Genomic DNA, 60,948 nt, shown 5'->3' on the forward strand with positions numbered 1-60,948 from the left:
CATTCTGTGGACCGGCTAAGGAATATTGGTGTCTCTGAGGGGTCTTTGGCCTGGTTTGCTAACTACCTCTCTCAAAGAGTGCAGTGTATAAAGTCAGAAAATATGCTGTCTCAGCCACTGCCTGTCACCAAGGGAGTACCCCAAGACTCAATCCTAGGCCCCACGCTCTTCTCAATTTACATTAACAACATAGCTCAGGCAGTAGGAAGTTCTCTCGTCCATTTATAAGCAGATGATACAGTCTTATACTCAGCTGGCCCATCCCTGGATTTTATGTTAAATGCTCTACAACAAAGCTTTCTTAGTGTCCAACAAGCTTTCTTGTGTCCAACAAGCTTTCAAGCTTTAGAGCTTGGGGTAGTCACCTCATACAAGTACTTGAGAGTATGGCTAAACAGTACACTGTCCTCTCAGCACATATCAAATCTGCAGGCTAAAGGTATTTCTAGACTTGGTTTCCGCTATCGTAATCGCTCCTCTTTCACCCCAGCTGCCAAACTAACCCTGATTCAGATGACCATCCTACCCATGCTAGATTACAGAGACATAATTTATAGATCAGCAGGTAAGAGTGCTCTCGAGTGGTTAGATGTTCTTTACCATTCGGCCATCAGATTTGCCACCAATGTTCCTTATAGGACACATCACTGCACTATAAACTCCTCTGTAAAATGGTCATCTCTGTATACCCGTCAAAAGACCCACTGGTTGATGCTCATTTAAACAACCCTCTTAGGCCTCACTCCCCACTATCTGAGATATCTACTGCAGCCCTCATTCTCCACATACAACACCAGTTCTGCCAGTCACATTCTGATAAAAGTTCCCCAAAGCACACACATCCCTGGGTCGCTCCTCTTTTCAGTTCACTGCAGCTATCGACTGGAACGAGCTGCAAACAATCAAACTGGACAGTTTTATCTCAATCTCTTCTTTCAAAGACTCAATCATGGACACTCTTACTGACAGTTGTGGCTGCTTTGCGTGAAGCATTGTTGTCTCTACCTTCTTGCCCTTCATGCTGTTGTCTGTGCCCAATAATGTTTGTACCATGTTTTGTGCTGCTACCATGTTTTGTTGCTACCATGTTGTTGTCATGTTGTGTTGTAATTTGTTGCTGCCTTGCTATGTTGTTGTCTTAGGTCTCTCTTTATGTAGTGTTGTCTCTCTTGTCGTGATGTGTGTTTTTGTCCTATATTTATATGTTATTCATTTTTAATCCTTGCCCCCGTTCCTGCAAGAGGTCTTTTGCCTTTTGGTAGGCCATCATTGTAAATAAGAATTTGTTTTTAACTGACTTGCCTAGTTAAATAAAAGGTTCAATAAAATATCTTATTAACCATCATTTTATATCTCGAGGAATGGCTGCCCTTTCATTTGTGTCGATCGGCTTATCCGTAAACTGCAGAGCCATCATTGACGACCACAGCACACAGAGAGGTAAATGCTGAGTGCCTTTTGGAGTTCTTCAAGGCCAGTAATCTTAGCAAGACACTGCATAGGTCCTAGGTCAACCTGCAGAGACACTCAACTAACAATGTTCCTGCTTCACTGTGACATTCTCTCCATCCCAAATGGCACCCTACTAAAGTGCACTACTTTTGACCAGAGTGGGGCACCATTTTGGATGCACTGAGTTCACTTTTGTTATTTTCCAGGGGGAATAGTTAGAAAAATGAGGTACAAAATGGAATAGTAAGGCCTATGACCACAAAGTCATGTCTAAGGCAGGTTTTTTTTATTACTCTCATGCCGCCCTGGAAATAAAAGGTGCACACTTTGCTATTGTGCAAATGCTTCATACAACTGGCACTAGTATGGTAGCTTGAGAGATTTGAACAGATGAAGGCAATCTCAAATATTATATTCCAGGTATATATAATTATTTATATTGATTCAATCATCAGTCGGTTTCAGTCTGTCCATGGCAATATAAACTCAGCAAAAAAAGAAACGTCCCTTTTTCAGGACCCTGTCTTTCTAAGATAATTCATAAAAATCCAAATAACTTCACAGATCTTCAAGGGTTTAAACACTGTTTCCCATGCTTGTTCAATGAACCATAAACAATTAATGAACATGTACCTGAGGAACAGTCGTTAAGACACTAACAGCTTACAGACGGTAGGCAATTAAGGTCACAGTTATGAAAACTTAGGACACTATAAAGAGGCCTTTCTACTGACTCTGAAAAACACCAAAAGAGAGATGCCCAGGATTCCTACTCATCTTTTATTTAACTAGGCAAGTCAGTTAAGAACAAATTCTTATTTTCAATGACGGCCTAGGAACAGGCCGTCTGCTCCATTCTGCTCCTTGTTCAGGAGCAGAATGACATACTTGATCCTTGTCAGCTCGGGGATTCGAGTGAGGACGTTTCTTTTTTTGCTGAGTTTATATTCATACAATACACTGGGACCTAGTAGCCATATGAAACAATCCCTAATTTGCTAGTGCCAATAAACATGATCTCATTTTGATTGTTCGGATCCCATAGCCCGGTGTTAGTCGTAGTTATCAGACTGGGATGGGCCCATTCCCATGGGAACACTTTACATTTTCTGTGGGCTTACTGTATGTTGCATGTGTACTGCGTTGCTCAGTTGGCTCAGAGTTTCAGTGGTAGAAGTAGGCACACTTGATGGAGATGTAACAATGTTCATTCCTCCAGCTAATTAGACAGGAATTTCTACCTGCATTGAAATTGAACAGCCCTTAGATAAACATGTTTAACATGTTCACATAGAAATGTAGTGTGCAGAATGTATATGCTTACTTGATTAGGATATCTGCTATAATATAATTGGTAATGTTGTCAGATCTACTGATTACATTTCTATCTGAAACATTATGAACCTTTCACCTCATCGAATAGGTCTACATGGAACTAATGCCATGTGTGTCCACTAGTGGATTCATTTTTATTAATACAGAATATGAACAATGTAAGAGGTACATACTGTATAACAGAGTTATAAGAATTCCATATTTTCGTTACACCCCTCCTTCATATAGTACATGCAGTGACAATCTGTAACTTCTAACACATAGTCATGCATAACATCTATGAATATATTTTTTAAGTGAGAGAGTAGCAAAACATTGACCCGTGAAGAGCTTTTAGAAGGAAGAATAGGAAACCCGGACTAAGTAACACTCATAATATCCTACTCTGTTTTGTATTTCTTATGAATTTATTATATAGAGTAGCTGGAATATCCAGTTTGTATGTATGTTTTCAATTTTTTTTTACCTTTCTTGTTTAAAGGCTCACCAAGTGGTGACCACAAAGAGGACATAGAGAGGAATCCAGCGCATCGAGAGCCTCACCTCATACTTCACAGAGAAGTAGCTCTTGTGAACAGTGGAAGCCTCTTATGGTTGTGCTCTGCTTCCCTTCTTCTTCTCTTGCATTTCCAGCTTCCTCTACACACCATCTGTATATGTATCATAAAAAAAACATGGAACCCAAACACAAATGTTTAGACCGTTCAATGCATTCCTGACATAGGTTTTATTGGAACAAACAAGCATCTGACTGATAAAGCATTCTGTTTGTTCTTTGTGAGAGCTTGTACATATTCACACTATGAAAGAAAATATGCCATTAGTATAGCTTGTATTGGTATTTTCCTCCGATTTATAAGACTACACTATACAGTGCATTCTGAAAGAATTCAGACCGCTTGACTTTTTTCACATTTTGTTATGTTACAGCCTTATTCTAAAATGTTTTTTCCCCCTCATAAAAAACACATTTACATAACTATTCAGACCCTTACTCAGTACTTTGTTGAAGCACCTTTAGCAGTGATTACAGCCTCAAGTCTTCTTGGGTATGACGCTACAAGCTTGGCACACATGTATTTGGGGAGTTTCTCCCGTTCTTCTCTGCAGATCCTCTCAAGCTCTTTCAGGTTGGATGGGGAGCGTTGCTATAACAGCTATTTTCAGGTCTCTCCAGAGATGTTCGATGGGTTCAAGTCTGGGCTCTGGTTGGGCCACTCAAGGACATTCAGAGACTTGTCACTGAACCCGCTCCTGCATTGTCTTGGATGTGTGCTTCTGGTCATTGTGCAGTTGGAAGGTAAACCTTCGCCCCAGTCTAAGGTCCTGAGCGAGCTGGAGCAGGTTTTCATCAAGAATATCTCTGTACTTTGCTCTGTTCATATTTCCTTCGATCCTGACTAGTCTTCCAGTCCCTGCCGCTGAAAAACATCCACACAGCATGCCTGCCACCACCATGCTTCACTGTACGGATGGTGCCAGGTTTCCTCCAGAAGTAATGCTTGGCATTCATGGCCAAAGAGTTCAATCTTGGTTTCATCTGACCAGAGAATCTTGTTTCTAATGGTCTGAGATTCCTTTAGGAAAATTCCAAGCGGGCTGTCATGTGCCTTTTACTGAGGTGGGGTTTCCGTCTGGCCACTCTACCATAAAGGCCTGATTGGTGGAGTTCTGCAGAGATCGCTGTCCTTCTGGAAGTTTCTCCCATCCATCTCCACAGAGAAACTCTGAAGCTCTGTCAGAGTGACTATCGGATTCTTGGTCACCTCCCTGACCAAGGCCCTTCTCCCCCGATTGCTCAGTTTGGCTGTGCGGCCAGCTCTAGGAAGAGTCTTGTTGGTTCCAAACTTTTTCCATTTAAGACTGATGGAAGCCACATTGTTCTTGAGGACCTTCAATGCCGCAGAAATGTGTTAGTACTATTCCCCAGATTTGTGCCTCAACACAAACCTGTCTCAGAGATCTACGAACAGTTCCTTTGACCTCATGGCTTGGTTTTTGCTCTTTTTGCTCTGACATGGAACCATATAGATGTGTGCTTTTCCAAATCGTTTCCAATCAATTGAATTTACCACAGGTGAACTACGATCAAGTTGTAGAAACATCTCAAGGATGATCAAAGGAAACAGGATGCACCTGAGCTCAATTTCGAGTCTGATAGCAAAGGGTCTGAATACTTATATTAGTAAGGTATTTCTGTTTATTATTTTTAATACATTTGCAAACATTTCTAAAAACCTGTTATCGCTTTGTCCTTATGGGGTATTGTGTGTAGATTTGGATGTCTTCACTATTATTCTACAATGTAGAAAATAGTAAAATAAACAAAAACCCTTGAATTAGTAGGTGTATCCAAACTTTGACTGATACTCTATGTGGACACCCCTTCAAATTAGTGGATTTGGCTATTTCAGTCAAACCCGTTGCTAACAGGCAGTGGCGACCTGTCATTCAGGGTAGGTGTGGCAGACCCCGACATTGAGCCCAACATTTTTTGGGGTTGCCTGTTTTGCATGTTATTTTGGCATTAATACATGTCCCATATCAGTTTGCAAACAATGTAAAATCATTAAGTTAATAAAGCTGCATACAAACATGGTCTCTTTTTTGATGTCTTGAGTATGGCAGCTACAAAATGCAGGTGTTTCAGCCTAGCTCGGTGCTTTCTGTGGTGGTGGGAAAATACGGAGCGCAGGGGTTGGTAATGTTCTATTGTTGCGCCGTGACTGGGTTATGTTCTCTAGTTGTGCCGTGATTGTCTCAGTGTTCTGTCACTCATGGGGACACTACGTCACCACCAAATCTAAGGGTAGAGCCCCAAAATGCAAGCCCCTTGGGTGCCGCCATAGTTACATTAGACAACTGGGAACTCTGAAGTCTGGAAGTGCCCATCCATGGTCATTGGCCACAGATAAAATGACATCAAATCACGTTATATCTACAGGAGCTTTGATTGGACAGATCATGTCAACATCATACTTTCAAAATCTTAGCTAGCAAGCTAGCAGTCATCATCATGAATCAAGTCGACAATCTACTGGCAAATACTTTTTAATCCTTGTAATTTGAAGAGAAATAATGAAGAGAAATTATAGATAAAACGTATCGGTGCTCATTGGACATTGGCCATAAACATTACACAACAAGTTGGAAATCGCAAATTCAACAATGAGTGGTTTGGAATGAATTAGTGGTTAACTGCAAGCAGTGAAAAGCAATCACTAGCCTGCTATTCGGTGGAGTGGCTGTGTGGTCCCAAGTATGATTTCTGCCGTGCTCAAAACAACTGTTAACTAGGAACTGGGAAATCTGAATTCAGTGAGTTCAAGACAACTGAGAACTCGGGGAAAAACGTGCTCCAACTGGGAAAATAAGTTTTGAACGGCCTTCCAACTTGGAATTGTAAGTCGGGAAACCGGGCCTCTTTCTAGAGCTACGACCTGAAGATCACTGACGTCATCATAACTTGACATTGTTTTTTTCAGTGTTCCCAGTTGTCTTGAAAACTCCATAAATCCAGAGAATGCCAGACTTTCATAACAAAGTTTGATTTGATCTGCTGCATAAATTATGTAATATCCCAGGGTGATATGTATACTCTATCTAAGAAAGCAGTCATTACTGTATGTTGTAAACTGTTAGTAGCCTGTATGCCTCACCCTAATAATTTGGTCTATTTTCCCCTCTTAATTTTACCTACTGTTCTGACTTGGTGGTGCACATGTAGCCTATTCAGTAACCTGTTTTAGAGAAATGTAATCATTGAATATTGTAAGAGCTTTCATTGTTTGCATATATGCCCCCTTTATTTATCATATGTTTCTAACTTGTTGTACAGGGAGAATACTGTAAGAATGGCCCATGTTCTGAATTCTGTCGCTGTACATTTCAAAAGTGCTGAACAAATAGTTAGCTCGCTCATTAATGTCTTAATCTAAATTACAGAGTGCCTCTTATCCGCTTGTCGTCCGTCCCCTTATGCCATAGTTTGTCCATCTCAATTGTCGGTAGAAATCAGATTTGTTTAAGCAAGTCAGCAATATCAGCTATGTCTTTTTTAAAGGCAGAAAATGAGGCTGAATTAACTTTTTTCGCTGCCAGACAAGGCTCCGCTGATAGCCAGGTGTAGTAGTGGTAAGGTGTTGGGACTGCTATTGGGACTCTGCTGTTGGGACAGCTTTATTTAGGCCCTAACAGTTTGTAGGCACCGTTAACCCACTGTTCCTAAATAAGAAAATAAGAATTTGTTCTTAACTGACTTGTCTAGTAAAATAAAAATTCAAATAATGGTTTTGCTTTTTAATGGAAATTCCAAAGCCAAAAATAGTGAACATTAAAATTGCCAAAATACTTCAAATATTCCATTGTCTCTGTCAGGTTCACATTGGGTAGACATCAATAGAAAAATAGGAAATGACTATCAAATAATACAATATTTCAGTTGTGTATATTACTTAGTTTTGTTTGATGGCTTTACTTTTGATTTAATTCCTTAAAGTCCTCATCTCATCTCTGCTCAGACAATAGCAGCCAAACAATGTTATCTCTGTACTCCCAATACTGTTCTGTCTTTTGTTATTCTATTTAGCTAGGCTAGCTGCAGAGCTGTCTGACAAAATTATTTCACTAGTTCTTCAAAGAAGACAAGGCATACTTTCATGAACAGTCCCTCTCTCTCATCGTTGTGTACATTCCTCTCTGTTTATCTAACCTAGCATAACACGAGCAAAAGTGTATCCACCTGCCTGAACATAAAAAAACTGAATTGAATGCTAAATAAATATGTTTAATAAAATATCATGGTGCCCCAAAAATAAATCAGTGCATAAATGAAAGGTGAAAACAAAACACAAATATTTCGGCCTCAGGCCATCATCAGTGTGAATCGTTGGCACACACACCTGGCTTGTATTAGGATAATTGCATATATCACATGATCAAGCAAGAACACACATAAAAACATCTATGAATCAGTACAATAGAATAGTAGGGTCCTTGTCCACTACCTTGTATACAAAGCCTACAGACAAGAACAGTATACTTCATGCCTCTAGTGCACATCCCATATTTCTGAAGGAGGGATTACCGTACACACAATTTCTGAGACTGAAGCGCATTACTGGTAAAACAGACTTTGAAAATTAGGCTATGAAAATGTATAGACCATTTGAGGTCCGCTTATACTGTAAATAACGACTTGATGATGCTCTCGGTAGAGTACATACCATTGATGAGACCTCAACCAGAAGGGATACAAGTTTTTTTTTAAACATTCATGTGTCTGTTCCACTACATATTCTCCTTTGAGTGATGACATCAATGGAGCGGTTTAGAAACATTGGAATGTGCTCAAGGCTGATCCTGCTTGTCAAAAGATTTTCTCTGACCCTGCTCTCTTTTCACACTACAGTGCCAGGAATGTCAGGGACTTCATTGTTTGGGCTGACACTCATGTCCCCCTGTAAATAAATGATGGAAGACTGGATGAGGTGGCTGGCTACTACCCCTGCCGTAGTTGTATGACATGTAGGGATTCCTGTAAAAAAAAAAGTTAGCGAATTGAGCAGCTCTGCCACTGGCAAACAATACACTATCAAACAGTTCCTTACATGCAGCTCTTCTAACGTCATATACCTTATCCCATGCAATAAGCAATACGTGGGCAAAACCCGTAGACAGATAAGAACAGGTATTATAGAACACAAGAGTGCTGCAAGGAGAAATTACCCTAAATCCCCTATTGCACCTAACTTTTCAGAGTCCGGTCAACCTGTCTCCTCCATGTCCTTCTGTGCTATACAGCAGATAAAACTTTTGCGTAACAATGAAGAATTGTTATTGAAGTGTTTTCTGTAACTGGTATTTTGCCTCCCACTGGTGTTCAATACCCCCATCTGGTGGTATCTCTAGATCTATACTCTTACAATCCTGTGTTATTTATTCTGAGGAAATGTTCAAATGGCATTTGTAAAAGCAATAATTTATGATATTTCTCTGTCTGCTTTTGTATATTTTGTATAAAATATAGATCATGCACTCTATTGTACTAGGTACTGAATCATAGATTTAACATCTTTATTTTGCATCCAAGCCTCAGTATTGGATGTATTATTTTTCTTGACAGTGTGCGAGCCTCCATCTCTTCCATTGTAGTTAATTACCACGTTTCTGCCCTGAACTAGGTTGAATATTTGCTTAATGAAAACTCCCTTCAGCCCAGCATCCCACATATTTTTGGTTGTTAATTTCTCTGTAGAGAAATGGCGTGTTGGGCTCACAAAAAAATAAATAATAATACATTTAAAGTAATTTAACTGAAAAAACTAAATGCAATGTTGGTTAATCGCTCCAGTGTCTGCTAAATTACTCAAAATGTAAAAATACCCTTCATGGAAGGCAGTGGTGTGTATTCAATGGAAGCAAGCTTCTCTCTGGGCTTCATAATTTTCATTCAATTCACAAGAGGCAGAATGTATCTCAGAGGAGAACGCATCCAAACGAGTGAAACAGCGCCCCTCTGTCTCTCTATGTGTAGGTCATCTATCTGATACGGTCTGGTCCAAACGAGTATGACATTGTTACCGCAAGTAGCATTGAATGCAAGGGAAGCCAGCGAGCATTTGGCCTCCCTTGACAAAAAAAGTATAAAAAGTTAGCCAATCAGCATTGAGCTAAACTGAGCGAGCTCAACTGTGAATGGTGGCGGAAAAAAATAAGTGTCAAGAGAAGCCAACTTGGATTTGGCATCTCTCCTATCAAATCTCTTTAAGAGCATACGTCCTTCACAGAAACAACTTGAATTGTTGCATCTCGTTGTGTGGTTGTCCTCCGGTGGCTAGCTAGCTAGCAAAAATGGTCCCTTTCCTAAATTAGCCATGGATGGAGATAGGGATTTGGACTTGTGGTTTGACTTAATTCTCCGTACTGGCCAATGGTTATAACAGCGATCCAACCATTAATTCATACACTGGCCTGAGTGGATAGAAATTCAATAATTACAGTAGCTAGATGTAGAAGGCTAATATTAACTAGCTAATGTTGTCCATGAATGGAAGTTAGGCTAGCGAGCAAGCATTTTAGCCAGGTAGCCTTGGACAACAAAAAATAAGTGAATGCACGTACACGCGCAAACAGAAATCAGAACCATGTACAGCCACATCATATTTAGCTTATGTTGATTGGACAAAAAAAATGTTGGTATCTTTTAGTTGTCACTGTGTTAGACTAAGCAGAGGTGATTTGATTATGTTGAAATGTTGAAGTTGAAATGGTGCTGGAATAGTGGAGACAGCTCCTGTTTCCTTTGCGACTTGCGGTATCCGAAAATGTCGGAAACATTAACTTGCTTAACCATGCTGTAGGTCATGTAACTGTTTGTTATATGCAATATGCGTCAAGGACATCACCGGACAGAAGTTGCTATCTGGTTTTGTGATAAAATAAAGGTGTGGTTGAATTTATTCTGCCACTGTCTTCTTATTGTCTCGGCCTTTAGATCACAGTCACAAGGCATATGAATTAACAGCAAACAACGCAATTATGACAATTATGACAACAGTGTAGGTTGTAATATGGGGGGGGGCTTGGCTTCCCCAGTGTTTTTACCAACACACCGCTACTGCTGGAAGGAGATTACAGCTCTTGTAAAGCAGAACGACAAATCATTGCTATTTTGCACACTGTTGACCAAATTTTACCAGACAGCTTGTTTTATGGGGCTTTGACTCCATCTACTGGTCTATCTCACCATTCAGGTCTACCCAATATGTCACCTACATCATGCTTGAAACATGCAAAAACAAATATTTTCATATGATTATACCAGTGTACCTTTTATTTACAAATATGACAGTCTTGGGCTGCATGTTAGATTTTTTGGGGAGGGGAAAGTAGGCCCTGCACTCTCCAGGGCAGAGGGTTATTGAAGGACAGCTGCTGCACAAACAAACTACACTTATCTACAAGCTTACAAACCAATGCTGCCATCTCTTGCAACTTCTGGCTGTATGACCAAATAAGAGTATTCAATAATTTCAAGAAGAATTCAACAGTTAAACATAGTTTTGTCATCTTAAAGTCCCCCGACCAATAGGTGTCACCGTTTTTATTATGGCCTTCCCAACTTTTTATGAATAAACTCCAAATAACGTCTGATATTCGCTATATTTCATTCGTTCGAACAATAAAACATGATTATGTAGACATTGTCGATACATATGACACAAAATCGGCTGTCAAACACTTGTATAAACACGTGGCAATGTTGTATAAACACGTCTTGTGTAATTTTCTGTAGGGAAGGGGAGGGGCAATGGATCCAGCAGCGTTCCGAGGCATCAGAAGACAAGAAGATGGCGGCACTACGAGTGGTCGTGCTATCGGGGACTGGACGAGCCTTCCTATGCACGCCAAAAATGATTAAGGCTCCTCGGGTATGATGACATGTTTATGTTGTTTTGGAGTTTGTTCGTTTCTAAAAAATATTTCCAAAGCCACCCTGACAGCTAGTCGGGTAGCTAGCTAACACAGACAAGGTCACTCGAGCAATGATTATGTTATCCAGTGTGAGGTAGATAGCTGCATGTTGAAGTGCAACTCAGTGTGCGAACTAACGTTGCTACATTTGACGTGGTGGATGGTTGATAATAGTGATGTTACGTTTAAAATCAAAGCAGTGTGCCGATGCCGGTCTCATAGCATTTCGTAATACTCTGTACATAAATCCGAGACATCCATTTAGTATGGTGTGTATCAGTACTTGACTTGGACGGGAGTTCACCTGAGCTGAGTTACGTAAACTAACTCACTCATGTACATCGCCTTGGTCCGTACAATGTACCTTATTTTTTCGCCCCAAAAACGTAATACTTCGATAGCGCGCCGGACCTCCGGCTAGAAGGTCGAGGGTTCGAGAACTGCTCCCTGCCGTTTCATTATATTACCATTGTAAAGCACCATTTCTCTAACAAAATCAATGACGAGACCTCCACGCTGCCCGTTTCTGTATGATTCAAGAAGGCAGTGAGCTCCGTCGGGTGTTTTGAAAAATAGCGGGTCGGGAAGCGAAACTAATGCGTGATGGTCAGAAGGGGAGATGTCGTGTGGGGAAACTGCTTTTTTAAAAAAAAACTTAATCTGTCCAATTTATCGCCTCTAAAATGTAAATAAAACACTATAAGGAGTTTATATAATGTGTTATTACATACCTATTTGAAGGTTTGTGTCGAATTTGAATCGGGTTTTTAGAGCAGTGCTAAAGTGATCTTCAGAAGTTAAGTGGCTTTTGAGTCATGATTGCTTGCAGTGATGACGCAAAAAATGACTAGATATCCATCCCCCTTACCCCTGTCCATTTCTTGTTTTCAATTGGTAGAGAGAAGTGCTACACCTGGTGGAGAGAGATTGTAAGACAAATAGTTGCTTTATGCGTGCTGTATGTTACAGCATGACACGTAACGGTGGGTCAACTTTCAACTTTTCTCCAATACTATAGAGCCATTACCATGTCGATCAACGTTTGAATAGAAACGTAGGTCACACCCCAGATTTCGAAGTCAACACAGTCGCTACAGTCCCATTAGTTTTCTTTGCAGCCTCGTTTGAATGTCGCGGTTGCGCACATTTGTACGGAATGGGGTGAATTTATGTTACTGGTGTTGTGCTGAAAAGTTCCCCCCTGCCAGAACCCCCACCCCCTTCGCGTGAATGCGCACACACTAAATTCTTCATTGCTGCAAAATGCTTGCTAGTTGAGATTTCTGATCACGTTAGGCTGCGTTTCATTTGATTTTTATAGGGGGGGTGGTTATTTATGGACTAATACACATGAACAAATAGTCAAACCGAAAACTGCAGACATTACTAGTGCCTCCCTGCGATCAAACCGACATAAAATGAAACGCAGCCGAAAGTGATCAGAAATCTCAACTAGCAAGCATGTCGCAGCAATGAAGAATTGGGTTTCGGCACAACACCGGCACCACGCCTTCTACTGCTTGATCTTCTGTTAATCCTATTGAATATTAGCTCAAAAGCATTGTGGTTGTCCTGCACCTATAAACAGTACTATTTCAGTCCAGGTCAAGCACGGGTATGAATTTATTTGTGTCCATCACCCATTTCATATGATATGTTACAAATTAAAATTACTATGAATTCTAGCTAGGTGGCTAATGTTAGCTGGGCTAGGGGTTAAGTTTAGGAGTTAGGTTAAGGATTAACTTGAAGTGTTAGCTAACAAGCTAAGTAGTTTACAAATTGCTAAACTGCTAGTTATTGATTATGAAATACACTGATTGTTTGAAGCAAAACTACCAAAACTATTACTGATGGTGAACCTGAACAATCAAAATAAAATCTATTGTATGCTCCGTGCTGCATGCATATCCAGATTTGTCTCCGGTAGCACTAGCTTACTTTTATTCCGGTAAAACACAATTTAACAGGGCATAGATGAAAATAACATAGCAAATTCTAGTTAGCTTACGCTCTTTTGTACATTGCGCTGTAATATACAATTTACCTTATTTTAGCACCCAAAAAACATAATACTTTCAGGTTAACTAATATGAATACCATTGTAAAGCTGAATTTCTTCCCTTTCCAGCAAGATGCAAGCATGATTGAAGAAGACAATGAGCTCTGTCGGGTCTTTTTAAAAATGGCGGGTGGGGAAGCGACACCTACTGCGTGATAGGGAAAGGGGAGATAAGCCTTGCGTGCAAACTGATTTTTTCACCTGATCTAACTTTTCACCGCTAAAATGTAAATAAAACACTATAAAGAGTTTATATAATGTGTGAATCTGGTTTTTAGAGCGGAGCTAAAGTTATCTCCGGTCTTCTGGTCAGACTTTGGAGGTGCGCACACCACCCACTGCTTCAGTATATTACTCGCTAATGTCCAGACTAGATAACAAGGTAGATGAAATTAGGGCCAGGGTTGCTTTCCAGAGAGACATCAGGGATTGTAACAATCTTTTCCATGGAAACATAGCTCTCTCGGGATATGCTGTCAGTGTCGATACAGCCACCTGGATACTTTATACGTCGCGCCGAAAGTAATAAACATCTCTCCGGGAAGAAGAAGGGCGGGGGTGTATGTTTCATGATTAACGGCTCATGGTGTAATTGTAACAACATACAGGCACTCAAGTCCTTTTGTTCACTTGACCTAGAATTCCTCAAAATCAAATGCAGACTATTATCTCCCAAGGGAATTGTCCTTGGTTATTGTTGTGTATATATCCCCCTCAAGCTGATACCACGACGGCCCTCAAGGAACTTCACTGGATTTTATGAAAACTGGAAACCAAATATCCTGAGGCTGCATTTATTGTAGCTGGGGATTTTAACAAAGCAAATTTGAGAACAAGGCTACTTAAATTCTATCAGCATAATGACTGTAGTACTCGTGGTGGCAACTCTGGATCACTGCTACTTTAACTTCTGCAATGCATACAAGGCCCTCCCTCCTTTTGGCAAAACTGACCACGATTCCATTTTGCTCCCTTCCTATAGTCAGAAGCTCAAACAGGATGTACCCATGTTAAGAACTATTCAATGCTGGTCTGACCAATCGGAATCCACGCTCCCAAGATTGTTTTGATCTCGCGGACTGGGACATTCCGGGTAGCCTCAGAGAATAACATCGACATATACGTTGATTCGGTGCGTGAATTTATAAGGAAGTGCATGGGAGATGTTGTACCCACTGTGACTATTAAAACCTACCCTAACCAGAAACCATGGATAGATGGCGGCATTTGCGCAAAACTGAAAGTGTGACCCACCGCATTTAACCATGACATGGTGATTGGGATTATGGCCAAATACAAACAGTATAGTTATTCCCTCCACAAGGCAAACAAGCGAAATGTCAGTACAGAGAGATTGGAGTCGCAATTCAACGGCTCAGACACGAGACGTATGTGGCAGGGTCTAGAGACAATCACGGACTACAAAAAGAAAACCAGCCACGTCACGGACACCGTCTTGCTACCAGACAAACTAAACACATTCTTTGCCCGCTTTGAGGATAGTGCCACCGACGTGGCCCGCTACCAAGGACTGTGGGCTCTCCTGCACTGTAGCCGACGTAAGACATTTAAACTTGTTAACCCTCGCAAAGCAGCTGGCCCAGACGGCATCCCTAGCTGCGTCCTCGGAGCATGTGTGGCTGGTGTGTTTACGGACATATTCAATCGCTCCCTATCCCAGTCTGCTGTCCCCACATGCTTCAAGATGGCCACCATTGTTCCTGTACCCAAGGATGGGACCGAGAGACAGAAGCTGTTTTTCAATCTCAAGGCCATCCAACTGTTAAACAGCCATCACTAACACACAGAGGCTGCTGCCTACATACAGACTTGAAATCATTGGCCACTTTAATAAATGGATCACTAGTCACTTTATTGTTTACATATCTTTCATTACTCATCTCATATGTATATACAGTTTTTTTTATACCATCTATTGCATCTTGCCTATGCCGCTCTGTCATTGCACATCCATATATTTATGTATATATTCTTATTATATTCCTTTACTTAGATGTGTGTATTAGGTAGTTGTGGAATTGTTAGATATTATTGCACTGTCGGAACTAGAAGCACAAGCATTAAGCTACACTGGCAATACACATGGTTAGCAGATGTTATGTGGCCAATAATATTAGATTTGATTTTGAGAAGTACACGGCAGCTTTTGAGAGTCATGATGGCTTGCAGTGGTGACTCAAAAAATGAATGCATTCAGTACAATTGACTAGTGCTGCGTTTCAAACTCAAAAGACACCCTCGCCTTATGCCCTTGGGAATCCCCATCACCATCTTGGACGTCGGTCCAAACGATTAGCCAAACAAGAGAAGTTCGCAACGTAATCCCCTCAGCCCTCGGTTTTTGTTCGAGTTTGCGAGTGTACAATTATGCACACTTCGGGGCTTGAAACGCCCCATAACTCAATTCGCAATGATTGTACATCCGCTAAGAAAAGTCTGCCGACAGGTCTGTTTTTTTTCCAACTTTTCTCCAATATTATCGGGCCATTAACCATGTCAATCAACGCTTGTATATAAACGTATAAACGGTTGCGCAAATTTGTACGAAATGGGGTTAGTCAACAGTACATGGGTTTACTCAACTAAAGCTTAATATCACACAAGCCTTTTTAGGGTTTGAATGCTGAAGGTGCCACGTAGATGTCCAAGATCAGGAACAGGCCGTCTACAGTTTGACCAGGCTACTGATGTTGCCTGTGGTTGTTCGGCATCCAAAATGACTTAGATCAATGACTCAACACAGTTAAATGCAGTTCGACACTGAAGGAGAGAAAGCATCGGTTGTCACAAAATATTAGGTATTTTCGTAAGGTAGAAAGATTATAATATGAGCAAACTTTTTTTGTGAACTGGTGATTTGTAATGTTTTGAATTGATTTTCCTGACATGCATGCTACGTTTGGATCAGTTTGGGGTCTGCTGACTGATGCACTTGTATCTAATACATTTGAATCAGGGACCGATGTGAATTGTCCCATCCTTACACTATAGTATTGGTTACCTAGCAAGCTAGAAAGGAAGACCCAGGTAGCCAGCATTGAGATGGTAACTAAGCCAGAGCAGAGGTAGTTTGAATTTTACATAGCTAACGTTGTTCGGTAGCTAGATAGCCAGTTTGAAAACAATTGATTAGAAACTTGCTAACGTTAGTCAGTATTTTGAGGCTGCAAACTGGGAAACGTCCTAACTACGTGAGCTTGTTTCTCGGTGTTTCGTGTGTGGTTATCATTATCCTTGTGAAAGGTATTCGTTGCCAGCCAGTATAGCAAATTGATATCCTACCGACTTCATGCAACTTCATTAATCACTAGCTATGCTATCTATGTTGCTGTTTGCCGACCCGAGTCCTCTTGTGATGCTAGAAGGCTGACTCCTTTGGTATCTGTTGTGAAACCCAGGATAGAAGGGCAGTTTCATAAGTGCTTAGTTGTATGCCTTTGCCTTGACATGGGATGCATATTCAGTGATCTCATGAACCAACAAAGATTGACCACAATATTACGGTTATTTTGGTTAAGGCAAAAATGAAGGCGACGAATACGTCAAATGAGCAAATGGACGACAAATGTCAGTAGCTAGCTACATTCATTCTATGTCAACTCTCTTCCTCAACAGGCCAACATGTCGTTTGCCAGTCTACCCAGGTCAAAGAAGGTGGCCCTGACAACATTGGGTGTGTTGACAACTGGAGGGGCCGGACTGGCTCTGATGCTGCAGCAGTCGGTTAAGGCTTCAGACCTGGAGCTTCATCCCCCCAACTACCCCTGGACCCACAGCGGCATGCTGTCAGCCCTCGACCACGCCAGGTACTAGCTAACTCCTAACCATGAAGGCCATACAATTACTTGTGTAATTGAAGGCCATACATACATGAAGGCAATCCATATCTTGTGTAATTGCATGTTACATCATATTATATCACCAATGCTTTTTCCAGTGCTAGCAATAGGAAATTTGATTTGAGACATTTAGAGTTTTTTAAGGAAATATAATTTTTCTTAAGGAATCTTATTACATGCTAGACCATATTTACCTGAAAAGGAGGACTGGATGTAATGTCTGTTATTCTTTATATTGCAGCATTCGCCGTGGATATCAGGTGTACAAGCAAGTGTGTTCAGCGTGTCACAGCATGGAGTACCTGGCCTTCCGTAACTTGGTCGGAGTGTCGCACACAGAGGCCGAAGTGAAGGTTTTGGCTGAGGAGGTAAGGGTTTGTCCTTGGCCATTAGATTAAACAAGGTCATGGACTGTCAGTCACTGGCTAGAACGTGTCCATCATGAGTGAAAAATGAAAAGCTGACCTATCAGTTTCTAGGGACATCTTGGTCCTTCTCCATGTCACTGACCACTGTCTGTTCTCTGCTCAGATTGAGGTGGTGGATGGCCCTGACGAGTCAGGAGAGATGTTCACCCGTCCAGGAAAGCTCTCAGACTACTTCCCCAAGCCATACCCAAACCCAGAAGCTGCCCGTGTGGCAAACGGGGGAGCCTTGCCCCCAGATCTCAGCTACATTGTCAATGCCAGGTACCCTGTTGCTCACTCCAGGGCAACGTTCTCCAACCTTTTCTAGCAGGAGAGCAAAAAAAAAAAAATGTAACCTGTCACAGAGCTACTCATTTTTTTTGGTAGCTTTCTAATAGGCATGTTCTTCTCTCCTTCCCTGGGTCCTCAGTGCACTACTTTCTCTTTGACACTGTTTTCTGTCAATATACCTGGTAAAATAATAATCAGAATATGTTCTGTTTTTCACTCAACATTACAATTGTTCATAGAGAAACAATATTGGATGTTCTGAGTACATGCCAATGCTTAAATCACTTCAGAATACTTGTTTTCTTACAGACCTTAAAAAAACAATGATTTGATTTGACTAATTCCCCTTAAATTGCGCATCTAGCCCGTGAGGAATGTGGCGGTCTAGTGATGGTTCCGCACTGCTGCTGCTCATTTCATGGCAAAGTTTATAAATATCAAATAATAGATACAAATTATATACTTCTGCCTGGTAAGCCTACATTTGAATTGATAAGGTTTTTGGGAAAGTATCTGTCAACCTACACAATGGTTATCACATCAACTGGCTACACACGGAGTGATAGACAAATGTACTCACCACACAGGCGGGCAGTATTGCTGGAAATTAATTGGCAGATAGTGTTAGGTTTCGCTTTTTATGCCAATAGTGGCTAACCAGCGTTGGGGTAATGTCAATGGTACTGATTAGATGGGAGCTTGCGGTGTCTGATACTTGTACGATTTGTTTGACAGTTTGCGGTGGACAATGTATGTATTTTCAGAATTGTTTGGCGAGCTACTCATAGGTGGGCTGTGGGTTACCGGTAGCTTACGCTTGACCTGTTGGAGACCCATGCTCCAGAGTATCTGGTGATTTGGGAATATCGACAGTAAACGAAACGTTAGATTCAAGGTAGAATATATTGTAACCTTTACTTCACCAAAAATCTTTTTAAGTGTCTATAAAGCAGGATAATACTTTTGTAAATCCACAACAAGACACTCCACTGCTACCATGATATTGTACCTTAGCTTGCAAGTGCTATGTCCTAAGTTGTTTTTCTCCATTGTTCCAGACATGGAGGTGAAGACTATGTGTTCTCCCTGCTGACAGGCTACTGTGAGCCCCCTGCTGGAGTGGAGGTGAGAGAGGGCCTCTACTACAACCCCTACTTCCCTGGCCAGGCCATCGGCATGGCTCCCCCCATCTACAATGAGGTCCTGGAGTTTGAGGACGGTCAGTAGGATTCCCTCTGCTAGGGATCACTAACTTGAAATAATATAATGATAAATCGATTCAGAAAGTGCTTCTTTTTTTCCTCTTTTCTTTTTTTTTTGCATCACTCGCAAGACTCCATTTTGACCCTTGACATGCCAGACTGAATGTCTAGGTTCTGGTTATAGATTAATAGACTAAGGGCTTCCGAGTGGCGCAGCGGTCTAAGGCACTAGTTCGATTCCAGGCTGTATCACAACCGACCGTGATAGGGAATCTTATAGGGCAGCGCACAATTGGCCCAGTGTCGTCCAGGTTAGGCCGGGGTAGGCCGACATTGTAAATAAGAATTTGTTCTGAACTTACTTGCCTGGTTAAATAAAACGATTTGATATTGGATATTTACTGAACAAAAATAAACGCAATTCAAAGATTTTACTGATTTACACTTCATATAAGGAAATTTGTTAATTTAAATGAATTAATTAGGCCCTAATCTATGGATTTCAAATGACTGGAAATGCAGATATCCATCTATTGGTAAAAGATGGCTTTTAAAAAAATAGGCATGGTTCAGTATCTGGGTTGTCCACCATTTGCCTCATGCAGCACGACATCTTATTCGCATAGAGTTTATCAGGCTGTTGATTGGCCTGTGGAATGTTGTCCCACTCTTCAATGGCTGTGCGAAGTTTCTGGATATTGGTGGGAACTGGAACACGCTGTCGTACACACTGATCCAGAGTATCCCAAACATGGTCAATTGGTGACTGGTGAGTATGCAGGCCATTGAAGAACTGGGACATTTTAGCTTCCAGGAATTGTGCACAGGTCTTTGCGACATGGGGCCGTGCATTATCATGCTGAAAAATGAGGTGGATGAATGGCACGACAATGGGCCTCAGGATCTTGTCACGATATCTCTGTGCATTCAAATTGCTATCAATAAAATGCAATTGTGTTCATTGTCCATAGTTTATGCCTGCCGCTACTATAACCCCACCGCCATGGGCCACTGTTCACAACTTTGACATCAGCAAACCACTCGCCCACACAACGCCATACATGTGGTCTGCGGTTGTGAAGCCAGTTGGACGTACTACCAAATTCTCTAAAACGAAGTTGGAGGCAGCATATGGTAGAGAAATTAACATTACATTCTCTGGCAACAGCTCTGGTAGACATTCCATCAGTCAGCATGCCAATTGTACACTCCCTCAACTTGAGACAACTGGCATTGTGTTGTGACAAACCTGCACATTTTTAGTGGCCTTTTATTATCCCCAGCACAAGGTGCAATGATCATGCCGTTTAATCAGCTTCATAATATGCCACATCTGTCAGGTGGATGCATTGGCAAAGGAGAAATGTTCGCTAACTGGGATGTAAACAAATTTGTGTGAAGAATTTGATACATTTTTGTGCGTATTAGAGGTCGACTGATTATGATTTTTTCAACACTGATACCGATTTATTTGTAATAATGACAATTACAACAATACTGAATGAACAATGAACACTTTTATTTTAACTTAATATAATACATCAATAAAAATCAATAATGAAACATGTTCCATTTGGTTTAAATAATGCAAAAACTGTGTTGGAGAAGAAAGTAAGTGTGCCATGTAAAAAACCTAACATTTAAGTTCCTTGTTCAGAACATGAGAACATATGAAAGCTGGTGGTTCCTTTTAACATGAGTCTTCAATATTCCCAGGTAAGAAGTTTTAGGTTGTAGTTATTAGAACTATTTCTCTATACCATTTGTATTTCATTTCCTTTGACTATTGGATGTTCTAATAGGTACTTTAGTATTGCCAGCCTAATCTCGGGAGTTGATAGGCTTGAAGTCATAAACAGAGCAATGCTTGAAGCATTGTGAAGAGCTGCTGGCAAACGCAGGAAAGTGCTGTTTGAATGAATGCTTATGAGCCTGCTGCTGCCTACCACCACGCAGTCAGACTGCTCTATCAAATCATAGACTTAATTATAATATAATAACACACAGAAATACGAGCCTTAGGTCATTAATATGGTCAAATCCAAAAAGTGTCATTTCGAAAACAAAACGTTTATTCTTTCAGTGAAATATGGAACCGTTACGTATTTTATCTAACGGGTGGCATCCATAAGTCTAAATATTACTGCTACATTGCACAACCTTCAATGTTATGTCAAAATTATGGAATATTAGTTTGCAATGAGCCAGGCGGCCCAACTGTTGCATATACCCTGACTCTGCGTGCAATGAACGCAGGAGAAGTGACAATTTCCCTAGTTGATATTGCCTGCTAACGTGAATTTCTTTTAACTAAATATGCAGGTTTAAAAATATACTTCTGTGTATTGATTTTAAGAAAGACATTGATGTTTATGGTTAGGTACATTCGTGCAACGATTTTGCTTTATTCGCAAATGCACTTTTGTTAAGTCGTCCCCCATTTGGCGAAGTTGGCTGTCTTTATTAGGAAGAAATGGTCTTCACACAGTTCGCAACGAGCCAGGCGGCCCAAACGGCTGCATATACCCTGACTCTGTTGCACAGAACGCAAGAAAAGTGACACAATTTCCCTAGTTAAAATAAATTCATGTTAGCAGGCAATATTAACTAAATATGCAGGTTTAAAATATATATATACTTGTGTATTGATTTTAAGAATGGCGTTGATGTTTATGGTTAGGTACACATTGGTGCAACAACTGCTTTTTTCGCGAATGTGCTTGTTAAATCACCCGTTTGGTGAAGTAGGCTGTGATTCAATGATAATTTAACAGGCACCGCATCGATAATATGCAACGCAGGACAAGCTAGATAAACTACACATGTTTGATATTACTAGTTAACTAGTGATTATGTTAAGATACATTTAATGCTAGCTAGCACCTTACCTTGGCTTCTTGCTGCACTCGCATAACAGGTAGTCAGCCTGCCACGCAGTCTCCTCGTAGAGTGCAATGTAATCGGCCATAATCGGTGTCTAAAAATGCAGATTACTGATTGTTATGAAAACTTGAAATCGGCCCTAATTAATCGGCCATTCAGATTAATCGGTCGACCTCTAGTGCGTATGGAACAATTCTGAGATCTTTTATTTCGGCTCATGAAACATATGTTGCATTTATATTTTTGTTCAGTGTATTCCACATCTTGCATTTTTGTCATGAACTTCTTGACGCACCCATCCCTTTAGCGGGATAATTTTCATCAAAACCCGCTGAATTGCAGCGCGCCAAATTCAATTACTAAAAATATTTAATTTTCATGAAATCACAAGTGCAATATAGCAAAACACAGCTTAGCTTGTTGTTAATCCACCTGGCGTGTCAGATTTCAATACAGCTTTTCGGAGAAAGCATAACAAGCGTTTATGTAAGAACATCTATCTCAGTAGACAAAATATTACAAACACTAGCAGCCAAGTAGATTGGTCACGAAAGTCAGAAAAGCAGTAGATTAAATCGCTTACCTTTGATGATCTTCGGATGTTTGCACTCAAGAGACTCCCAGTTACACAATTATTTTTATATCCAAAATACCTCTATTTGTTTGGCGCTTTGTTCAGAAATCCACAGGCTCGAGTGGTCACGACATCGCAAACGAAAATTCCAAATAGTATCCGTAATGTCCACAGAAACATGTCAAACGTTTTTTATAATCAATCCTCAGGTTTGTTTTTAAAATATATAATCAATAATATATCAACTGGGACTGTCACTTTTTCAATAGGAGAGGGAGAGACGATGGCTGCCCCACTCTGTTGCGCAAGCAAAACTCTGCGAACATCCAGCTATCCACTGACGCAATGTTATCTTTCTCGCTCATTTTTCAAAATAAAAGCCTGAAACTATGTCTAACGACTGTTGACACCTTGAAGCCATAGGAAAAGGAATCTGGTTGATATCCCTTTTTAAATGGAGGCAAGGCATCCAATGAAACAGAGAGCTTTCAGGAAAAACAGCACTTCCTGGTTTGATTTTCCTCAGGTTTTTGCCTGCAATATCAGTTCTGTTATACTCACAGACAATATTTTGACCGTTTTGGAAACTTTAGAGTGTTTTCTATCCTAATCTGACAATTATATGCATATTCTAGTTTCTGGGCCTGAGAAATAGGCAGTTTCAAATGGGTACATTTTTTTGGCCATAAACAAAAATCCTGCCCCCTACACTCAAGAAGTTAATCAGATGCTCTTATCCAGAGCAACTAAGTCAGTGCGTTCAACTAAAGTAGAGAAGATGATCACATTGGAAGTCATTGGAAGTAAAACCTTCCATTTTCATGTGTTGACAGGAACCCCAGCCACCATGAGCCAGGTGGCCAAGGACGTGTGCACCTTCCTCCGGTGGGCGGCCGAGCCTGAGCACGACCAGCGCAAACGCATGGGCCTGAAGGTAAGCTGGCAGGGAGGCGCCAACCACTACTGCCGTAATAGAAATGCTTGTAATCAGAAATGTATTTGCAATCTAGGGTGTATTCAATAGTGCAAACTGTTTTTCAATAGAATATGTTTAACAATGGGAGAAAAAAATAATAATGGGGGGGGGTACAAATGCAGGTAGTCCCTCTATTTGGGATTTTCTTTGGTTGGTTTCTAGTGAATACATCCCTGATTTAGGACATTCCTTTCCATTGTTTGACACAATACCTTTGTAGTCTTAAAAATTGGTAGGTCTATGTGGGGCATTGCTTGGATCCCTCAAGTCTTTTTAAATTATATTCATTACATTCAATTTCATATGTCTGGAACCACTACTTGTCATGTTTTAAAACATAAAATAAGATGTTTGAAAGGAGTCACTAAGTCAAATCCCCTGTTTTGGATTTGTCTTTTCACAGTTGACATTGACCCCATCTCACTCAAACAATTTCTTCCCCCAGCTGCTCATGGGCTCTGCCATCTTGATCCCCCTGGTCTATTACATGAAGAGACACAGGTGGTCGGTGCTGAAGAGCAGGAAGATCGCTTACAGACCCCCAAAGTAAAGACCTAGACAGCTGCATTCTGACTGCCCATGTTGCTTCTCGGCTAAAATTCTGACCCCTCTGATTTGCGATTGTCCTTTTAAAAAAAACACATGCATTTATGATATGGTTGCCCTAATTCACTTTCTGGGTGACCTCTCAATTAGTTATTTTCTGCCAACGGGAAAGGATGTAAACACAACCTCTATACTGTTTTACTGTACAAAATAAATTATTGAAAGAAACGTGTCCAGCTTGTTGTCTAATGGTTAACCTGTTATTTGATGGGACTCAAGTCCTGCAACCTTGTGCTGTTGGGAATCTGTCACCTCATGGGTTCTCTACACTTTGTTGTGTAAATATTACACTGGTGTACCGAATAAACCATGTTCTGCAATGCACCTATGCCACAAATTTCTTATCTTGATGTGGTTCATACACTTTCTACACATTTTAACATTTTAACTTTCCTTTTGTTTGCAAAAAACGTACTGCAAGTGGGCTCTTAAAAGTTTACCGGCCAGAAGATAATATCGTCAATATAGGGATTCTTAAAAGTCTGGATAATCCTTGTCCAGCAAGGAAACTTTATTTTTATAGTTGAAAAATTTTGCATTATTTGAGGTAAATTTTTACATTTAGGTGAATTTTATAAGGGGAAAGTTTTGCTTTTGGAATTGTTTAAATATTAATTTCCATGTTGGCTCTAGGCTGGGAATTGCCCTTGTCCAGAGCAAAATATCCTAATTTCAAACTCAGTTCAATTCTAAGAACTGGCAAATAATAATAACTGCAAAAAAGGATCTAATGTAGTTTCTTGCAATAGCTCTCTGACTTTTGTCTAAAATCCTAAATACATCATGACTGAGCATGGCTTATTTTTAACAATGTTATATATTTTTGGCTTATTTTTAACAATTTTGAATTCACCATGATCACAACCATATACAACTCCAGCTGCCTGAGATAGGATCTGGATTTTGGTTCAAATGTTTATTTTAAGGTTTTTAGAGTGGAAGCAATTTAGGAAAAACAAAATTGCTACTTTGTATACATACACCTTGAATGGATAAAAATAATTTGTCAACTCTGTAAAACATCTCTGTCAGATTGTATTCTAAACGTCAGCTCGCTGAAAGATCAGAATTGTTATTGGGGATTTTCAAATTAATCATTTCATAGTTTACAAACGTTTGTATTGAACTTTTATTTTGAGGCAATATATCTTGAGTATTTGTTAACTTCGTCACTGACGGCTACCCCCTTAAGATGTTCTTTGTCAACGTATGCTTACACTATTGACGTATTTGCTGTGCTAGAGCTAAGGGATAATGTTTCCTTTTATAAATGTTTCAAGTTCTGAATCTAGAAAAACATGCCAAAATTCTGACAAAATTTGCCCTGAAGCATTATATAGCGCTATACAATAAAACAAGTTTGGATATTTGAATAATCTAATGTTAGAATTAAACCGCAGCGTCTTACTACTGAAAACGATTTTTCTAAAAGGCAATTTATGCTTGATCCGAAATGTGTTTGGAGGATGTGACTCAATCGCGGAGCTTCAGAGGCCAAATCAAGCTCCATACAGCTCCGCCATGCGCCTCTCAAATGTTGTAACTTTGTGGAAGGCTACTTAGAGCTTCGCTTTGACATGATTGGTTGGTGATGCGTGAGGCGGGAGGTCCTGTATAAACACCGCCAGCCTGCTCATTATTAGGCGGCAGATTGATGAGGGCAGCCTTTTCTGAGCTAAATTGATCAAGACGCACCACCACGTAAAACCTCATAATTCTGCCCAAAAACAATTTCTCTCAACCAGTAGCATATGTACTTTTTAGGTAAGCGCTGATGCCGCCCTTTGGTAAGCAATGCCCATTTTGTCAAAGGCACAAAATATTTAGCTTGTCCATTCCCAGCGCTCCACCGACGTTCTGTCCCCCCCAAAAATGAACATAAATCATGTATCAGATATAGTATAGGCTTTTTCTGGAGCCAACAGGCTGGACATAAAGTGTATGACAACGTAATGAGGACCTACACTTTTTTACATCATGCAGGTTTCTCCGATCAAATAGCCTAACCTAATTGGCGCTCAATCAAATAAACAAGGCGCTGTTAACAAACAACATATCCTAAAAACAGGACAGTTCAAAGTAAAATGGACAGTATGGAATTGACAATCACAAATTGTGTCCAGGAGTTTCACCCTATTGTCATGATCAGTGGTTTCAAGTTTGTATCTACATTTTTGACAAGCTGATCATAGCAAAAAATAAAATACTTCTGCATTTCCCGCTGTGTAAACACATTGCAAATAGGCTCGCGATAACTCTTGAAAAAGTTGGGTAGCTGATATTCAGAGTTTAAATAGCCACATTTATTTAGTCACGGGAATCAGGATGCAATGGCCTGTTTTACAAACGGTGGGCCTAAAACATGGACGGTTGAAATTTGGTGCAGTCCAGACAGACCTTGATTTCAACGTCCAATGACAGATTTTTAGTCCGGTCCGCACCAAATCTGAACCAATCATAGACGTCTATGTATGGTTCAGACTTTGTCCGGTCTGGACCAGACTTGATTTGGCCCAAACATAAACGTCTATAAATTACTTATTTTCAACTTTCATTCAGAACTGAAAATGAAACGGATTTCAACATCTGGAAAATACATATTTTTCAACGTCCGGAAAATATGCCTTTTCAACGTCCTGGAAAATAAACATTTTAAACATAGGGAAAAAAAACCTTTCCCCCTTTCATTCAGAACCTAAATTGAACCTAACTTCAAAGTCTGGAAAATTCGTATTTTAGACGTCTTTTCAACGTCATTTTGCTTACTGGAACTATTCTAGTTTTGCAGGGAGTCATTTTTGGACTCGCCAATGGCGGTAGAACGGCAAGGACCGGCCCTGTGTATAAACTAACTCCCTTCCTAGACAACTTCCTTCACAACAGCTCTGCAAAGAGCAATAAGTATGAATGCCCTGCCTTCTGCTGTAAATACTGCATGGCCAATGCAGACATCAGATTGACCATGAAGCGCCTTTAATTCTGCTAGTTTATACAAAACTCCCAAATTGTAGTCAAATAAATTCATATACTGACCCTTATGCGGTCAACGCTGATTGGTTCCTTACGCATGCATGCCTTGTGTACCGGAAGTGAATGTCGAGGACTGATGTGTCAGGGATTCTTTCAGCCGATGGTATGAAAGAAGATGGACACACTAAATAAACTGAAACAATTTGATGCATATCCGAAAACGCTTGAGGATTTCCGAATTAAAACATGTGGTGGAGCTACAGGTGAGTATTTTTGTGCAGAGTTCTAGTTACAAGCATAACACTAATACTATCCCCAATTGCTAGCAGTAGCATAACCCATTCATAGACGCTAACTACCTTGAGCGCCGATATTGACGATATTATCTTCTGGCCGGCGAACTTTTGTTAAGAGCCCCGACGCTCGTTCTGAACGTTAAAACGCATCCCTTGCGGTACGGTTTTTGGAAACGAAAGGAATGTACCTTTTCATATCACCCAGAAATAATCTTACATTACTACACATTTTATTGTTAGGGTTCCCACACAGCCATATTTCCATGTTAGAGCGCTTGTTTACGGAAAACAGACAGAAGGCAGAGGCGTACTAATTAGCTAGCTAAGTCTCCGAACACCTGTGTGTAAACGGAAAAAGATGCCACAAACGTGTTGTCACTGAAAAATACTGTCAGCTGCAACTGTTAAAATAGGCCACAGTAAGTGTATATTTAGCATTTGTGAAATTATTTTTATGTGAGGGCTTTATACGTTTCTAGAACCGTACCGTAGTTGAGAATCGATTCATGTCTGTATGGTAGTATTGGCTGTTTTGTCTGCCAGAGCGAATTCGCTTCTAAACAGAACATGTAAGGTCCTTGGACTATAGAGTACCATAGTATGAGTGTAATACCCATAAAACCTAGCGGCCAAACAGGGAAATGGTTACAATCGTTTTTCCACCATTCATTTTTACCATAGGGGATTCTAGAACCATTTAATAAGGTCTGTGTTTCGTGTAGGTTAATCCTGGTGTGACATTTTGATAACCGTGTAACTCTCTCAGACATGGTGACTTATCAATTTATTTGCCTGTACCCACAACAAATGAAACACAAATTAGCTGCTAATATGGCATTCATTAAGAACTACAAATGACATGATGATCTGGAGGAGACTGCCGAATTGAGACAACGGTAAAAATCTCTGGATTAAATATCTAATGTTAGCTAAATGTAGTAATTAATACATTGGCTACATTTCTTTATATTTATCTCTTAGCAAAGGTGCAAGCTAAAGATGATGTGCAGGAGCTTGCAGGGATTTGTTTTGATGCTAATTAGCATTTTCCAATCTGGAAAATGTATTATTTTTTTCCAAATAGAGCCGAATATCTTGATAAAATTCACCTAGTCAGAGAGAGATTTACATGGTTATCAAAACATCACTCCAGGGTAAGCCTACATGAAGCATATACCTTATGTTAAGTGTTTCTACATCTGGGGGGTAAACGGATGACTAGCTACTATAGTTTGCTAAAAATCAATGGGATTTGGTGATATTCTGACATGCATTTTTGTCTTTACCCCTTTTACAGTCACCATCATAAGTGGTCTCATCATGTTGATCCTGTTCTTCTCAGAGTTGCAGTATTATCTCACTAAGGAGGTGAGTTCATGTGATTTTTTTCTGAAAATAGTCAGGTACACTAGTGTAGGTATGCCAGCCAGGTATGTGGTTAAGAAGCTAGCTCTAGGGCCTCCCAAGTGGCGCAGTGCATCTCAGTGCTAGCTGTGCCACTAGAGAACCTGGTTCGAGTTCAGGCTCTGTCGCAGCCGGACCACGACCGGGAGAACCATGGGGGGGCGCACAGCGTCATCCAGGTTAGGGGAGGATTTGGCCAGCAGGGATGTTCCTGTCCCACTGCGCACTAGCGACTCCTGTGGCAGACCGGGCGCAATGCACACTGACACGGTCGCCAGTTGTACGGCGCTTCCTCCAACACATTGGTGCGGTTGGCTTCCGGGTTAAGCGGGCATTGTGTCAAGAAACAGTGCAGCATGGTTGAGTTGTGTTTCGGAGGACGCACGGCTCTCGACCTTCGCCTCTGTACAGGAGTTGTAGTGATGGGACAGGACTGTAAACTACTAATTGGATACTATGAAAGGCTAGCTCTGTGTGGACCACACTGAACGATTCTCTACGGGAGAACAGGCAACTAGGAGAACAATGGAGTTGAGCGGCGAATTGTGAGAGCGGACTGGAGTTCCAACATCGCATAAAATAAAGTTTTTATCAAAAGCATTATATTTCAGCACCCAAAGAATAGCTTGCATTTACACTAGTCGCCGCTCAACTCCACTGTAAATCGTTGAGTTTAGTCGGCTAGGAGAACAGGGAACTAAACATCTAGCTAGCTACTCTGTTTAGGTTCAAGCTTTGCATGTCACACTTATTCTAGTTTGTAAACTCCTAAGACAGACAGTGGTATTCAAACTTTCAGCCAAGCCCTTTGCGATTTAAAAAAAATGTCTAATTAAATATCAAGTAAAATGTTGGTCTGATTAATCAGGCTGTAATGCACGATTAATTGGTATATACAGCCTGAAACATTGGAGTGCAAAATCATTTAATGTTCCTTACAAGCCAGAATGTTGAATAAAAGTACATTTGAACTTTACTGGTTGTCTGTGCAACTGGTAGAGTAAGGAAAGTATTGCTTACCCAACTTTTTAAAGAGCTGGTAGGTTTGCCACTGCCAGCTGAATGTGAGGGAACGTAATTCGGTAGTGTTTACATCGGTTGTGTCAATAGATTTAAAATACACACCGGAAATACAAGCCAACAGAACCATATACCTACCAGCTCTCTAAAAAGTAGTGTAAACAATACTTTCATGTGGATATGTTGTAAAAAATGTAGGGCGGCTGCAGGACAAGCCGCACAGACAACCGTCAGAGTACATAAAAATATCTATATATTCAACATTCTGGTTTGTAAGGAACATTTACATGATTTTGCATTTCAATGTTTCAGGCTGTATATAACAATTAATTGTGTATTATAGACTGATTAATCAGACAGTTAATTTACACTCCATTGCCACCTGGGCAACTGGGAATAGTAAACATTTCAATGGTGGGTATAGTGCTAAAATAAAATGACTGGCCTATTTGAGGATGATTAGAATATAACAAATGTTGTGTTTTTCTTATTAAGCCATCTGTCATAACTTTTACCCACAATTCTTTGAAACTCCAGCTATTGGGCCCGGTCCACACTTTAAGTACACTGCTTTATGACTTGCAAAAATTAAAATAGTTCTGCCAACCCAGGTCCATCCTGAATTGTTTGTGGACACATCACGAGGAGACAAACTGAAAATCAACATTGATGTGATATTTCCTAACATGCCATGTGCCTGTAAGTAACTTTAGAAAAATACTTGTGTTCAGACCTAGCATGCATCATCACATAACTTACATGTGTACAATTAACCCCTATATGTGCTTGTTTATATGATATTATAAACAAGGACAAGGAACAAAATATGACATTTTATCTGAATGCGTAAGGTTAGGCCTACTTCAACTTAAAATTTTCGGTAATCTCTTTAGGAATGTACATGAAGCTATAGGGTAATTGCACAGTTGAAATATGACATTTGTAACACCACCTTGTCCTTCAGATCTAAGCATTGATGCCATGGATGTTGCTGGAGAGCAGCAGTTGGATGTGGAACACAACCTGTTCAAGCAAAGACTCGACAAGGAGAGCAATCCTGTCACTACAGAGGCAGAGAAGCACGGTAACCATCTTGTTAATTAGCTTGCTTGCAATTTCATTATATTTCTTGAAGAGCATTCTACACCTTGGAGAGCAGTGCGGTTTTCCCTCATGGGAAAATATAAGCTGTATGAATTGTATTAAATAGTTCATGTTTTTCACTGGGTCATGGAATTTGTTTTGTCATCTCATGTAGATTTGGGACAAGAGGAAGGTGACATTTTTGACCCCAGTAAGCTAGATCCTGAGCGCTGTGAAAGCTGTTACGGAGCAGAGATGGAAGATTTGAAGTGAGTTTCCAAGACATGAATGCCTTCCAAGGCATTACAGAACATACAGTGCATCTACTACACCATCTTCCCATGATGGAAAAGGGGGTTTCTCTGTCAATTTCATAATTAAAGTCCCTTGACTGTGAAATTGGACTTGCTACAAAGTATTTGAGGTTTTGTTTTAAAATATGACTGCCCCCCACCTTTTTAAGACCTTAGATATTTTTCAGAACATAGACCATGAATGAATTAGATTATCTATTGTCCAAAAATGTTATGTGACAATGACATATTTCCTGTGCTTTTCTGTAGGTGCTGTAACACCTGCGATGATGTACGAGAAGCCTATCGCAGGCGGGGTTGGGCCTTCAAGAACCCCGACACCATCGAACAGTGCAAGAGGGAGGGCTTCAGCCAAAAGATGCAGGAGCAGAAAAACGAGGGCTGCCAGATCTACGGCTTTCTGGAGGTCAACAAGGTAACTAGTCTTCAACGGATAATTTGGCTAAGTTCATAATCAAAAGAATAGTCAGTACTCGCACTCTGATTTACACTCCAAAAGGGGATGTTTTATTTCATGGCTGACAGTGTTTAAACCATTGCCTGGTCTTCAAATGGTCAGGTTAGAAACAACATGATTTGTTAGAAACAACAACAAATGAATCATCACTTTTTGGGAGCATAATTCTGTGTGGTTATTTAAAAATAAATAGGGATGGAAGTGTACTGTAACTGGGAGTTATATTTTGTGAGGTGCTTTAATGCATTTATATACATTTTCAATCTGCAAATATTATGTTCATTGTCTGTCTTTCTTTTAAACTCTTTGTCTGTTTTTTTGTTAGGTGGCAGGAAATTTCCACTTTGCCCCTGGAAAGAGTTTCCAGCAGTCCCATGTTCATGGTAAGACCTGCATTTTACTATCCTAAGTGTGGACAACCCAAATCTGATTTTCTTTCTGTATACAATCTTTTTTTCTGACTCCACAAATTTTATCAGATTTGTGCATTCATACTGATCTGAATTGGGCTGCCTATGTAAACGCAACCCTGGTCGAAATGGGTTGGTCCCCTTGTCTTATATCAATTATCAATTAAATAAGAATTCTGTTTTCCATCAATACCCATGACAGAAAGTCAATCCTCTGAATTGCACAAAGACAAACGGGTAGCAGACTGATTTGGGTTGTAAATCGAAAATTGCTTACTTGCTACCAGAAACACCTTGTGATTTATTAAAACAGTCTGTCTCAGACTAGGTACAGACCCTTTTGTAGTGTAGTTTGCCCCTAGCACATTCTCAGAGGATAGCAAGGAAAGACCAATGTTAACCGGTAAGTTCACTTGCAAGTCACTATGCCAGTAGGCATTTCTAGTGCATCCATAACTAATCTTTCCAGTAAAACACTCGTAAATCCTTTTGTAAATGGTGCATGTTTTTCTTTTTCATCATTCCTTTCGTTGTCTTATGCTAGACTTCTTCCGTTCTTTCCTAATAGGATCCGCTGCAATCTCAGTAATTAATTGTAGCTCTTTTTTTTCTCATGAAAACATCTGATCTTTATGGCAGAGGTGAAAATGTGTCAAACTAAGTAGCTCTTTTTTTCTACATATAAACGTAACGTTTTGACTGTAAATGGATAATTGACTCACTTGCTTTATCATTGTTGCCTACTGATAACACTAACTTACTAATCAAGTTATTTTGCATTGACACTTACACTCTGGATAAATATGAATGTGAAATGTATTAATTTGTTTGGCATACTGATCGCAAAACATTTATTGCAATGGATTTTACAAATTAAATCATGTTACTCGGCTTGACAGAAGTTGACAATTGCACTCCAACTGTGGAAGCGGGCATAAGAACAGAAGTCGTTACTATAAAAATTCTTACTGATGTAACCTTTGTAACTGTGTGACAATACAGGCATATTTGTCATTGAGGCACTGTTGTAATTTCATTTGCCCTAATAACTAATTTCTCAAGAATTGCTGATAGAGTAGCATGGTACATAACCAGATGAAGTTGTAGGCCCAAAGTACTATACTCTCAACTTGCTTGGAAGCATTGAAAGGTTTCTTTTGTCATCAACACAATGTACAGAAAGTATAGAGCAGAAGGATTCACCAGCTCAGTGCTGATTTTATTTGCTAGACTAGTACTACTGTCCATGTCTGCTTAAAGGCAGAAATAAGAGACAAGAATCCCTTTTTGATAAGAATTTGGCCTTATATGAAATACCAGATGTGATGAACCCCCTTCAGAGGCATATTGCCTTTGGCCAGCCTCTTTTTCTATGTAGCCCAACATGCGTCATATAGTGACTCTTCTCTCTTCTTTCTGCAGTGCACGCTGTGGAAAGTAAGTCCATCTTTTTGTAGCTTTTATTTTTGTAGTAAACGTCCCCCCCTTACCCTGGTCCCAGATCTGTTTGTGCTCCTCTATTCCCTTGCTGTCCTTGTCATGACAATGAGTTGGCGTAAGAGCACAAACAGACTGGCACTCAGGCCACATCCCTCCCTTCTAAATTGATCCAGTCAAATATCAAACTTTGTTTATGAAGAGGTTGTCAGTCAGAATTGACCCTGTTATTAAATTAAAGCCTAGCAAAGACAACCAAAGCTGCTTCTAACTTGTGGTTTAAAACAGTCCTTTTGAATAACCAGCGTGTGATTGTTGGTTTGATCTTTATTGGAGGTGGTACAAGCAGTAATCTAGATCACATTTCGGAGGGCTCAACAATTATAACTTGAAATGGGAGAGTCGTAGATTGAGTAGTAAGCCCTCATAACTGCCAGAACATAACTGATGATGCTATCACAGCATTACTAACATCTTGTCTCAAATTATTTTCAGTTCATGATCTGCAGAGTTTTGGACTAGACAACGTAAGTACATTTGACAAATCTTGTCTTGCCCAGGCAATGTTCTCCATACACGTGAGCACTTATTTGTGTTGTCCTACAGATCAACATGACTCACTTTATCAAGCATCTGTCCTTCGGGAGAGACTACCCTGGTATCGTCAATCCTTTGGATGGTACCGATGTTGCAGCACCACAAGGTTAGTCATCCCATTTATCAAAAGCCCCACACCAAACATTTGGCCTACTACCAGCAATTGAAATCACAGCATTTATTGACATAATTTCTCCATCGTTCTGGGACAAAGTGTGACATGGGAATGAGTTATGACAAAAGTCCCACTATGTAATTTTCAGTAAGTATGGTAGGTGGTCTCAGCAGCGGATGCCCATCCCAATGGACATAAATGTACCAAATGTGCCTCCACTCTGCATCATCGTCTTCCCAACTCCTCCCATCAGCTCTCTGCCTCTCATGCCAACCCTGAGGGAAGAAAAAATACAGCATTTGAACAAAATTTCAAAACAATCGAGTTCTATTGAACAAACCACAATATGCAGTGTGGATGCCTGCAACAAAAACATGTAAAGAAATATGATGCCCAAACACACTATTGCATTCTTACAAAGTGTATTGCATTTCAGTGTAGGCTTACTTGTAATAGGTAGATAGCTAGACGTTGGGTTAACTTAACTAACCTTAGACAGGAAAAGGTTCCAAACATGGCACCAGCTGCCATCCCAACAGCGAAGCCCATCATGAATCCCATTTTAATTCTGTCAATGCAGGCTGGCTGTTGCTGGCCATACGGTCCTACTGCCACTGGCATCTGTATTGAAAGAAAGCACAACCATCAAAATACATGGCAGGTTTATGAATCAGTTGCGCTAGCTAGGCGTTTGTAGCTAGCTTGCTACGTCGTAAGACTACACCAGTGGCTCAGCTTAAACTGTAAGTTAAGATAGCGGAGTTAGCTAGCTAAGCTATCAACGTTATTTGCCACCGAAAACAGATTGATATGTAGCTAATGTCACGAACGTTGTCCACCCTTTATCTCGAGCTTCTGTTTACCCAGCTAGCTAGCTGCGTTTTGGCTGGCTAACTGGTTTGCATGTCACCTAGGTCAGGCCTTGAAGACATTTGAAAAGATAGTTAACGCCCGACTATATATATTGTTCTATCATCACTATTATTCGCTCTAAGCAGCACTCACCTTGGTTTATTGCGTAATGTTAGTTATCGGTCACTAGAGAAGAAACCCCTTTTCGATGAGACTAGGTAGTTTGGAATGCTGTACTAACAGGCGGCCATTACTTGAGAGGATTGCGAAACCAACGCAGTGGAGACAAAGATCAGTTCGTGAACGATTCGTTTTTCTGAGTGAGTCGTTCATTTTAGTCGTTCCTTTGACCTGCTAGCTGCAATGAATTCTACACCAAGATTCAAACGCGTTCCGACCAACAACTCTGTCATATGTGCGCAGGAAAAATAGATAATGCTGCAGGCAGCATAGTGAACAGATTTTGTAAAATTTATTTCACCTTTATTTATCCAGGTAGGCTAGTTGAGAACAAGTTCTTATTTACAACTGCGACCTGGAATAGATAGTTGATAGCATGGTGCAAAAATGAATGCAATTGACTATTGAATGTTATGATGGACACAGCTTTGAAGAACCATAACATACAGACTCTGCTCAACAAACTCGAGAACGAATCGTTTGTGTTTCGCGAATGAATCACACTCACGGCAGTCAAGCAATGCATTTCGCCAAGAGTCGTTCACGATCTAGTCCTTTTGCGGCCAAACTAGATCTCCGTTTCAAATGTACCAATAAATAGTCGTATTTGTAAGCTTAGCATTCAACAAATGTACATTTGTTTAAAGCACGCTTCTACAAGTGTCACAAATGACTGCTCCAATAAACCCCTAATGATGAACGAGAGGCTTGTAGACTCGTGACTATTTCGAGGGGGTGTGGAAGAGAGAGAGAATGTGTTCATCGTTCGACGGTAGGGGTCCACCGTGCTCTGGGCTTTACTGACTCAAATGAACGAAGTTAGTCAACAGATTCGTTCTTCTGACTGGGCGAGTTGAAAATATTAGAATCAGTAAAAAAAAAAAAGAACTTCCGGTCACTTGATAGAAATTATAATTTTGTGAGCGTCGAGAACCGAATCACATCTGAAAGGATATACTGAAAATTTGAGCCCCAGGCATCGATTATCTGATAAGTTATACTAACATTCTCTGAAGATGGTAATTCTTGACTGATTTTTTTGTAATTATTTTTTTTGTAAATCAAAATGTATTTGTCACATGCGCCGAATACAACAGTAGTCCTTACCGTGAAATGTTTACTTACAAGCCCTTAACCAACAATGCCGTTTTAAGAAAATATTTAGCAAGCAGCAGCAGTGTAAAAACAGGGGGGGGGGGTCAATGCAAATAGTCCGGGTGGCCATTTGATTAATTGTTCAGTCTTATTGTCCTACAGATCAACATGATCTGTTAATGAGCCTTTTGGACCTAGACTTGGTGCTCCCCTACAGCTTGCTGTGCTGTAGCAGAGAGAACAGTCTATGACTTGAGTGACTGTAGTCTTTGCCCATTTTGGGGGCCTATCTCTGACACTGCTAGTAGAGGTCCTGGATGGCAGGAAGCTTGGCCCCAGTGATGTACTGGGCCGTACACACTACCCTCTGTAGCAGCCTTGTGGTCGTATGCCAAGCAGTTGACATACCAGGCGGTGATGCAACCAGGATGCTCTCGATGGTGCAGCTGTAGAACTTGTTGAGGATCTGGTCTCCTGAGTGGGAAAAGGCATTGTCGTGCCCTCTTCACGACTCTCTTGGTGTATTTGGAACATGGTAGTTTGGTGGTGATGTGGACACCAAGGAACTTGAAGCTCTCGACTCGCTCCACTACAGCCCCGTTGATGTGAATGTAATTTTGTCATGTAAATTTTTTATTTGAACTCGCATTTCACGATCTGAGATAATGGTAGGCAACATTTTAGGCTTTACATTAGAAATATGCAATTTTTCTTTTCATAAATGTTTAAGCACTGAATGAAGAGTTGTTTGTGAGCCAAGTGAATGGCTCTTTTAGGTGAACAGAGCAAAAAGATCCTGCTCACCAAAAAGACTCGGTGTGTAGCCTGCTAATTATGTGGTGTCAATCTATAGCACTACCCTGCGTTCATGCTGAGTGAAATGTTGCATTTCTGCAGACTACATGGGCTCTGCTGCTACACATTACAAAACAATCACTTGTTTTATTCCAGCATCCATGATGTATCAGTACTTTGTGAAGATTGTCCCAACCATCTACGTGAAATGGGATGGAGAGGTAAGTGAGTATACATTAGACATGACAGCTGTGAAATGAACTCGGGTGGGTAGTTATTGACCGTACCAACAAATTGTAGCTATTTGATGGAGTTAATTTAAATGTGATATAGCTATAAAATAAATTAAGGGAATTCATTATTGAATTGTTGTATATTTCCCTGTGCATGACTGTTTATGCATGCTAAGAAAGGTACTTAGGCTTAATGGACAAACAGGGAAGGCTTTTGTATTGCTTGTGTCTTACAGGTGGTTAAAACAAACCAATTCTCTGTGACCCGACATGAGAAAGTAGCCAACGGGCTGATCGGAGACCAGGGCCTACCTGGGGTGTTTGTATTATATGAACTCTCCCCCATGATGGTGAAATTCACAGAGAAACAGCGGTAGGTAGCTTAAAACAAAATTGAAAATCCATATACAGTTGAAGTCTACATACACCTTAGCCAAATACATTTAAACTCAGTTTTTCACAATTCTTGACATTTAATCCTCTTAAAAATTCCCTGTCTTAAGTCAGTTAGGATCACCACTTTATTTTAATAATGTGAAGTTGTTCGACGTTATGCGGAACATGTCCTAGTCCACGTGATCGAAGCAATCTTGAAGCATGGAATCCGATTGGTCGGACCAGCGATGGACAGACCTGAGCGCAGGTGCTTCCTGTTTCAGATTCTGTCTATAGGCTGGGAGCAACAAAATGGAGTCGTGGTCAGCTTTTCCAAAGGGAGGGCTTTATATGTGTCGCGGAAGTTAGAATAACAGTGATCTAGGGTTTTGCCAACCCTGGTAGCACAATCGATATGCTGATAGAATTTGGGGAGCCTTGTTTTCAGATTAGCCTTGTTAAAATCCCCAGCTACAATAAATGTAGCCTCAGGATATGTTGTTTACATAGAGTCGAATTAAGTCCTTTCAGCGCCGTCGATGTGTCTGCTTGGGGGGAATATACACAACTGTGATTATGAGCGAATAGAATTCTCTTGGTAGATAATGTGGTCGGCATTGTGAGGAATTCTAAGTCAGGTGAACAAAAGGACTTCAGTTCCTGTATGTTGTTATGATTGCACCACGTCTCGTTAATCATAAGGCAGACACCCCCGCCCTTCTCCTTACCAGAGAGTTGCTTGTTTCTGTCGGCGCGATGCGTGAAGAAACCAGGTGGCTGTACCGACTCAAATAGCATGTCTCGAGTGAGCCATGTTTCCATGAAACAAAGAACGTTACAATCTCTGATGTCTCTCTGGAAGGCAACTCTTGTTCGGATTTCGTCTACCTTGTTGTCAAGAGAATGGACATTGGCGAGTAGTATGCTCGGGGGCAGTGCGCGATGTGCCCGTCTACGGAGCCTGACCAGAAGACCGCTCCGTCTGCCCCTTCTACGGCGTCGTTGTTTTGGGTCGCCGGCTGGGATCCGATCAATTGTCCTGGGTGGTAGGCCAAACAGAGGATCCACTTTCGGGAAAGTCGTATTCCTGGTCGTAATGTTGGTGAGTTGACATTGCTCTTATATCCAATAGTTCCTCCCGACTGTATGTAATAAAACCTAAGATTTTCTGGGGTAGCATTTTAAGAAATAACACACAAAAAAAACTAAATACTGCATAGTTTCCCTGGAAAGCGATGCGGCTATCTCTGTCGGCGCCGGGGGAGTGAATGATGTTTTGAGATGTTGCTTCAATATATCCATATAATTTTCCTCCCTCATGATGCCATCTCTTTTGTGAAGTGCACCAGGCCCTCATGCAGCAAATAACCCCCACAACATGATGCTGCCACCCCCGTGCTTCACGGTTGTGATGTGTTCTTCGGCTTGCAAGCCTCCTCCTTTCTCCTCCAAACATAACGATGGTCGTTATGGCCAAACATTTCTATTTTTGTTTCATCAGACCAGAGGACATTTCGCCAAAAAGTATGATATTTTTCCCCATGTGCAGTTGCAAACCGTAGTCTCGCTTTTTTATGGTGGTTTTGGAGCAGTGGCTTCTTCCTTGCTGAGCGGCCTTTCAGGTTACAGTGCCTTGCGAAAGTATTCGGCCCCCTTGAACTTTGCGACCTTTTGCCACATTTCAGGCTTCAAACATAAAGATATAAAACTGTATTTTTTTGTGAAGAATCAACAACAAGTGGGACACAATCATGAAGTGGAACGACATTTATTGGATATTTCAAACTTTTTTAACAAATCAAAAACTGAAAAATTGGGCGTGCAAAATTATTCAGCCCCCTTAAGTTAATACTTTGTAGCGCCACCTTTTGCTGCGATTACAGCTGTAAGTCACTTGGGGTATGTCTCTATCAGTTTTGCACATCGAGAGACTGAAATTTTTTCCCATTCCTCCTTGCAAAACAGCTCGAGCTCAGTGAGGTTGGATGGAGAGCATTTGTGAACAGCAGTTTTCAGTTCTTTCCACAGATTCTCGATTGGATTCAGGTCTGGACTTTGACTTGGCCATTCTAACACCTGGATATGTTTATTTTTGAACCATTCCATTGTAGATTTTGCTTTATGTTTTGGATCATTGTCTTGTTGGAAGACAAATCTCCGTCCCAGTCTCAGGTCTTTTGCAGACTCCATCAGGTTTTCTTCCAGAATGGTCCTGTATTTGGCTCCATCCATCTTCCCATCAATTTTAACCATCTTCCCTGTCCCTGCTGAAGAAAAGCAGGCCCAAACCATGATGCTGCCACCACCATGTTTGACAGTGGGGATGGTGTGTTCAGCTGTGTTGCTTTTACGCCAAACATAACGTTTTGCATTGTTGCCAAAAAGTTCAATTTTGGTTTCATCTGACCAGAGCACCTTCTTCCACATGTTTGGTGTGTCTCCCAGGTGGCTTGTGGCAAACTTTAAACTACACTTTTTATGGATATCTTTAAGAAATGGCTTTCTTCTTGCCACTCTTCCATAAAGGCCAGATTTGTGCAATATACGACTGATTGTTGTCCTATGGACAGAGTCTCCCACCTCAGCTGTAGATCTCTGCAGTTCATCCAGAGTGATCATGGGCCTCTTGGCTGCATCTCTGATCAGTCTTCTCCTTGTATGAGCTGAAAGTTTAGAGGGACGGCCAGGTCTTGGTAGATTTGCAGTGGTCTGATACTCCTTCCATTTCAATATTATCGCTTGCACAGTGCTCCTTGGGATGTTTAAAGCTTGGGAAATATTTTTGTATCCAAATCCGGCTTTAAACTTCTTCACAACAGTATCTTGGACCTGCCTGGTGTGTTCCTTGTTCTTCATGATGCTCTCTGCGCTTTTAACGGACCTCTGAGACTATCACAGTGCAGGTGCATTTATACAGAGACTGGATTACACACAGGTGGATTGTATTTATCATCATTAGTCATTTAGGTCAACATTGGATCATTCAGAGATCCTCACTGAACTTCTGGAGAGAGTTTGCTGCACTGAAAGTAAAGGGGCTTAATAATTTTGCACGCACAATTTTTCAGTTTTTGATTTGTTAAAAAAGTTTGAAATATCCAATAAATGTCGTTCCACTTCATGATTGTGTCCCACTTGTTGTTGATTCTTCACAAAAAAATACAGTTTTATATCTTTGTTTGAAGCCTGAAATGTGGCAAAAGGTCGCAAAGTTCAAGGGGGCCGAATACTTTCGCAAGGCACTGTATGTCGATATGGGACTCGTTTTACTGTGGATATAGATACTTTTGCATCTGTTTCCTCCAGCATCTTCACAAGGTCCTTTGCTGTTGTTCTGGGATTTATTTGCACTTTTCGCACCAAAGTACATTCATCTCTAGGAGACCGAACGCATCTCCTTCCTGAGCGGTATGACGGCTGCGTGGTCCCATGGTGTTTATACTTGCAAACTATTGTTTGTACAGATGAATGTGGTACCTTCAGGCATTTGGAAATTCCTCCCAAGGATGAACCAGACTTGGGGAGATCTACAATTTTTTTTCTGAGGTCTTGGCTGATTTCTTTAGATTTTCCCATGATGTCAAGCAAAGAGGCACTGAGTTTGAAGGTAGGCCTTGAAATACATCCACAGGTACACCTCCAATTGATTCAAATGATGTCAATTAGCCTATCAGAAGCTTCTAAAGCAATGACATCATTTTCTGGAATTTTCCAAGCTGTTTTAAAGGCACAGTCAACTTAGTATATGTAAACTTCTGACCCACTGGAATTGTGATACAGTGAATGATAAGTGAAATAATCTGTCTGTAAACCATTGTTGGAAAAGTAGATGTTCTAACTGGCCAAAACTATAGTTTGATAACAAGAAATTGGTGGAGTGGTTGATCAATTTGTTTTAATGACTCCAACATAAGTGTATGTAAACTTCCGACTTCAACTGTAGCATTGTCATTGTGTAGCCTATTTAAATAATAAGATGTGTGTTACATCTAACATGTTTGCTCTTTTTTCAGATCATTCACTCATTTTCTTACAGGAGTGTGTGCCATCATAGGGGGTGTTTTTACAGGTGGGCACCTCTGCATTCAGACAAACAAAAGGGTGTAATGGGTTTGCTAAAGATGTTGCATAAAGCTTATATCATTATTAAATGTTTTTTTAATTGTTATCACTGGGATGTGATGTTTTGACTTTCCCATTTTACAAATACAGTACACATAGAAAACACATTTTTCACTCACTACATCTTCAATATAATTTAATCTAGTTTATAATTAGTGATGGCTTTCTCAGTTTGGAGGTACCATGCAGTATTGGAGGTAGATGTTTTTCATTTGTTGGAATTAACCATATGGACAGTGGTTCTACTGTATGTGTGTCAGATATGTCATTTTATATACTGTATCTTGTATCTTTTTCCCAGTGGCTGGACTCATTGATTCATTGATATACCACTCTGCAAAAGCCATCCAGAAGAAGATTGAACTGGGCAAAGCATCTTAGTGGAGTGTTTGACACGAGCAAACCAGCCTGTTCATCAGTCTCCGGAGGGGCCTATCTGGAAAGGGGAAGTGACTACAAACTGACTCACGCTTCCTAACATGGCAAAAAACACTAAGAATCTGAAAAATCTCCCTCAATATGGAAAGGAACTTTGACTGCTGTGTCTCCCATGTTGTTCGTTTTACATCCCCACCCATACAAAGAATGAAAGACAGAATCACTGACCAGAAGAGGGACTTAACAGAATTTTTTGAACTCATTTGATTCAACCCCAGTCCTAACAAACTGATATTTTATTTTGCCAATCTCAGCTACCTTAAACATACTTTAGTGGCCATTGGACATATTTATCCTTGTGTTTATCCCAAGCCTTAATTTCTAAATATGTACCCTTCTTTTACATGTGTATTGCTTCCCCATCACAAATTAAGTATTTGATATGATATGCGACCCGGGCAGGGTGAATGTGTTTTTTAATGTGTTCAGGGGTGTATTCATTGGTGCAAACTGAAGCAAAATGTTTGGCAATGGAAATGGGAATCTCTTATTGGACAAGTTCAGGTAGGTCCCTCCCCGTTTTGGCCTGTTTGCTTCCAGTTGGTTCTTAGTGAATACCCCAGAGTGATGGAAGCTCTGCCTGTTGTTGAGGACTACTTGAGGAGACTGGATTATGCAGTTTAATAATGTTTTTGTTCATTTGTTGTGATTGCACATTTTGAGATCCTATTCAGGGGCCTGGGTTGAGTGAAGGAGTGTGTGTGCAAGAGTGCACACGTGTGTGAGCGCATGTGTTGTCTGGTGCTGTGCACAGCCTATTTTGTGTGTGGGAGAGATGTATTTATATGTTGATTGTCCCAAACTGTTTTTAAAATGACAAATAAATGTTGAATACACCAGCCTGTAATGTAATGATTTGTCTGACATTTTGTGTACACAATGTGTCCTCTGTCTAATTCCTGTCCCAGGAACAACCACAAGTGACAGATTTCAGAGATCTAGAACCCTTAACTGAAAAATGTATGGAATTTATTTGAACTCACTTGCTTATGGCTTGCTTTAGCTCTTTGCCCTTCATATAATTATATACAGCTGAAGGGGACCATTTATTTGTGTTAGGGGTTTCTTATTGAACACTTAAATACAATTGTAAACTGGCTGGTTTGAGCCCTGAGTGCTGATTGGTTGACAGCTGTGGTATACCACGGGTAAAATAAATTTATTTTAACTGCTTTAATTACTTTGATAACCAGTTTGTAATAGCAATAAGGCGCCTTGGGGGTTTGTGACATATGACCAATACACCACGGCTAAGGGCTGTGTCCAGGCACTGTGTTTCGTCGCGCTTAAGAACAGCCCTTAGCCGTGGTATATTGGCCATATACCACAACCCCTCGGGCCTTATTGCTTAAGTATTGTACATGACTTTATTTTCATCCCTCTTCTGGGCCTTGACTAATTGACTTCTTCTCTAGTGTGAAGTACTTAGTCATCATTACAATAAAAAGATAAGGGTCCTGCTATACAAGTTAGAGACCTTACGGTCTACTCTGTTGTGAAAGGACTACTGATATCTGTGGAATGTCAGTGATAATGTCACTTCCTCTCCAAGCTCATGTGCAATAGCTTAAGGACAAAAGGTTACCAACCAAATGATCACTAGCTGTATGAGCCTATAGCGAGCGGTCTCTTCAGTGATATCTTTGTCGAAGTAGGCTACTGTTCAATATCCTTTCCAAATGAGCTGAGGTTTTATGTTTCAGCCACAAGGGGGAGCACCGGTTCTTTCAATATACCCAGCTAAGTACGCTAATAATTGTGGGAATTAAAAAAATGAGTGAAATACCATCCTAGACAGCTGAATAACATTATTGTGAGTAACTTCCTGTATATGTGTCACAGCCACGTATCTATGAGCCATCTTGCTCGTGAATGGCTTATTTTTAAACGGGGGCCCAATGTTGACCCACAATATGCCTGTACAAATGCATTATTCCGTAGTTCCACTCATACAATGCTAATTCCCTGGGGAGTCTACAGCTGGAATTGCATTTCCATTGCATGTATTCACTGGAAGCTCGGCCTCTAACTCCCACATCCTGCCGTTTGGATTGTGATGCAATCATCCACACAAGAGCATGAGGGGCGCTAAGCAAACGGCTTTGAAAAGTTGCGGATGTTTTTTTGAGCTTAGCTGGGAGCTGTATGAGTCTGGTGAAAGGAAAGGCAATGTCAGTGAATCTGGCTCATGCCCATCACAGCCGGCGTATTTGGAGTGTGAGAGAGGATAGGATTGTCTATGACACGATTCAATGACCACTATTTCAAATGGATACTCAAAAAGAAGTGATTCACAACCTCTTTTAGTTAATAAACCCCCAATCACAATTTGTTCTACCCAAAGTGTGACTGATCATTCAGCCTATGTTCTTATGAGTCTTGCCAAGTACCCCCTGTGGATAGGCCAGGTACCCCCTGGTACCCCCTATTGCTCTAAGGCATAAGTATAGGGGGTGGAGAAAGAAAGGGAAAGTATAGGCCTATAGTGTAGGGTTTAGCTGACTTGAAAAAAGGTGCTGTTACAACTTTGACTTCAATCATTTCCCTGTGACAGACACAAAACATAATTTTCCCAGCTATCTTACTCATCAATGTCACACAGAGCAACTGAACACAGAGAGAAAAATATGACAATTTCGTTGAACAGGTAGGCGACGAGTGGCCTACATTTCACACTACATTAACACCAGGCTAAATGGGGCCTTTTGAATGAATGAAGCTGTTATGGGCCTCTCCAATTAGTTAGTCATATACTTTTGATTTCATTTTGGAAATGTAAAAGTGAGACACAAAGAAAACCTATGCGGTCTGTATGTTTCCTAAGCCAGAAAATCAGCATCTAAATCCAGTGTTACAATTAAATAAATGAAGCATGTCATCCATATGTCATATGTTTTGTACTACCAAGTGCACATAGTGGACAAATGCGCACTTGGTAGTACAAGGATTCTTTACTGTACAGTAGTAGTGCAAAATCTACACTGGCCAGTCGTTTTATAGTGGAGGTGATTGTGGAGTTTAGACCAACAACAACAAAAGTTCTGCCTGGACGAGTGCTGCATATCAAGCGCTTACATCATTGGAAATCTATGACAAGGATTTGGATCCATGACAAGCATCGCTATGACAATAGATTTTCCAGGATAATCAAATCGCATTTAAAGTGCTATTTGACTTTGGGCACCCTTGTAATCTTTTTTTTATTTATTTTACCTTTATTTAACTAGGCAAGTCAGTTAAGAACAAATTCTTGTTTTCAATGACGGCCTAGGAACATTGGGTTAACTGCCTGTTCAGGGGCAGAATGAAAGATTTGTACCTTGTCAGCTCGGGGGTTTGAACTTGCAACCTTCCGGTAACAAGTCCAACGCTCACTAACCACTACCCTGCCGCCTACGAGGCTAATCTTGAACAAATCACTAGATGGGGGACTACATAAAGTGACCAAACCACAGATTATTCAGACTTCACCCACTCTTCTAAACAGAGGGCAGAGGGTTCGGAGAGACAGAGAAAAGACAGAGGTAGTGGGGGGTGAACATTTAAAAACAGCTTACTTACCCTTAATTCTCAATGCATTCCTCATTGATTGCTGTGTTGGCTTGGGGGTCTTTCAGGGATGCAAGAGGGCATTCAGGCCAGCAATTGAACAGTGGATAAGAATAAAGCTGTATTGATTGGCAAATGGTCTTGGGTATGCGCATGAGTGGGGGAGACATGGGTAGCACCCAGGTGTGATGGGGGCAGGGGTCCTCTGCTGCAGCATTGAATGTCATAAGATAACTGTAGGGGATGGTGGTTGCTGTGAACTTCTTTTGACCAGAGCTCTAAGGGCACTTGACAAAAGTAGTGCTCTAAATTGGGTCTAGAACGTTTTCCAAATGGCACCCTATTCTCTATATAGCAGACTACTTTTGTCAAATGCCTATAGAGCTCTGGTCAAAAGAAGTGCTCTATGTAGGGAATATGGTGCCATTTGGGAAGCACCCAGTGACTCCCTCCTCATATAGCAGCAAATTACAGTCGAGATACAGTCAGGTGCAAAAGTAGGAGTATGCAAAAGTATGTTCTTAGAGAGCTTATGTAACAGAGATAAGAACGTGCCATAAGCTCACTTCACAGCTAGCTTGAAATGTTGCCAATGGAGCTATTGAATATAATTATTTTCAATATTTCAAGTGATTGGTACATTGTCAAGTAGGACTGTCATGTTTGTTTGCAATCACAAGACCACTGGTTTGAGTCCGGTATGGGGACAGGGAAAGTCAAGGAAGCTATAGTGTTAGCCAGAGGTGTGGACTCGAGTCACATGACTTGGACTCGAGTCACAAATATGATGACTTGCAACTCGACTTTGACTTTAACACCAATGACTCGTGACTTGACTTGGACTTGAGCCTTTTGACTAGATCTGACTTGATACCCTCCCCAAGCCCAAATAGTAAAAATGATGCTATTAAAAAAAATGTGCAGCGCATCAACTCTTCATTTAACGGATTACAGTTTGAATCGGACAGCAGCCAATCAAATTGTGCCAGCTGCGAAAAAGTTGTGCGTGACAGTGCAGAGGAACGTCAGCGGGTGAATTCAGATGGAGCCCTTGGAAAGATGATACCCCAAATTAGTATTTTCGGATATAAAGACACGCTGTATCAACAAAAAACAGATTGCAACTTGCAAAACATGCGGGAAGAAAATTATAGACAGAGGAGTAACAATTTCCAACTTTGTTCGACATTTGAAGCTGCACAAAGAACGGTAAGTCGTGGCTAATATTGCCGACAGCTATATATTTTATTACTTTAAGAGTGTATCATGTAGGCTAACATGACACACAGTCAGTCAGTGCGGGAACGTGATCAATTAGCCTACTGTTACCACACAGAGTGTGTGTGTGTGTGTGTGTGTGTGTGTGTGTGTGTTAATGTTGGGTGACTGTGTACAAGCCTACATCGCCAGATTGCTCCCCATAGTGATCCTCGATAGTCGATCACTATGGGGGGGGGTCTCATGGAAATATAACATTTATTTGGAAAGTAATAAATATATAGATATTTTAAAACCATTCGTGATTTGCGTAAATGTAATATACTAACTATTACTCTTGATAAAAATATGAAATGGTATTACATTTGGTGAAGAGCACATTATGGCTTGTTTAGGACTCAAAACTCAAAGTTTAGGACTTGAGACTTGACTTGAGACTTGACTTGAGACTTGATTTGATACTTGACGGTCTTGACTTGAGACTTGACTCGGGCTTGCCTGGTTTGACTTGGGACTTGAGACTTGTAAAACAATGACTTGGTCCCACCTCTGATGTTATAGCAGCACACTGACGTCGGTTTCACTTACAGCTTTTCATTCCCCCCCATTCTTCATATAGATTTATTTGACACAACTAACTCTGCTTGATATAGGCAGAGAAGGGACACCGTTGTTCCATTTTGACATATATTTTTTCCACTCCTATATTACTTCATTTCAGAATAACTTTTACATGGATTCAGTTTTTACATGAGATTGAGGACATTTGTCAGCAGCCTACGCTTCTTATATGAGCCAAGGGCTTAAGTAATATAAGCCAAGTCAAGTTTTTATGCTACATAAAGAGTAAGCTCAAATGCCAATTAGGTAATTGCAACATAGAAATTGCATCCATGTAGAAGAAGTTATTCTCGTAATAAAGCAATGGAAAGCTATGGCGAAATGCTAAAGAGCATACATTTTTTTCATCATTTGGAACTATTTGGAACCACATTGCAAGGCTAGAGTGTCCAGCAGTGCTAGGCTGGAGTATCTGCTGGGCCCCTCTTCACTCTTAGTGTGAAACAGGCTGTGAAATGTTAGGAGTTCAGTGGGTCATGAGAATATTGGCTCCCTGACCCTCCCATTCTTGAAAGGACTTAGGTGAACTTTCACCAAAAAAAAATCTTGCTCTCAGAATAATTTGTTAAATAGAATTCCATACAGCTTTTTTTTGCATTTTATTGATATTGGACACATTTTATACATATTCATATGAATGATTGATATCCAATCAATTTCTGTCACGTGCAGTGCTATCCATAATTTCAGTTTTCAACGCTGCCAATATTTCCGTTTTCTTGATTGTCCATAATTGAGTTTCATAATGAATTGAGGCTCATAATACATTGAATCGGCAAAGCCCCTATGTGCATAGGCAAGCCATATTTTGGCAAGTCATATTTCATCAGGCCCATATAGCAGCACACACACTGTTAAATTTCATGACACTCGTGGCAGCTGGAGTTTGCCATATAAGACTGGCCCCAGTGTTTCTCAGAACTTTGCCCCATGAATGACTGGGGTTGTGAATGTCGCTGGCTCGCATGGTGTCAGGTTTTGGGTCAAGTGCGGGCACCAACTGACTAGTGCTTTGCCCTATATGGCGAGGACTCTCATAGCGCTAGGCAGCAATGTGCCACGCTGAACATACAGTCATAAGACTCCTCTGGCATCTGGAACAGCTCTCCGTTCCCTCTCTTTTTCTCTCCCTCCCCCTTTCTTTTCCCTCGTTCTTTCTCTCTGTCTCTATCTATGTCAGAGCAGTCCTAAAAATAAATACTATGGTGTTGCTCCAGACTCTGAGTTCTTCCACCCCTAGTAACCTCTCTCTTTCCGTCTCTCTTTCTCTTTGCTCCCACCACCCACACTCTATCTCTCTCTCTGTTCCCCCCTCTCTTTGCTCAGCCCTTTTTCTCACCACAGTTGCAGAGTTCCTAGTAACATTTCCCGTAGGATTCACAGAAGAGCCCCTTTACTTCCCAAAACTCCTGCAGCCCTTTTTTTCACTTTCACCCACATCATCACACATGTGTAATCCATGTGACCTCCCCTGCAGCCCTGTCTGTCTGTCTTCCTCTTCTTTACTTCATCTCTCCTCCAGTCAGGAGCACTGTTTCTCTCTTTCTCTGTGTGTATTTGTGTGTGTACTGGGCGCAGCTTGGAAATAGTGCCCTCACCCTGAATGTTCTATATAATAACTCAATAAGGGAATCTACCTCCATCAATGTGCCTGCCAACTAACAAATTCATAAATAAGTTGATTCATCAATATGTCTTCTTTGGATAATTAACTGTTTTTGTTGGGAGTATATACTGTGAAATACATATGATACTATGATATTGTGAATTATATATTTCAATGTGTGGGTATATTTAGATGACCACCTATGTTCCATATGCTACAATTATGTGCTTTCTTGGGACCCAACCTACAAACTGTAATGACAGCTTGTAACTTGAGTCCCATGTAGTCCAAAGGCTCCTCTATCAACTCCCAACTCTGAGAAACAGGGAAGTCTTATAGTGAGAGACACAGTAAGTGAGGGGGGAACTCCATGTGCATAGAAACAGATGTTGAGCTCAGCAACTGGGGGCCCTGTGTGTGTGTGTGTGTGTGTGTGTGTGTGTGTGTGTGTGTGTGTGTGTGTGTGTGTGTGTGTGTGTGTGTGTGTGTGTGTGTGTGTGTGCGTGTGCGTGTGCATTTGCGTGCGTGTGTGTGTCTGCGCTGCAGGGGCCGGCTGATTGCGAATAAGTCAGGGGTCTGTTTCTCATTCCAACACAGTGCCCCTCTGTTCCTCTTGTGGTGTCTCTCCATGGTAGAAGGGAGTAGGGTTGGTCACTAAAACGTCCTGAAAACTTGGTGTACTCACTGACCTTTAATACTAATGTCCCATCTCCTCCTTTGTCAGAACTGCTTACAAATGCTCATAGTAATTATTTTTGAGCTAAAGCTGCAATTTTTACACTGGATGAAGACATTTATTTTTTAATCAACTTAAATCAAGATGCCGCATACAAAAGAGTAACATTTAAATTTACCCTAGACAAACTATAGATCGTACCGTACATACTGAGTCTTTTGACACATTTAAAGGTCCTGTTCTTTTAAGATCGAGCCTATGTTAAGAAAATGAGGAAGCGAAAATGTCAATGTGGCCTTCAGTTGTAACAGTTTAGACGCTTCCTTCCTCTTCATTTCTCTTACCTTGTCATTGTTCTTTTTTTTCCTGTCCTGTGCACTTCCCATATCTTAGTAACATGACCACCATAGACATGAAGTTGAACAAGAGAGTTTATTTGGGCCAGAATCTTACACACTCTTGTCCAGAATTGTCCAAGCTCGTATTGACATTAAAGGCGCACTCCTTAATGAAAAATAAATAAATAAACGGCAACCACTTGGTTTGCTACAAAGCTAAGGGCTGCAGCTGGAGAAATGCACACTCAAATTCATAGATGGCACAATGGAGGAACTGACAGTCCATGGGGTCACAATGATAATTTTCATAAGTGACATTCTCGAGGAATCAATTGATATATCTCATTAATTAAAAAAAACTCTAAAATGGCACGAGTGTTTTTTTCACCTCATTAAACTTTGTCCAACAATAGACAATTTGATGTTGCGTCTGACATTCCCTGTCTCCTCTGGAGAAAACAAATTCCAAAGGACACGTATGGGCCTATTCATTTGTGCTTAATTTCCCAAGAAGAATCAGTTGCATGCTGCCACCAACGAGATAAGGAAATCCAGTGTGGTAATCTGTAGAGGAAGACCCTGGATCACTCTGTAGTGGTATCTGTGTCCCCCACACAGCCCCCTATCACAAAGCCACAAGCAACACAACCCATTTCCCCCGAACCCCTGCCCATAGCAGACTCGTTGAGGCCGGCAATGTTGAAATGGCAGATTTCTTTAAAAGAACAGAAACGTTAACTGGTGGTTTTCATCTCAAACCCCTTCCTGGTCATCGCCCTCCTCCTCTCTCCTCACTGCACTATCGGGGGACACAGAGGAGATGTCACAAGGTTGCGAGGGACCCTTCCCTCACCAAAAAAGGCCGCAAGGCTGAGGGTGAGGAACCGTTCTCCGTGTCTTACAAAAACTGACTTTGCAGAAGAGGCAGAGGGGTCACCCTTTTCTCAGAAACGGTCGGCATCTGGAGAACACTGACGTGTGGCATGTTCCCTTGCCTCTATGGTGACATTGTGTCACATTGTCCTACTCATGCTTTCATTGTCCTCACAATGCAAAGGGATAGAACATATGCACATGGCACATCCAATGGCTTTGTGCAGGGTGGATATCCAAATATTCATCAGCAAATAAGAAATCTATTTTACGAAATATCTCAAATGAGTTTATTGTGATAATATATTCAACCCTTACATTTTATCAGGTCATCACAATGCACATCACTGTCCTATTACTTTTTGATATGTATTCAACATAAAGATTTTGTTCACAGACACGAAGGGCAAAGTGAATTGGGAAACGCCTCCATGTTCTTCTGTGTTGTCTGGGGTATATTCAAGGTTTCACTGCAAAGAAATGGCCACATTGACCGCAGCAGCAAGTGGAGCACCAGTACGGTGCAGTACGGTGTCTGGGAGCCCCAGTACGGTAAATGGCTCTACAATACCCTATCTGTGATTATGTCAACTGCATTATCCCAGCTGTCATCCATTATAACTTTCTCTATTCATGTGTGCAAATAAAGATCAGTAGCCTTTGTCTGCTAAGTCATGTAAACTCCTACCTACCTCACCCTTGCTACACAGCTATATGCACAATCAGCATTTCACTCTCCGACATTGTCCAGTTCCAATATGGGATGTACAGTTAACAAATGTCTGTGTATATTTTGTGACAAATGATTTCCGTTGAACCATTGATATCATAATGGAACAATGACAGTCTTTGTTTAATTCACATGATTCTGCGCTAAGACCCTATAACAAACTGTTCTATTGTGTCTCCATATCCTTTTATATACTCTTAGAAAAAAGGTACTATCTATAACCTTAAAGGTTTTTTTGGCTGTCCCCATAGGAGAACCCTTTGGAATAACCCCTTTTTTGTTGCAGGTAGAACACATTTGGGTTCAATCTAGAACCCTCTGTAGAGAGGGTTCTATGTGGAACCAAAAGTGGTTCATCAAAGGGTTCTCCTAGGGGGACAGCCGAAGAACCCTTTAGGGTTATAGATAGTACCTTTTTTTCTAAGAGTGTAGGCATATGGGAGCTATTGCTGGGTTAGCTGCCTGCCAGCAATGCAATCGGGTGGACTTTAATATATTCCCAAAAGAGACTGGTTTCTCTGATGTATACCACAAAGCATGACAACCACACATAGCGCCCACCACATAATAACAGGCCCAAGTGGAAATGTACACCGAAATTCACCCACCCCACCTCAAAAAAAAGTTTCTCCATTACACAGAACTAAACTTTTTTCTACTATTAAGTCACTGACAAGAAAATGTTAGGATGTTACAGACCTCAAGCTAAGACAAGCCTCCTAGAATATTTAGATAATTGGCCCTCAGCTAGAGATGTTCTCACAACTTATTCTAAGGATTCTGAACAACTTGAACAAGGATTCTGAACAGCTTGAACAAGTAGTCTCTGTTCTCTCATAACATAATGATAACTCAAAAGTTATTTCCATAGAGCAATTTTCTGTCTATAAACTTTTGGCAAACGGAAAGAGGACAGTCTATTGGCTTTCATGTGCTTGTTCCAGTGATGTAACCAAACCATTATCCAACCTTGTCACGTTCATTGGTAGTTGGAGTCCGGAAGTAAAGTTTTACTCTTAATATATTTGGCAAGCGTTTGTGGAAAGATCCTCAGCGTGTTGTATTGGGAATGGCATACGCATTGAAAGTAGATGGATAAAAGTTATTGAATTTATTAAGATCTAAGACATGTTCCATTGATAGAATACAGTGTTTGGTATAAAGTAGCCTACAGTACCAGAATAAAACTCTACATTTCAACAAGAAATGGGATTTAAAAAAAAACATGTTTTATGTAATTGAAATATGAAATAGGCCCATGCATTGTGTGGTTTGTAGGTAGCCAGGGAGAAAGCAACAGTTCTATGGCGCTTAAATTATACTAGCGGAGGCGTGAGCAGAGTTCATTCAGTTTCTACTACAGGCTACACTGGTTCGGTGGGCCAGTCTGACAGCAGAGTTCATTCAGTTTCTACTACAGGCTACACTGGTTCAGTGGGCCAGTCTGACAGCAGAGTTCATTCAGTTTCTACTACAGGCTACACTGGTTCAGTGGGCCAGTCTGACAGCAGAGTTCATTCAGTTTCTACTACAGGCTACACTGGTTCAGTGGGCCAGTCTGACAGCAGAGTTCATTCAGTTTCTACTACAGGCTACACTGGTTCAGTGGGCCAGTCTGACAGCAGAGTTCATTCAGTTTCTAATACAGGCTACTCTAGTCGTGGGCCAGTCTGACAGCAACTTCTAGGTGGCACATTAACCCACTCTTTCAGTTCACCCATATTAGCCTGGTTGAGCAAGAGCCAGCAGCCAGTCAGTCCTCCTAACAAAGACTGATCTTAGCTCATATAGACAATATTGTTCATGCTATTTGAGGTAGCCTACTGATTGGCACACTGATTACACATGACTGAATGTCAATGAAGATGTATGAAAGTGGCTCATTGACATAATTCCTATAGTTTTTCAGAAATGAATGCATCATTTTATTTTGCGTTTAAAAATTTGGGTAGATTTGTATTGAAAATCTAACTTAAAAACCCATGTAAAATCAAAAAGAAGTTGATTGTTCGCATAGAGTACATTGCAAAGTGATTCAATTCTTAACTTCTGTCCTTAAACAATAGATTGTGTCTGCAAACGTCCACTTTGTAGTCTGGACCAATTGTAACAGATGCAACTCAGGCTGTACATATTTCTTGTTCTACTAGGCAGTACATTCCGCAAAGAGTAAATGGCGAAGCGAGAGAGGTAACTGGGCCCACAATCTGTCTTCTCCAGCAGGGGACTTTATTTTCCGCTCACTGAGCGAGTTTTTGTATGGAGGTCAATGAGAGAGTGTAGAATTTGGTTAAAAAAACAAACATGTCATGGTTTATTTTCTACGTGTGGCTTATTTGATCGAATAGAAGTTTCACAATGATTAGATTGTTACGAGTGTACTGATATAAGTAGGAGACGTGACATCCCGGCAACTTTAAGGAAAAAAACACTTTATATAGGAGTTGTGCTTGGTCTTCACTAGTTACCACAGCCACAAAGTAATAAACCCAGTTTATATCAACAATGTATCTTCTTAAAATGTGATTTAAAATCTAACCGTAACCACACTGCTAACATTATGCCTAACCCTAACCTTGAAGTAGAACTAAAAAGCAAATTTTTCACGATTTTTTTCACCAATTTTAGCGTTATCTTTACTTTGTGGCTGTGGTAACTAGTGGAAACCGTTGTGCACGGGTATCTGCCCTCTTATTGGCTAGAACGGTCCCACCTGATATTTTCTTCTCCCGACTGCATTCCATTTTTGAAGACGTTTCTTTACATTGTTCAGGCGGCCACTACAGTATCTGGTCAATGTAATGGATCATCTAATCTGTGAATCCCCACCGAGTTTTGCTTTTCCTCATGTAACTAATGTGAATACTATAGTAGGGAACCCTCTACTTCCATTTTCGCAAGGTTAAACCGTGTAAATCATTACTATTATTTAGTATTTTAATTAATAGATTCGGCATTATAGTTTGGGCGTTTCGTTTTGTTGAGCATGCAAATCATTTATGGTGCGTTCCTGGGCTGGCTGGTGAATTGCTTTGAAATGTCCAACCTGGCCATAAACTCATTCCCATATGCCCATATCATAGAACGGAAGATGCCTTATTATTCTTAATATTATTGCTGCTGCTAAGAACCAGACGAGACACCCGGCATTTGTGAGAACACACGTGTATATTTGTACCCAGCCCGCCTCCATTTTCTTGGAATTCCTTAATGCGCATTGAGAGTAGATCCATCCGCGTCTCCAGACGGTATAGACCTTTCCTTAAACACGTTTTGCGGTGTGTGTTTTGTCCCCGTATTTTCCGAGCAGATGCATACGTATTTATACCAAATTAACATTAAAAGGGCAGTAGAGTATTTAAAATCTAATGTCCCATATTGATTGTTACGTTTTGGCGCGATTTTGGGCTGTGGAAGGATACTGCTGTGCTGTGGTAGTATATAGTGAAATCTGTCTCGCCGCCACACCCACCCACAGATAGATCTGGTATAGTGCGTGAGGTATGGTAGCTTGATTAAAACGCAGTGGAGCTTCAGTACTTTTAGATACAGCAGAATAATTACATTCGTTTATCTCCGTTTAAATTTCGTTGGAATTTAACAACTCACGAAGAAAAGGCGTCTTCTTCATTTTCTCACCCCCTGAAAGAATAAAGGTAAGAGTTTATATTTACAGCGTCAGAGTTTAAATCACATGGGTTTTTTCACGTGTTTTTTTTCACATGCCGGTAATTTAGCTGGATTTCTTTCGTAGTTTGTCTAATTTGCTCGCTATCAGACATTTAAAACACTTCTATTTCAAAAGAGATTACAGAATGCACGAAAGGGTAATTTATTATGCATGAGTGATTTTTAGCTTCAATTCTTTATTTTGGCAAACATTTTTAATGTGCAACTGTCAATGCATGCTAGGCTACTTTGTATTTTTTTGTAAATTCAGATCAAACTGGACATTTCATTTGATTAGTTAAACGCCCATATGTAACGTTAGCCTAGTTTTGCCATAGTTATTATCTGTTCTGCTAGCCTACTGCTTGTTTATAGTAACTGCACCACTTTAGCCCTTTAAAACGTCTGGTATTTTAGCCACGATTTACGATTGAGTTCAGAGGCGACAAGTGTGGGCGGGCTGGATCGCCGTAGTTTTTCAGCATCCATCTGCGGTATTTAAATATTCAACTTAAAGTTAGCTATTCAGCTAACTGTGGTAGATACATTGATAGTTGATTGATATACATGTACCTGTGATATTTCTGAAATGTTATTGTTAAATACTACCAAATTTAAACATTTGTCCCCCAATCCCCCCTTTTCCGTAAATTGTGCGTTCCTTTATTATAGCCAGCCTACTTATGCTAAAAAACATTTTTTATTCTGCTGAGCTATTTAATTTGTTCATATTCTTATCGTTAATTTAAAAAAATATTGTTGAATTGTCGAGAAGGAAACGAAAAGTAGCATTTCGTTTGATATGTATATCCCGTACATACGACTAATACAAAACTTGAAAATGTGAATCTGAATGGGAGAGATGTTGAACTTTCCCTGAGGAAAATGTTAATTTGGAGACTGAGCTCCCCAGCTGTTTAAATTATGTCATGAGGATAACATCTGGTTGATGACCACCCTCATTGGGGCGGGCAAGGATGTAAACATAAATAAAACGTTGTGCTTGCAGTTGGAGTACTAAGAGCATCACTAAAAAGTTGAGAACTCTCATCACACTTAGTGTTTTGCCCACTTTGCGGTGGTGCGTTCTGAACTGCATTCTACTGTTCTTTTTAACGCATTTTTTTATCTTCCCTCTTCCCAGAGTCAGCCAAAATGCTGCAGAGTTTCTCTCAGTCGCAAGATTGGTTCTACTCGGAGCCTCTCTTATTTGATGATGAATTCTGCCAGAGCTTGATGAAGGACCTACAGTCGCTCCCCACGCCACCCCAGTCCCCTCCGATGAAGGCTGGACTCAATGCCAAACCACTTTCCAAGGAGGACCAGTTGAGCTACGTCTCTGATATACTCCTGGAAGATCAAGACCCACAACTAAATTGGAATTTTGACATTTTGTACGATGGCAATGCAACCGTGACAAAGGACCAACAGCCAGAGGAGTCCGACGACTGTTTGTGGCATTGCCTCGGTGATAAGTCTATGGAGGAGAAGCTATCGTCTGTGCTCTCCAGCAGCCCGCTGCTCTCGGACATAGACACAAGAATCTTTGAGGAAATTGCTGGCTCCACACTGGACTGCCACACCGCGGCACTCGCGTGCCAAGCTTTGGAGAATGAGGATTTACTATTGGACAGGCATGACCGTCAGGAGCAAGGCAGCGAGTCGACCTCCGACTACGGCTCGGCGGGAGGCGAATTCTCAACTTATTGGAGCAGTGCTAGCGATACTGGTGAGTTGGTCCTCATTCTTGCCTAAGCTGTGCTTGTAAATTAAAAGGTTACAATAGCATGCGAGTTATTTGCTTTCATGTTAAGAGGGAGTGTTAGAAAGTGACTTTAGGCCGTTTGACATAGGTAGTGACACCAGTTGTACAATAGTGGGCCTCCTCGTTAAAAATGTGGTAGTCTAAAGCCAATGCATCTGAATTGCAGTTGTTCAAATGTTAGTGGAAATGCCTGCTAACCCAATCTCTTGTGGATTCTCTTCTCCACAGAGGAGGAGATAGACGTAGTGACCGTGAAGAGGACTGCCAGCCCCTCCCAGTTGGCAGAGGAGAGCCGGCGGCAACGACGTGCCATCAAGCGCCAACACCTGGAGATCCAGCTGCAGCACAATTACGCTGCCCCCTGCCCCACATCGCCCCTCCGCCTAGAGCTCTCGACCACCTCAAACTCCCACCACAAGCGCTCCCGGGTCTCAGACTCACACAGACACCACCAACACGGCTCGTCGGGCCGCTCATCCTCGTCCCGCCACTACCTCAGCAGTCACCACCAGTCCAGCTCCTCTAGGCAGTCGCCGGACATGGAGGACGAGGAGGAGAGGAGGCATACCCACAATGTGATGGAGAGGCAGCGGCGCAACGAGCTGAAGAACTGCTTCCTGCGGCTCAGGGACAACGTACCCGAGCTGTCCAATAACGACAAGGCCTCCAAGGTGGTCATCCTGAAGAGGGCACGTGACAGCATCCGCGGCCTGGAGCTTGAGGGCCAGAGACTGAACGCCAAGCGAGACAAGCTCCGAGACGGGCAGGAGCAGCTCAAAGCTAAACTGGAGCAGCTCAGGAGGTAATGGTGGGACCAAGGAGATGAGGTGTGTAACAAACATTTAGAGACATTTAAATAAACCGGTTGAGAAGACCTGTCTGGACTTCAGATTTAACGCTGCGCACACTCTGCATGGTGGCATCCATCTCCTGCAGTGACTGTTCAAGAAGAAGTGAATGTTACGTTACTGATACAGTTAAATGTGGTTAAAAAAGTTTGGTTTGGAGCAATAGGGCCACGTTCAGCCCAGTAAAATGATTTTTGTCTTTTATTGTCCTAGCGATTTGCCAAAGTCATTGTTCATAAAGTAGACTACATGTAACAGTCTACATCAAAGTGAGCAGCCATTTGTTACTGAAACATGGAACTTGAATAAGGTTTCTTCCACATTCCCCCATATGTTATGAACTTGGTTGTTCTCTTGCTGTGGTTTTTTATTTTGGGCTGGATCCAAAGTTTGAGTTCTAATAAGGGGTTGAATGTAATGTATTCCAATTATTGCTATTAATTGCAAAAAAAATGTAATGTCTAAACACATTTACCCAATTAGACTTCTTCTTTTACTCTCAAACTTTAAAGCCCTGACCTGTTGGGTTCTCATGCCTTGAAACTCATTCTGTTGTCGACTCGTAACTGTACAATGTTTTATAAGTTTTGTTAAAAGCATATGATTTACTGTACCTACCTCGACCAGGTCTCGGACCTGACAATTTGTTTGGTTTCTCAGAAGCAACGATATAGATTTCTTTGTATATTTTTTGTTTATTATGTAACATAAATTATTTGTATTTTTTTCTTGGTTTATTTGCAAGTAAATAGTTCTGTTCATCAGCGGACTTTGTTTTTATAATGTAATAAAGAATGGACAAATCAGTTTATTTGTGTTATTATACAGACTGTGATACCTTGCATCATGTCAAGGTGTATGTATATGGTTTGCTTCCAAGAAGACTGCTATTGAACAATCAGTGTACGGTACTAGTTTATGGTATTTGGGTCAAGGTGCGTGGGTGAATGATTGACAGTTGTGAAGGTCGCACAGTACCAGATTGAAAAGTACCAGATTTTCAAAGCCTTGTCAAAAGATAATCCCAATTTTTATCTCAAGCTGAGTTGTGACTGATAACACAAGCAATAATTTGCCTGTCACACTTTCAAATTATATACAAAGTTCAGTGTGCTTAGATGGAGAGACACTTTACCTTTCTTACATGAATACACCCAACCACCTGCCTAAGACCTAGATTCATATGACCTCAGTTCTTCACGTTGACATTTACCGCATGACCGTCAACATCACAGTACTGAAAGAAAACAGACTTATTTAACCAAAATTGTTTCCTTGCATGGGAACCCTGGATCCTGGCCACCTACAGAAGTTATTGTAACAGCAAATGAAAGCCCAACCCTCTCCAGATATTGTACTAACCTGCCTGCTGCTGTAGTTTACTTTGAGAATCTAGCTATGTATCGAGCTCTGGTTCTCATGGCACACACCAATGTTGCATAACTTGGAGAGCGAAGTAGTGAACACATGTCACAAATGGCACACAGCCCTTCTGTGAACTAACATCTGTGAACTATTGCCTACAACAACCTACAACTTGGAGGGTGCACGGTGGGCTTTATCTTTAATGTCTGGCCAAGAGTTACCCTACTGACTGATTATGATGCTTTTCGTGCCTGGCTGTGTCATAAGCACAATTGTCAGCTGTCTGTCTAGTGCCCTGGGGCTAGTCCATGATGTCATGATATTCACTCCTTGGTTGTGTTCATTAGGGCACACACAGGAAAATGTTTTAAAACATTTTTGCAAAGAAATCCAGGCTGTACCTCCTTGTTTCAGTCCATTTTTTTCTCCGTTTGGTGATTAATAAAAATGACCCTGGCTGCCAGGAGCGGTAGAGCTGGCTGAAGGCTCTTGATGCATCCCTGGGCAGTCACTGACTGCCAGTGGAGATATGAGGTAGGCATGCAGGTTTTGGTGACTTTGAATAAGTGTAGCTTCTCTGAGATAAACGGGGCAGAAGATAATTGTTGAGTTACATTACTGACAAAAAGTGCACTGCATGTGGACAACTTTAAATGAGTGGATTCGGCTATTTCAGCCACACCAGTTGCTGACGGGTGTTTAAAATCGAGCAATTTTTTTAAAATTTTGACATTTATTTAAGTCAGTTAAGAACAAATTCTTATTTTCAATAACAACCTAGGAACAGTGGGTTAACTGCCTGTTCAGGGGCAGAACGACAGGTTACCTTAGTGTTCTTGGGCACAAGGACTATGGTGGTCTGCTTGACACATGTTGGTATTACAGACTCCGGCAGGGACAGGTTGAAAATGTCAGTAAAGACACTTGCCAGTTGGTCAGCGCATGCTCGGCGTACACGTCCTGGTAATCCGTCTGGCCCAGTGGCCTTGTGAATGTTGACCTGTTTAAAGGTCTTACTAACGTCAGCTACGGAGAGCATGATCACACAGTCGGAAAAGCTGATGCTCTCATGCATGTTTCAGTGTTACTTGCCTCGAAGCGAGCATAGAAGTCATTTAGCTCGTCTGGTAGGCTCGTGTCACTGGGCAGTTCTCAGCTGTGCTTCCTTTTGTAGTCTGTAATAGTTTGCAAGCCCTGCCACATCCAACGAGCATCGGAGCCTGTGTAGTACGTTTCGTTCTTAGTCCTGTTTTGATGCTTTGCCTGTTTGATGGGTCGTCGGAGGGCATAGCGGGATTTCTTATAAGCTTACAGGTTAGTCCCGCTCCTTGAAGCGGCAGCTCTACCCTTTAGCTCAGTGCGAATGTTGCCTGT

The 60,948-nt window shown here is 41.0% G+C and overlaps 4 protein-coding genes across 5 annotated transcripts; 3 read left to right on the plus strand and 1 right to left on the minus strand.

Moving 5' to 3' along the window:
- The first annotated feature begins 11,058 nt into the window (after window positions 1-11,058).
- Window positions 11,059-24,291, plus strand: LOC139370683 (cytochrome c-1). Its single transcript, XM_071110305.1, has 7 exons — window positions 11,059-11,219; window positions 16,961-17,151; window positions 17,426-17,552; window positions 17,716-17,873; window positions 18,941-19,101; window positions 23,375-23,475; window positions 23,963-24,291. The coding sequence occupies exons 1-7, from the start codon at window positions 11,139-11,141 to the stop codon at window positions 24,065-24,067; spliced, it is 924 nt and encodes a 307-aa protein (XP_070966406.1). The 5' UTR covers window positions 11,059-11,138; the 3' UTR covers window positions 24,068-24,291.
- Window positions 24,292-27,201: 2,910 nt separating this feature from the next.
- On the plus strand, window positions 27,202-43,155 carry LOC139370684 (ERGIC and golgi 3). 2 transcript variants are annotated; one of them, XM_071110306.1, is made up of 14 exons: window positions 27,204-27,356; window positions 28,687-28,757; window positions 30,425-30,512; window positions 30,778-30,897; window positions 31,072-31,165; window positions 31,460-31,625; window positions 31,993-32,050; window positions 33,500-33,514; window positions 34,010-34,041; window positions 34,121-34,217; window positions 37,305-37,369; window positions 37,618-37,754; window positions 41,770-41,825; window positions 42,180-43,155. In XM_071110306.1, exons 1-14 carry the CDS (start codon window positions 27,269-27,271, stop codon window positions 42,257-42,259), a joined length of 1,167 nt encoding a protein of 388 aa, XP_070966407.1. In that variant the 5' UTR covers window positions 27,204-27,268; the 3' UTR covers window positions 42,260-43,155. The 2 variants fall into 2 exon arrangements, with proteins under 2 accessions (XP_070966409.1, XP_070966407.1); XM_071110308.1 differs by lacking the exon at window positions 33,500-33,514 and having other exon boundaries at window positions 27,202-27,356.
- LOC139370685 (reactive oxygen species modulator 1) lies at window positions 34,275-35,370 on the minus strand. The gene is made up of 3 exons (XM_071110309.1): window positions 35,232-35,370; window positions 34,717-34,847; window positions 34,275-34,501 (listed from the first exon to the last, which is right to left on the minus strand). Exons 2-3 carry the CDS (start codon window positions 34,845-34,847, stop codon window positions 34,393-34,395), a joined length of 240 nt encoding a protein of 79 aa, XP_070966410.1. The 5' UTR covers window positions 35,232-35,370; the 3' UTR covers window positions 34,275-34,392.
- A 12,240-nt stretch (window positions 43,156-55,395) lies between the features above and the next one.
- On the plus strand, window positions 55,396-59,015 carry LOC139370686 (myelocytomatosis oncogene homolog). The gene is made up of 3 exons (XM_071110310.1): window positions 55,396-55,583; window positions 56,741-57,325; window positions 57,590-59,015. The coding sequence occupies exons 2-3, from the start codon at window positions 56,752-56,754 to the stop codon at window positions 58,165-58,167; spliced, it is 1,152 nt and encodes a 383-aa protein (XP_070966411.1). The 5' UTR covers window positions 55,396-55,583; window positions 56,741-56,751; the 3' UTR covers window positions 58,168-59,015.
- Window positions 59,016-60,948: the final 1,933 nt, after the last annotated feature.

The sequence above is a fragment of the Oncorhynchus clarkii genome, chromosome 17 (genome assembly GCF_045791955.1).
Source record: "Oncorhynchus clarkii lewisi isolate Uvic-CL-2024 chromosome 17, UVic_Ocla_1.0, whole genome shotgun sequence".
NCBI lineage: Eukaryota > Metazoa > Chordata > Actinopteri > Salmoniformes > Salmonidae > Oncorhynchus > Oncorhynchus clarkii.

Excerpts from the sequence above, each read along its gene's own strand:
- LOC139370683 (XM_071110305.1), top strand. The coding sequence starts at position 11,139 with ATGGCGGCACTACGAGTGGTCGTGCTATCGGGGACTGGACGAGCCTTC. Across the intron at positions 11,220-16,960 it reads AAATGATTAAGGCTCCTCGG|GCCAACATGTCGTTTGCCAG; the intron begins GTATGATGACAT and ends CTTCCTCAACAG. Across the intron at positions 19,102-23,374 it reads GGTCCTGGAGTTTGAGGACG|GAACCCCAGCCACCATGAGC; the intron begins GTCAGTAGGATT and ends ATGTGTTGACAG.
- LOC139370684 (XM_071110306.1), top strand. The coding sequence starts at position 27,269 with ATGGACACACTAAATAAACTGAAACAATTTGATGCATATCCGAAAACG. Across the intron at positions 31,166-31,459 it reads GCAGAGATGGAAGATTTGAA|GTGCTGTAACACCTGCGATG; the intron begins GTGAGTTTCCAA and ends GCTTTTCTGTAG. Across the intron at positions 41,826-42,179 it reads CATAGGGGGTGTTTTTACAG|TGGCTGGACTCATTGATTCA; the intron begins GTGGGCACCTCT and ends TCTTTTTCCCAG.
- LOC139370685 (XM_071110309.1), bottom strand. The coding sequence starts at position 34,847 with ATGCCAGTGGCAGTAGGACCGTATGGCCAGCAACAGCCAGCCTGCATT. Across the intron at positions 34,502-34,716 it reads GGAACCTTTTCCTGTCTAAG|GGTTGGCATGAGAGGCAGAG; the intron begins GTTAGTTAAGTT and ends TTCTTCCCTCAG.
- LOC139370686 (XM_071110310.1), top strand. The coding sequence starts at position 56,752 with ATGCTGCAGAGTTTCTCTCAGTCGCAAGATTGGTTCTACTCGGAGCCT. Across the intron at positions 57,326-57,589 it reads GAGCAGTGCTAGCGATACTG|AGGAGGAGATAGACGTAGTG; the intron begins GTGAGTTGGTCC and ends TCTTCTCCACAG.